General features: G+C 36.5%; 1 protein-coding gene across 4 annotated transcripts; it reads right to left on the bottom strand.

The window, feature by feature from the left end:
• Positions 1–29213: 29213 nt before the first annotated feature.
• On the bottom strand, positions 29214–65312 carry YTHDC1 (YTH N6-methyladenosine RNA binding protein C1). 4 transcript variants are annotated; one of them, XM_087434395.1, is made up of 18 exons: positions 64943–65312; positions 64629–64691; positions 53878–53979; positions 53163–53494; positions 52618–53041; positions 47895–47984; positions 47371–47424; positions 46711–46805; positions 45095–45203; positions 44895–45012; positions 39403–39487; positions 38223–38389; positions 35625–35707; positions 34334–34370; positions 34198–34261; positions 34025–34087; positions 32405–32539; positions 29214–30213 (listed from the first exon to the last, which is right to left on the bottom strand). In XM_087434395.1, the coding sequence occupies exons 1-18, from the start codon at positions 64968–64970 to the stop codon at positions 29989–29991; spliced, it is 2274 nt and encodes a 757-aa protein (XP_087290521.1). In that variant the 5' UTR covers positions 64971–65312; the 3' UTR covers positions 29214–29988. The 4 variants fall into 4 exon arrangements, with proteins under 4 accessions (XP_087290521.1, XP_087290522.1, XP_087290523.1 ...); XM_087434396.1 differs by having other exon boundaries at positions 34198–34237; positions 64943–65311; XM_087434397.1 differs by lacking the exon at positions 64629–64691 and adding an exon at positions 60295–60330 and having other exon boundaries at positions 64943–65311.
• Positions 65313–72089: the final 6777 nt, after the last annotated feature.

The raw sequence follows: 72089 nt of genomic DNA, 5'->3' as shown, positions 1-72089 counted from the left end.
ACCACATTAATAAAATGAAGAATAAAAATCACATGATCATCTCAATAGATGCAGAGAAAGCATTTGACAAGATACAGCATCCATTTATGATAAAAACTCTGAATAAAATGGGGATAGAAGGAAAGTACCTCAACATAATAAAGACAATATATGAGAAACCCACAGCTAATATCATCCTCAATGGTGAAAAACTGAAAGCCATCCCTCTAAGAACAGGAACCAGAAAAGGATGCCCACTGTCACCACTCCTATTTAACATAGTACTGGAAGTCCTAGCCAGAGCAATCAGGCAAGAGAAAGAAATAAAAGGGATCCAAATTGGAAAGGAAGAAGTGAAACTGTCACTATTTGCAGATGACATGATTTTATATATAGAAAACCATAAAGAATCCAGCAAAACACTTTTAGAAGTAATAAACGAATATGGTCAAGTTGCAGGATACAAAATCAACATACAAAAATCAGTTGCATTTCTGTACACTACCAATGAAGTAGCAGAAAGAGAAATTAAGAATACCATCCCATTTACAATTGCAACAAAAAGAATAAAATACCTAGGAATAAACTTAACCAAAGAGGTGAAAGATCAGTACACCGAAAACTATAAAACATTTCTGAAAGAAATTGAAGAAGACACAAAGAAATGGAAAGATATTCCGTGCTCTTAGATTGGAAGAATTAACATAGTTAAGATGTCCATACTTCCTAAAGCCATCTATAGATTCAATGCAATCTCTATCAAAGTTCCAACAACATTTTTCACAGAAATAGAACAAAGAATCCTAAAATTTATATGGAACAACAGAAGACCCTGAATAGCTAAAGGAATCCTGAGAAAAAAGAACAAAGCTGGAGGTATCACACTCCCTGATTTCAAAATATACTACAAAGCTATAGTAACCAAAACAGCATGGTACTGGCACAAAAACAGACACACAGATCAATGGAATAGAATCGAAAGCCCAGAAATAAACCCACACATCTATGGACAGCTAATCTTTGACAAAGGAGCCAAGAACATACAATGGGGAAAAGAAAGTCTCTTCAACAAATGGTGTTGGAAAAACTGGATAGCCATATGCAAAAAAATGAAAGTAGACCCTTACCTTACACCATACACAAAAATTAACTCTAAATGGATTAAAGACTTGAATGTAAGACCTGAAACTGTGAAACTTCTAGAAGAAAACATAGGCAGTACGCTCTTTGACATTGGTCTTAGCAACATCTTTTCAAATACCACGTCTGACCGGGCAAGAGAAACAATAGAAAAAATAAACAAATGGGACTACATCAAACTAAAAAGTTTCTGCACAGCAAAGGAAACCATCAACAAAACGAAAAGACAACCTAACAATTGGGAGAAGATATTTGCAAACCATACTTCTGATAAGAGCTTAATCTCCAAAATATATAAAGAACTCATGCATCTCAGCAACAAAAAAACTACCAACCCAATTAAAAAATGGGCAAAAGACCTGAACAGACATTTCTCCAAAGAAGATATACAGATGGCCAACAGACATGAAAAGATGTTCAAAATCACTAACTATCAGGGAAATGCAAATCAAAACTACAATGAGATATCACCTCATGTCCGTCAGAATGGCTATAATTAACAAGACAGGAAACAACATGTGTTGGAGAGGATGTGGAGAGAAGGGAACTCTCATACACTGCTGGTGGGAGTGCAAACTGGTGCAGCCACTATGGAAAACAGTATGGAGATTCCTCAAAAAATCAAGGATAGAACTACCACATGATCCAGCTATTCCACTGTTGGGTATTTATCCAAAGAACTTGAAAACACCAATTTGTAAAGGTACATGCACCCCTGTGTTCATTGCAGCGTTATTCACAATAGCCAAGACTTGGAAGCAACCTAAGTGCGCATCAAGGGATGAATGGATAAAGAAGCTGTGGTATATATACACAATGGAATACTACTCAGCCATAAGAAACGATGAAATCCAGCCATTTGTGACAACATGGATGGACATTGAGGGTATAATGCAAAGTGAAATAAGTCAGAGGGAGAAGGTCAAATACCGTATGATTTCCTTCATTAAGTAGTAGATAATAACAACAATAAACAAACACATAGGGACAGAGATTGGATTGGTGGTTACCAGAGGGGAAGGGGGGAGGGAGAAGGGTGAAAGGGATAATTCGGTACATGTGTGTGGTGATGGGTTGTAATTAGTATTTTGGTGGTGAACATGATGTAATCTATGCAGAAATAGAAGTACAATGATGTACACCTGAAATTTTTACAATGTCATAAACCAATGTTACTGCAATAAACAAAAAATTTAAAAAAAAATAAATTAAAAAATAAATAAATAAAATAGCAAAAGAAAAATAGGAAAATGAGCATTTCTGGGAAAAACAATGAGCCAGCCTAGGCAAAAAAATATATAAATAAATAAATAAATAAATAAAATATATATATGAGATTATTCATTATAGCACAGTTGTAATAGCAGCATTTAGGAGTTCTCTAACAGCCCAAGAATAGGTGAATGGACAGACATTTTGGTACATCGATACATTAAAAAAGATGAAACCATTAAAAAGAAAAAATGTAGTCAATATGCACTCAGGCATATGTTCATGATACACTAAGTGGGAAAAAGCTATTTGCCAAAATATGTATACATTATTTTTAAAATAATAATTTTAAAACTACAAATTGTTATGTAAACATAGAAAAAAGCCTGGAATAATAAACATCAAACTGATAATATGCCATCCATATAAATTAGATTGAAAAGTGATGATAAATAAATGACCGGCAATAGGATATATTGGAGTATATGAGGAAGCCAATTGGTGTAAAACTAATTCAGCCTGACCTTGTTTTTCCAAAAGGGCCTGACATGCCCATTGAGCATGCATTGTATATCTGCTTTAAATATTTACTATGTCCAAAAGACAAGAACAATGCCCTTAAAGATAAAGTAACTTTCCCCACATCAGCATTTCCTTAGGGATAAGCATCTCTCCCCAGGCTATGGATTGATTGCTGACCTGCTGGGACCACCTAGCTCAAGACCACAGACCTGCTACCTGCTGCGTTCATCAATTACTGTGTGAAATGCTGTGCCTGTGAGACAATCTCATGACTATTTTAAAAGAGACATTCCAATCATATGTGATGCATGCTCTTTGATGGTATATAACCACTCTGTACACCCCAGCTTCTTTGGAATGCTCCATTCCTTTGTGAAAGGATTCTCCTGGGCTATATGGTCCTCAGGTCTTGCTCATAATAAACTCACCCCAATTTTGATTTATAGATTGGTTACAGATTATTTTTGTTGACAGTGAGACTATTACGTTTTATGTACTTTTTGATTTAATTTCAATAGATAATTACGGTATTTTTAGAATTTTCCAAAGCATCACTTTATGTGAAGAGACTGAATCCAAACGAATAACTCTAGGCAATCTGACTCTAATACAGCTTTCAACTTCACTTGCAACTATACTCCTCTCCTATGTTCCATCACCTCTCTTATATATATAGCATCCCTAAATCTCATTCATTTCCCCAATAAATCCTAACTCTTCATCTGAATTCATACTCACATTCTCCTTGAATATGTATTTTATCTCCATTGAAGATTTAATCTCCTTGAAGGCAGACATTGTCTTTTATATCTGTGTATCTCCCAAAGTGTCCCACTGGAAATGTTTAATACATTTTTGTTGAATTTAATTAATGTAAGTTTACTGACATGCTGTATTGAACATACTTCCAAAATCTGTATTAGTTCATATTTCCTCTCCATTTTTAGGAAGCTCTAAGAAGACTGGATATAAATGTTTTTAGAGGAGGTGGTTCAAGATGGTGACACAGGAAGATCCTGAACTCACCTCCTCCTAGGAACACACAGAATCTACAGCTACATATGGAACAATTTCCTCTGAAAAAGGGGTGAAAATAAGCTGAGCAACTCCTTCACATCAGGCAAATGAGAAAGAGGCCACACTGAAGTGGGTAGGAGAGGCTGAGACCCAATCTCACCATAAACCCCACCCCTCAGTGCAGAGAACAAATGGGAGGGAACTCATAAACCCAGTGGTTTTCCCAGAGAGGCAAAGAGTTTGTTCCCCAAATCTGGCACCCCAACTTTTAGGACCTGCACCTAAGAGGCAAGCTTGAAAAACATTTGGCTTTAAAAATCAATAAGGCTCTCCCAAGAGCCCCAAAGGGCTGTAATGAAGTGAGAAACTTCTTAAAGGGGTCATGCACTGACTCATTCACCACAGGGCCCAGCGCAGAAACAGTCATTTGAAAAGCACCCAGACCTTGTGTGAAAGAGATTCATTTGTAAATCTTAAAGTGTTGGCCTGAGGGGCAGGTGTCTAGTCTGTCACACTTCTAAGGCCTGTGAAGTGCTCTCATGGAACTGTTAGAACTAATAAACAAATTTAGTAAAGTTGTAGGATACAAAACCAATATACAAAAATCTTGTGTTTCTATATACTAGTAACAAACTATGAGAAAGAGAAATTAAGAAAACAATCTCATTTATAATTGTATCAACAAGAATAAAATTCCTAGCAATAAAGTTAACCAAGGAGGTAAAAAACCTATACACTGAACACTATAAGACACCAATGAAAAAAACTGAAGACACAAATAAGTGGAAAGATATTCTGTGCTCATGAATTGGGAGAATTAATATTAAAATAGCCATACTACCCAAGCAATCTACAGATTCAATGCAATCCCTATCAAAATTCCAGGGACCAGCCCAGTGTCATAGTGGTTAAGTTTGCAAGCCCTGCTTCAGTGGCCTGGGGTTCGCTGGTTCAGATCCCAGGCACAGACCTATGCACCACTTATCAAGACATACTGTGACAGGCATCCCACATATAAAATAGAGGAAGATGGGCATGGATGTTAGCTCAGGGCCAATCTTCCTTAGGAAAAAAGAGGAAGATTGGCAATGGAGGGTAGCTCAGGGCTAATATTCTTCACACACACAAAAAAAATTCCCATGGCATTTTCACAGAACTAGAACAAACAATCCTAAAATTTGCATGGAACCACAAAAGACTCCAATTTGCCAAAGCCATCTTCAAAAAGAAGAACAAAGCTGGAGGCATCATGCTTCCTGATTTCAAACTGTATTTACAAAGCTATAGGAATCAAAACAGTATGATACTGTCATAAAAACACACACATAGATCAATGGAACAGAATAGTCTAGAAATAAACCCATGACTATATAGTCAATTAATTTACAAGAAAGGAGCCAACAATATGCAATGGAGAAAGGACAGTCTCTTCAATAAATAGTGTTGGGAAAACTAGACAGCCATATGCAAAAGAATGAAATTGGACCACTATTTTATACCATGCACAGAAGTTAACTCAAATTGGATTAAAGACTTGAACTTAAGACTTGAAACCATAAAACTACTAGAAAAAAACAGGCAGTAAGCTCCTTGACATCAGTCTCGGTGATGATTCGTTGGATGACAACAAAAGCAAAGGCAACAGAAGCAAAATAAACAAGTGGGACTTCATCAAACTAAAAAGCTTCTGCACAGCAAAGAAAATCATCAACAAAATGAAAAGGCAACCTACTAAATGGGAGAAAATATTTGCAAATCAGGTATCTGATAAGGGGTTAATATCCAAAATATATAAAGAACTCATACTACTCAATAGCAAAAAAAACAAACAATCTGATTGAAAATGGGCAGAAGATCTGAATAGATGTTTTTCCAAAGAAGATATACAGATGCCAACAGGCACATGACAAGATACTTAACATCATTAATTATCAGGGAAATGAAAATCAAAACCACGATGAGATATCACTTCACGTCTATTAAATAGAAGGGCTATTAATAAAACACAAAAAACAAGCATTGGAGAAAAGGGAACCTTTGTGCTCTGTTGGTTGGAATGTAAGTTGGTGCAGCCACTATGAAAAACAGCATTAAATTTCCTCAAAAAATTGAAAATAGAACTACCATATGATCCAGCAATTCCACTTCTGGGTATCTATCTGAAGAAAACACTAATTTGAAAAGATATATGCACCTCTACATTCACTGCAACTTTATTTACAACAGCCAAGATATGGAAACAACCTAAGTGTCCACTGATGTCTGAATAGATGAAGAAAATGTGGTATATATACACAATGGAATATTATTCAGCCATAAAAAGGAATGAAATCTTATTTCATTTTTTGAGTATCTTTTCATGTGCCATTCGTGACAACATGGATAGACTTTAAGGGCATTATGCTAAGTGAAATAAGTCAGACAGAGAAAGACAAATACTGTATGATCTCACTTATATGTGGATAAAAAAAGCTCATAAATACAGAGAACAGATTGTTGGTTACCAGAGATAGGGGGTAGGGTGTTGGCAAAACGGGTGAAGGGGGACAAAAGTTACAGACTTCCAGTCATAAAAATTTTGTAACTATGTGTAGTGACAGATGTTACCTAGACTTATTGTGGTAATCATTTCACAATATACACAAATATCAAATCATTATGTTATACACCTGAAACTAATGTTATATGTAAATTATGCCTAACTAAAAAAAATAGAATTAAAACAAATAAAAAAAAATTTTTTTTTTTTGGTCAGGAAGATTAGCCCTGAGCTAACATCTGTTGCCAATCCTCCTCTTTCTGTTGAGAAAGATTGGCCCTGGGCTAACATCTGTGCCCATCTTCCTTTACTTTATATTTGAGATGCACACGATGAGTTGATAAGCAGTGTGTAGGTCTGCACCCGGGATCTGAATCTGCAAACCCCATGGCCACCGAAGTAGAGCGCATGAACTTAACCACTACACCACTGGGCCAGCCCCAACAAATTAAAATTAAAAAAATAAATGTTTAAAAAAATATTTTGATTTTTTTCCTTCATTCCGAATCAATATCCCATCTGGACTGCTATTTTGCCAGATTGCACCAAGAAACACATCCCCAAACACAGAGGAGAAATAAGCTCTTCCTTCCTCCTCACAAGATTGTGGGCTATTGAGTTAAAACAATGTCGCTCACCAGAGAGAGATGATATGAAGATTAAATGTGACATCATAAAAGTTCTCCCCCTTTCCTCCTCTATCAAATTTTTACTACGCAACTCCACTGTGCTCTGAGCACATTTTCCCCACATTAACACTTGGGTTTGATGAGTTCAGTTGCAAAACATATCCCTATGTGACCTCTTAGTGAGCTGAAGTGTACTTTGTTTTATCAAGATCTGTTTGTCCACTGATCCTGCACCCACACCTTCCATTTTATTCAGATCTATGACCTCGTCCCAATAATTTTTTCCTGTTTCTGTAAATCCTTGACTGTAATTACAAGGTCTTTGTGTTAAGGCCCAGTTAAGTAGAAAAGTTTCTCAAAGATTACAAAAAATTCTACCCTATTCTATCATGCAAGATGCTTCTGGCTTTGTCTTATTTGTTGGATTTATCCTTAATTTAGTTCCCTGAACCTGGTAAAATAGTTATAACAGTTCCAGGCTTCACATTCACATAATTTATTCCCTGAAGTGAAATGAAAAAGTGTCTCTTCCATTGGCTCTCTTCTAAGAGTAAGTAAACCTCTTTCCCAGAAGTCCTCAGAAAAACTTCCATGGCATCCCATTGGCCTAAGTATGGTAAACTGTTGAGTTCTATGCCAAGTCCTGGCAAATGGAATGCCATGCCCTGATTGATTTAAGAGTTGCTAAGGGAATGGGATAACCCAGGCCAATCAAGATCACTCTCTAAGGATGGGGCCAGCTATTCTTAAATCACATGGGTTCAGGCAAGGTGGGACACTTGAGTGATAAGTGAAGAACTGTTAGGATGAATAAAAGAATGAATAGAGTTGATATGGGAAATCAGTAACATTCACCATAACCATTATTTAGAATTTATTAATAAAATGAGGAATCAGTGGAGTCTGTTCTCAAATTATTCCAAACTGTGTAACTAGATGGCAGTGATGAAAGACAGCTGCTATCAAACAGATAATGTATGTTTCTAAAGATGTCGGCTTACAAAGTATGAGAAGAGCTCCAGTTCTTGCATGAGTTTTTCTAGAAACAGAACATAGGTTTTTGATTTTGAAATAAGAAATGACACAAATGGGGATCTAAACTCATCTAAAATAATCTACATCTACAATAAGAGGTTAAGGGATACGAAAAATTTAAAAGGTTATATGATATAAAAAACGTAAAATATGGGGATGGGAGTAAAAGTGTAGGGCATTTAATATGAGGTCGAACTTAAGAGATCATCAACTTAACATAGATTGCTATCCACATACGTTATTATATATGACCTTATGGCAACCACAAACAAAAACCCATAATAAATAGACAAAAATGTAAAGAGAAAGGAACCTAAACATAACACTAAAGAAAGTAATTAAAATCACAGGGGAAGAGAGCAAGAAAAGAAGAAAGAAATAGAGAACTACCAAAAATAAAAAATAAAAAACAGAAAAAAGTAACCAAATGGCAATAAGTACATAGTTGTCAATAATTACTTTAAATGTAAATAGAGTAAGTGCTCCAATCAAAAGACATAGGGTGGCTGATTGGATAAAGAAACAAGACCCATCTATATTCTGCTTACAAGAGATAGACTTCAAATCTAAAGACGCTATACAAACTAAAAGTGAAAGGATTATAAAAGATATCCATACAAATGGAAATGAAAAGAAAGCTGAGGTAGCAGTACTTATATCAAACAAAAAAGACTTTAAAACTAAAACTGAAACAAGAGGCAAAGAAAGGCACATTACATAATGACAAAGGGAACAATCCAACAAGAGGATATAACACTATGTGCCCAACATAGGAGCACCTAAATACATAAAGCAAATATTAACAAACATAAAAGGAGAAACTGACAGTAACACAATAATAGGGGAATTTAACACCCCTCTTACATCAATGGACAGATCATCTAGACAGAAGATCAATTAGGAAACATTGGCCTTAAATGACACACTAGACCAGATGGACTTAGTAGATATATATAGAGCATTCCATCCAAAAACTGCAGAAGACACATTCTTTTAGAATGCATATGAAACATTCTCCAGGATAGATCACATATTAGGCCACAAAACAAGTCTCAATAAATTTAAGAAGACTGAAACAATATCAAGCATCTTTTCTGACCAAAACATTATGAAACCAGAAATCAACTAAAAAAACATTGGAAAGTCACAAATATGTGGAGATTAAACAAAATGCTACTGAACAGCTATTGGGTCACTGAAGAAAGCAAAGGTGAAATCAAAAAATACTTGGAGACAGGGGGTCGGCCCGGTGGCTCAAGCAGTTAAGTGCACATGCTCCACTGTGGCAGCCTGAGGTTCACCAGTTCGGATCCTGGGCATGCACCAACTCACTGATTGTCGAGCCATGCTGTGGTGGAGTCCCATATAAAGTAGAGGAAGATGGGCATGGATGTTAGCTCAGGGCCAATCTTCCTCAGCAAAAAAAAAAAAAAGAGGAGGAGGATTGGCATCAGATGTTAGCTCAGGGCTGATCTTGCTCACAAAAAAAAAATACTTGGAGACAAATGAAAATGAAAATATGACATACCAAAATCTATGAGATATAGCAATAGCAGCACTAAGGGAGCTTCATAGCAATATAGGCCTACCTTGAGGAACGAGAAAAATCCTCAAACAACCGAACATTACATCTAAAGGAACTAGAAAAAGAACAAATAAAGCCAAAGCAATCTTGAGGAAAAAAAGAACAAAGCTGGAGGCATCACATTCACTGATTTCAAAGTATACTACAATGCTGTAGTAATCAAAACACTATGGTATGGTACTGGCAGATAAACAGACACAGAGATCAATGGAACAGAATTAAGAGACCAGAAATAAACCTGCACATTCATCGACAGTGAATTTTTGACAAAAGAGCCAAGAACATACAATGAAGAAAGGAAAGTCTCTTCAATAAATGGTGCTGGGAAAATTGGACAGCCACATGTAAAAGAATGAAAGTAGACCATTATCTTACACTATACACAAAAATTAACTCAAAATGGATTAAACACTTGAATATAAGACCTGACATCATAAAACTCTTAGAGGAAAACATAGGCAGTATACTCTTTGACATTGGTCTTAGTAGTATCTTTTTAAATATGTCTCCTCAGGTGAAGGAAACAAAAGAAAAAATAAACAAATGGGACTACATCAAACTGAAAATCTTCTTAATGGCAAAAGAAGCCATCAACAAAATGAAAAGACAACATACCAAGTGGGAAAAGATACTTGCAAAGCATTTATCCTACAAGGGGTTAATATTCAAAACATATAAAGAACTCATACAACTTAACAACAAAAAATGAACAAACCGATTAAAAAATGAGCAGAGGATCTGAACAGATGCTTTCCCAAAGAAGATATAGAGATGGCCAACAGGCATATGAAAAGTTGTTCAACATCACTAATTATTAGGGAAATGCAAATCACAACCACAATGAGATATCACCTCACACCTCTCAGAATGGCTATTATTAAAAAGACAAGAAATAACAAACATTGGAAAGGATGTGGAGCAAAGGGAACCCTCGTACACTGCTGGTAGGAATGTAAACTGGTGCAGCCACTATGGAAAACAGCATGCAGATTCCTCAAAAAATTAAAAATAGAGATATCATATGATCTAGCTATTTCACTTTTGTGTATTTATCCAAAGACCACAAAAACACTAATTTGAAAAGATATACGCACCTCTATGTTCATTACAGCACTACTCACAATAGCCAAGACCTGGAAACAACCTAAGTGCTCATCAATGGACAAATGGATAAAGAAGATGTGGTATATATATAAAATGAACTACTACTCAGCCATAAAAACGATGAAATTTTGCCATTTGTGACAACATGGAAGGACCTTGAGAGTATTATGCTAAGCGAAATAAGTCAGAGGGAGAAAGCCAAATATCGTTAAGATGTCACTCATATGTGGAAAATAAGAAAACAACAACAAACACATAGATACAGAGAATAGATTTGTGGTTACCAGAGGGGAGGGGAAGAGGAGTGGGGGAGGCAAAAGAAGTAAAAGGGTACATTTGTACAATGACAGATGGCAACTAGACTTTTGGTGGTGAACACGATGTAGGCCATAGGGAGGTAAAAATATAAGGATGTACACTTGAAAGTCAACAAAATTAAAAAAAAAAAATCCAAAGGAAGTTTATATACACTACATATTTTATGTGCATTTAAAAATATATTGTGTGTATGTGTGAGGAAGATTAGCCCTGAGCTAACATCCATTGCCAATCTTCCTCTTTTTGCTGAGGAAGATTGTCCCTGAGCTAACATCTGTGCCCCTCTTCCTCCACGTTCTATATGGGACACCCACCACAGCATGGCTTGATGAGCAGTGTGTAGGTCTGCGCCCAGGATCTGAACCCATGTACCCAGGGCTGCAGAAGCAGAGTGCACGAACTTAACTACACCACCCGGTCAGCCCCTATTTAAATATTTTTAAAAAAACAAAAGTAAAAAATAACAAATTGAGTGTTCTGAGATTGAAATTAATCCCAATAATATTCTCTCTCCATAGATTTCAGTTAAAAACTCGCACAAGTTGCATAGAGAAAAAAACGCACGATTACTTCCATAGTAACAGAAATCTCTTTAATCTAAATAGGATGTTTCCATTAAAACCACTTGCCTTAATTTTGTACCAAAATTCTCATCTACTTCTGAAAACCACTATAAATGAAGGCTTTTTTGCATTCTAGAAGCCAGTTGTTCACCAATTCAGTTAATATTTCTAGCCAAAAAATTGAGCTCACATTTCATAATCATTGAGTCCCTTGGAAACTCTGTGAGGCTAACTGTAGCCTCCTGTCTTCTGGTCACATAATTTAAAAACAAAGTTCCATTGAGTGACTTCAGTAGAAGACAAAATCGAGAACAGTTTACTGACCTGTTATACCCTGAATATCATTAGTAGGGTTGAGTCTTTCAGATGCCGCAGACAAGCTTAGGACAGAGAGAAAAAAATACTGAAGGGGAAACACAAAGTGTAAGATTTAGAAACAAGGAAAGGAGAGGCAAAAAATTAGATGACCCATATTAGAGGATAGAATAGAATACTATCAATTGTTTAAGCTCTAAGACTCCTATTCCTACTACAAGGAACTTGAGGTCTAAAAGTATGGGCCAATAGTGTCACATGTCCCTCAATTTTTAATATGTATATCAAATTGCATTAGGAATGTTTTCTATCCAAAATTTTTAAAATCAAGATAAAATGATCCTCGTGTGTCAGTCACCCTTATCTCAGAGTCAGGGAACTCTAGCATAGTCAGTGAAATGCTGGCAACAATTCACATTTCCTTCTTCTTACTCCATACATCCAACATGCCTTAGGATCATAATTTGTCATGGTATGACAAAGCAGGATCCAGGTCCTTCAGAACAGTGACCAAGGCATTCTAAAGAATGGAAAGACATACCCAGGAGCAGAAGGAAGCTATGCCTATGATAAAATATTCTGAGTGAAAAGTCAGACATTCGGATGTTAGCTTTATGAGAGAGCATGCATTCAACAGTTATCAAACATCTGTTACTTTGTCCATGTCATTTGGGAACTGTGCCTCCTGATTTAATTCCAATGGAGCCAAACATAAGATTCCCTGCTTCACTTGCCCCCCATGCTGGCTAGTTGAAGTTTCCCTGGACACAAAGATTGGATCAGAGCTGGCTCCAGGCTAGCATGGTTATTCAGTTCTTTTGTGGAACTGATATGGGAACTTGGTGGAAAAATGGCTCTCTCCTTCTGACACAAACTGTATGAATAATGGAAGCCTGGAGACGCTGATGGCCATTTTTTTGAACACTTAGAATGTGCCTGAGAATAAAGCCATCACAGAGATAAGCAAAGCCAAAAGAGAAGTGACATACCTGAATTCAATTTGACTCCCTTGAACTTTTACTCTAGCCATTAAAATCCCTGACTGAATTTCTAAACTCTAAATTTTTTACTTGAACATATGTTGCTGACGTATAGATTTAGAATCAACATTGTAGAGCACATGGAAGAAACCATCCCTTTCACATTAAGGCAGACTGTCACAAAGGTCTTCAAATACCTAGTCAAAAATGTCAATTTTACATGTCTATTATTTTAACTCCTCTGCATAGAAAAAAAAGTTATCATGCAACCTTTTACACCATGTTCCCCTGTCAGTTTTTTCATCCAAAAAAATTAGGAGGGGAGAAACCAGTTATTGTGAGAATTAAATGAGCTAACGCAAGTATATAGAATAATGCCTTAGGAAGAACTCAATAAACGTTAGCTTTTTAGAATAGATTAACTGGATACTAATCTTTTTAACATCTAAAATACAAAGCATAGGTTAACATCTAAGTAATCAGACACTTTACAAAAACCTCTCCTTAATAAGGAAGCTTGAAGGAAATATGCTTAATATCCTTAGTAGAACCTAGCATCATCATTTTAAATGCTAATTTCTATTTTTTCCAAGAGATGACGTGGCTTCTTCTGAAACACCAAACTGGATAAAAATATGGGTGGAATCTTGGCTCCATCAGTTACTACTTTTGTAATCTTGGGCAAATTATTAGCCTTTCTGGGCCTGTCTCCCCATCTATAAAAATAGGGAGTGGGATATTATATGATGATGAAATAAGTCAGTACATAGAAGCACAAAGTGTCTTTACATACTAAGTGCTCAATATTAATTTCTTATTATTACTATCATTATTTCAGGAAAATGACTTTAGTGTTACCTACCAGTTTTGTGTAACTGGTTCTCTCTTAAAGTAACATTTTAGGTGATTCCTCTCCATCTTAGAAATTCTTCAGAGTTTAATAACTTGAAAAAAAACTTAGAAATTAACTTCTATCTTATGGATGAATACAAAGAAAATGTCAGTAAAGTAATTTACCTTATATTACCTACTGATTTAAATTAAAGGCAATGCTCAAACTATAATGCAGCTTTCCTAACATCCTATTAAATGTTCTTCCCTCTACCACAATGCACAGATGTAAAATAAATCTTTAGGCTTTATTTTTGAAATAGGTAAATAAAACCACTAATTGTGAAGGTGTGAAAAAATATTCTAAATGCCAGTGAGGATATGAAAGCAGTAAACTGATCATTTTAAATATCCTTTAAGAGTGAAGTTCCTGCATTCCCCTTTTCAGCCCAATAAATATAGATTAAATGTGAGATTGTGATCATGATTTGGTAGAGAGCAGAATTATAAATAAGACATTGTATGAAAATAGGAAAACAGTGGTCAAGTATTGAAATATCCCAGGTGTATAAATATTCAACTTAATAAAAGCCAAAATTTCAGGTACAGTACTCCCCCCTTATCCACATATGTTCCAAGAACCCCAATGGATGCCTGAAACTGTGGGTAGTACTGAACGCTATATATACTGTTTTTTGCTATACATACATAACTATGCTAAAATTTAATTTATAAATTAAGCACGGTAGGAGATTAACCACAATAACTAACAAAATAGAACAATTATTACAATTATGCTGTAATAAAAGTTACTGTAGACCTTAACCTCAGCATACGATTTTTTGTCTCCCCTTAAGAACTTCCAACTTTTCACTTAAAGGAAGCACTTTACGGCTTCTCCTTGGCATATCCAAATCGCCAGTATCACTACTCTTGCACTCCGGGGCCAGTAAGTAAAATAAGGGTTATCTGAACACTGGCACTGCGATACCAGGACAGTCGATCTGATAACCAAGACAGCTACTAAGTGACTAACGGGCAGGTAGCATATACAGCATAGATATGCTGGGATGATTCATGTCCCAGGCAGGACAACACCAGATATCATCACACTACTCAGAACAGTGTACAATTTAAAACCTATGAATTGTTTATTTATGGAACGTTCCATTTAATATTTTTGGACCATAGGTAACAAACCGTGGAAAGCAAAACCACGGATAAGGGAGGACTACTGTATAACTGAAGAAACTGAAATGCAAAAATCAAAAATCTTTCATAAACTGTTTTCATAATTATGTGGCTCTTTCTATTGTATATACCTTGTCACTACTGAGAGGGATTGAAGGTTAACCTAAAATATGTAACTAACTACAAGAGGGTTAAATTTTCAAGTGCATTTTAAAAGTAAAATAGAAACCATCTATGAAGTAGTTCTCTTATCAAAAATGAAAACAACAGAAGGGGCGGAGTCAAGATGGCGGCGTAGGCAGACTCTGAACTCACCTCCTCCCGTGGACACAGCCAATTTACAACTACTCGTGGAAAAATTACCCCTGAGACAGAACTGAAAACTGGATAAGAGGAACTCCTGCAACAACGGACAATCCTAACTGGGGTAGAAGAGGCAGAGACTCCCTTCTGGAGAGGAAAAACGCTGCCGTCACAAGCCGCCAGCTTCACGGCCGCCGGGAGCAGCTCACAGGTACGCAGCCTCCCTGGAGGCGCGGGGCCCTGAGCCGGGGAGCGCCCCCGCTGTGGGCATTTTGTGGACCCAGCACAATTGAGACCAGCAGCATAATATCTGACTTTGCCTGCTACTAAAGCATTGGGTAGCACCCCCAGAAAACCCGGTTCACAAAGAAACTAAAACTGGCTCTTAAAGGGCCCGCGCACAAACTCACCCGTTCCAGAAAGCATCCTAAAATCACCAGAAAGAAAGGTGCACAGTGCTTCGGTGACAAGAGACTCACCTAATAGGCCCTGACTGCATCTCGGTGAGGGGTGAGACCTCTCCAGGGACTGGGACATTGGCGGCGGCCATTGTTGTGGCCTGGTGTGAGCGTGCTGACACAGACGCCATTGGAGTTCTCCCTGAGACCTGCTAGCCCAGGGTCTGCTCCACCCGCTAGAGCACCGATTTAATCCAGCTCAGCCAGGGCAGGCAGCCCACCCTAGAGACTAGCCCCACCCAACAACAAGCCCTCAGGCAACTTGTGGGCCTGCATAGATTGGTGACTGGATTCTCTGCAGCCTGGCAACTGAGCTGACTTGAGCTGGGCAGGGTGTGCACAAGGAGCGGGTGGAGAGTGTGGGGCGGTGGCAGAGTATGTGGGGCTCCCGCCGTGGAGAGACTGGGTCCACTTGGGGAGGTCGGGGCGCTCACACGGGGCAGGACTGTGTTGACTGTGTGTGTGGACCTGTGGGCGGCAGGGCTTCTCAGCCACAGAAGACTTGTACTTCTCAAAGACCCACATAGGAGGTTTGCTCCACCTTCCAAAACCTGAAACAATTGGGTGCTCCTGTGCCTGAGGCCAGCCCCACCCAGCTGCAATCCTCAGAGAGCTGACAAGAGACCTAATAGGCTAGAGGCTTACAGCAATTGTAAGGCCCTGAGCCTAACAACCTGCCACACTGGGGGCCTACTCACTTAAAAGAAATACTGCAACACAAATGTGGTATTAGAACTTGCAGCCAACTGTGCTGGGGCTCCCCACAGCTGATAAAGAGACTGAAGGGCCCACAACAACTACAAGCAGCTGAGCATTACAACAGCTGGCCAGGAGCATAACTCAGCCTCCTGGGCGCCTACAGGGAGAGCAAACAGGCCACAGCAGAAGGATACACATAGCCCACATAGGGGTCACCCCTGGAACATTGAGAACTGAGGGAAGCACACTGGAAGCCTCCTAAGCCATCACTTACATAAGGTCACCTATCCAAGAGCAGGAGACGTAGCTGAGCTACCTAATACGTAGACACAAGCACAGGGAAAGAGGCAAAATGAAGAGGCAAAAGAATACATTCCAAGTAAGGGAACAGGACAAAACCCCAGAAAAGGAACTTAGTGAAACAGAAATGAGCAACCTACCCGACAGAGAGTTCAAACTAAGAGTGTTAAGGATGCTCACTGATCTGGGGAGACAAATAGATGGACTCAGTGAGAATGTCAACAAAGAAATGGAAGATATAAAAAAGAACCAATCAGAAATGAAGAATACAATACTGGAAATGAAAAACTCATTAGAGGGACTCAAAAGCAGAGTAGAGGATACAGAAGAACGGATCTGTGAGCTGGAAGAAAGACTAGAAGAAATTACCCAAGGTGAACAGGTAAAAGAGAAAAGAATTAAAAAGAGTGAGGACAGTCTAAGGGACCTCTGGGACAACATCAAGCTCACTAACATCCGTGTTATAGGTGTCCCGGAAGGAGAAGAGCGAGACAAGGGGGCAGAGAATCTATTTCAAGAAATAATAGATGAAAACTTCCCTAACCTAAGGAAGGAAACAGACATCCAGGTACAGGAGGCACAGAGAGCCCCAAACAAGATAAACCCAAAGAGGCCCACACCAAGACACATCATAATCAAAATGTCCAGAATTAAAGATAAAGAGAGAATCCTAAAAGCCGCAAGAGAATGTCAAGTTACATACAAAGGAAACCCCATAAGGCTATCAGCTGACTTCTCAGCAGAAACCTTACAGGCTAGAAGAGAATGGCATGATATATTTAAAGTGCTAAAAGGAAAAAACTTACAGCCAAGAATACTCTACCCAGCAAGGTTATCGTTCAAAATGGAAGGAGAGATCAAAATTTTCCCAGATAAGCAAAAATTAAAGGAGTTTGTCACCAAGAAACCAGTGTTACAAGAAATGTTAAAGGGACTGATTTAAGGGGAAAAGAGAAGACCACAAATAGGAAAAATTATCTATTTCCACGATTAGAACGTAATGGATACAAATGCACAAAAAGAGGTTGGATATGATATCAAAAACATAAAAGGAGGGAGGAGGGTAGTTAAAGAGTACAGCTTTCAGATAGAGGTCAAACTAAAGTGACCATCAATTCTGTATAGAAGAAGTAAGGAACAGAGAAGGACTACTAAAACACTGAGAAAAAAAAAAAAAAAAGTTAAAAAATGGCAGTAAGTACATACTTATAAATAGCTACTTTAAACGTCAATGGACTAAATGCTCCAATTAAAAGGCATAGGGTGGCTGACTGGATAAAAAAACAAGACCCATATATATGCTGCATACAAGAGACACACTTCAGACCTAAAGACACTCACAAACTGAAAGTGAAGGGATGGAAAAAGATACTCCACGCAAATGGCAATGAAAAGAAAGCTGGGGTAGCAGTACTCATATCAGACAAAATAGACTTTAAAACAAAAACTGTAAAAAGAGACAAAGAAGGGCATTACATAATGATCAAGGGAACAATCCAACAAGAGGATATAACACTTGTAAATATCTACACACCCAATCTAGGTGCACCTAAATATATAAAGCAATTATTAACAGACATAAAAACAGAAATAGACAGTAACACAATAATAGTAGGGGACTTTAACACTCCACTTACACCAACGGATAGATCATCCAAACAGAAGATCAATAAGGAAACATTGGCCTTAAACGACACACTAGAACAGATGGACCTAGTAGATATATACAGAGCATTCCATCCAAAAACCGAAGAATACACGTTCTTTTCAAAGGCACATGGAACGTTCTCCAGGATTGATCACATATTAGGCCACAAAACAAGTCTCCATAAATTTAAGAAGATTGAAATAATACCAGCGTCTTTTTCTGACTACAAAGGTATGAAACTAGAAATCAACTATAGGAAGAAAATCAGAAAAGCCACAAATACATGGAGATTAAACAAAATGCTACTGAACAACGACTGGGTTAATGAAGAAATCAAAGAAGAAATCAAAAAATACCTGGAGACAGATGAAAATGAAAATACGACATGCCAGAATTTATGGGATACAGCAAAAGCGGTTCTAAGAGGGAAGTTTATAGCAATACAGGCCTATCTCAACAAACAAGAAAAATCTCAAATAAACAATCTAACAATGCACCTAAAGGAACTGGAAAAAGAAGAACAAACAAAGCCCAAAATCAGTAGAAGAAGGGAAATAATAAAAATCAGAGCAGAAATAAATGAAATAGAGACTAAAAACAATAGAAAAATTAATAAAACCAAGAGCTGGTTCTTTGAAAAGATAAACAAAATTGACAAACCTTTAGCTAGACTCACCAAGAAAAAAGAGAGAAGGCACAAATAAGTAAAATCAGAAATGAAAGAGGAGTGGTTACAACAGACACCTCAGAAATACAAAAGATTATAAGAGAATACTATGAAAAACTATATGCCAACCAATTCGACAATCTGGAAGAAATGGATAAATTCTTAGAATCATACAACCTTCCAAAACTGGATCAAGAAGAAGTAGAGAATTTGAATAGACCAATCACCAGTAAGGAGATTGAAACAGTAATCACAAACCTCCCCAAAAATAAAAGTCCAGGACCAGATGGCTTCCCTGGTGAATTCTACCAAACATTCAAAGAAGACTTAATACCTATCCTTCTCAAACTCTTCCCAAAAATTGAGGAGGGGGGGAAGCTCCCTAACTCATTCTACGAAGCTGACATTACCCTGATACCAAAACCAGACAAGGACAACACAAAAAAAGAAAATTACAGGCCAATATCACTGATGAACATCGATGCGAAAATCCTCAACAAAATACTAGCAAATCGCATACAACAATACGTTAAAAAGATTATACACCATGATCAAGTGGGATTTATTCCAGGTATGCAGGGATGGTTTAACATTCGCAAATCAATCAACGTAATACACCACATTAATAAAATGAAGAATAAAAATCACATGATCATCTCAATAGATGCAGAGAAAGCATTTGACAAGATCCAGCATCCATTTATGATAAAAACTCTGAATAAAATGGGTATAGAAGGAAAGTACCTCAACATAATAAAGACAATATATGAGAAACCCACAGCTAATATCATCCTCAATGGTGAAAAACTGAAAGCTATCCCTCTAAGAACAGGAACCAGACAAGGATGCCCACTGTCACCACTCCTATTTAACATAGTATTGGAAGTCCTAGCCAGAGCAATCAGGCAAGAGAAAGAAATAAAAGGGATCCAAATTGGAAAGGAAGAAGTGAAACTGTCACTATTTGCAGATGACATGATTTTATATATAGAAAACCCTAAAGAATCCACCAGAAAAATTTTTAAAGAAATAAACGAATATGGGAAAGTTGCAGGATACAAAATCAACATACAAAAATCAGTTGCATTTCTGTACACTAACAACGAAGTAGCAGAAAGAGAAATTCAGAATACCATCCCATTTACAATTGCAACAAAAAGAATAAAATACCTAGGAATAAACTTAACCAAAGAGGTGAAAGATCTGTACACGAAAACTATAAAACATTTCTGAAAGAAATTGAAGAAGACACAAAGAAATGGAAAGATATTCCGTGCTCTTGGATTGGAAGAATTAACATAGTTAAGATGTCCATACTTCTTAAAGCCATCTATAGATTCAATGCAATCCCTATCAAAGTTCCAACAACATTTTTCACAGAAATAGAACAAAGAATCCTAAAATTTATATGGAACAACAAAAGACCCGAATAGCTAAAGGAATCCTGAGAAAAAGAACAAAGCTGGAGGTATCACACTCCCTGATTTCAAAATATACTACAAAGCTATAGTAACCAAAACAGCATGGTACTGGCACAAAAACAGACACACAGATCAATGGAATAGAATCGAAAGCCCAGAAATAAACCCACACATCTATGGACAGCTAATCTTTGACAAAGGAGCCAAGAACATACAATGGGGAAAAGAAAGTCTCTTCAACAAATGGTGTTGGGAAAACTGGATAGCCATATGCAAAAATGAAAGTAGACCCTTACCTTACACCATACACAAAAATTAACTCCAAATGGATTAAAGACTTGAATGTAAGACCTGAAACTGTGAAACTTCTAGAAGAAAACATAGGCAGTACGCTCTTCGACATCAGTCTTAGCAACATCTTTTCAAACACCACATCTGACCGGGCAAGAGAAACAATAGAAAAAATAAACAAATGGGACTACATCAAACTAAAAGCTTCTGCACAGCAAAGGAAACTATCAACAAAGCGAAAACACAACCTAACAATTGGGAGAAGATATTTGCAAACCATACATCTGATAAGGGCTTAATCTCCAAAATATATAAAGAACTCATGCATCTCAACAACAAAAAAACTACCAACCCAATTAAAAATGGGCAAAAGACCTGAACAGACATTTCTCCAAAGAAGATATACAGATGGCCAACAGACACATGAAAAGATGTTCAAAATCACTAACTATCAGGGAAATGCAAATCAAAACTACAATGAGATATCACCTCACGCCCGTCCAGAATGGCTATAATTAACAAGACAGGAAACAACATGTGTTGGAGAGGTTGTGGAGAGAAGGGAACTCTCATACACTGCTGGTGGGAGTGCAAACTGGTGCAGCCACTATGGAAAACAGTATGGAGATTCCTCAAAAATCAACGATAGAACTACCATATGATCCAGCTATTCCACTGTTGGGTATTTATCCAAAGAACTTGAAAACACCAATTTGCAAAGGTACATGCACCCCTGTGTTCATTGCAGCCTTATTCACGATAGCCAAGACTTGGAAGCAACCTAAGTGCCCATCAAGGGACGAATGGATAAAAAGCTGTGGTATATATATACCATGGAATACTACTCAGCCATAAGAAACGATGAAATCCAGCCATTTGTGACAACATGGATGGACATTGAGGGCATGATGCAAAGTGAAATAAGTCAGAGGGAGAAGGTCAAATACCGTATGATTTCCTTCATTAAGTAGTAGATAATAACAACAATAAACAAACACATAGGGACAGAGATTGGATTGGTGGTTACCAGAGGGGAAGGGGAGGGAGGAGGGTGAAAGGGATAATTGGGTACATGTGTGTGGTGATGGGTTGTAATTAGTATTTTGGTGGTGAACATGATGTAATCTATGCAGAAATAGAAGTACAATGATGTACACCTGAAATTTTTACAATGTTATAAACCAATGTTACTGCAATAAACAAAAAATTTAAAAAAAAAAAAAAAAAAAAAATGAAAACAACAGAAAACCTGAAATAAGAAACAACCCTGTGACCAGAGTAGATCCAAAACTGTTATCAGATGAATAAATACTTAACCAGAATATCAACATAATTCCATTGTGTGCCATTAGTTCTTATGTTATAGATATAACATAAGATAGAAGTAAGCTTTCAATATAATTGGCCTAGGTCAATTATTTCTACTAAAATATGCAAAAAAAAGATTCAGTTTCCTGAGAAAGCTAGTCAAGATGGCGGCGTAGGCAGACTCTGAACTCACCTCATCCCACGGACACAGCCAATTTACAACTACTCATGAAAAAATTACCCCTGAGAGAGAACTGAAAACTGGATAAGAGGAACTCTTGCAACAAACAACAATCCTAATTGAGGTGGAAGAGGCAGAAACTCCGTTCTGGAGAGGAAAAACGCCGCCTTCACGAACTGCAGCGCTTCACAGCCACCTGGGAGCAGCCCAAAGTTAAGCAGCCCTCCCTGGAGGTGCGGGGCCCTGAGCCGGGGAGTGCCCTCACTGTAGGCATTTTGTGGACCCAGCACAATCGAGACGAGTGGCATAATATCTGACTTTGCCTGCTACTAAAACATTGGGGAGTACCCCCAGAAAAGCTGGCTCACAGAGAAATTAAAACCGGCTCTTAAAGGGCCCATGCGCAAACTCACCCGTTTCAGAAAGCAACCTAAATTCACCAGAAAAAGGTGCACAGTGCTTTGGTGAAAAGAGAATCACCTCATATGGCTCTGAGTGCATCTCAGTGAGAGGTGAGACCTCCCCACGGATTGGGACATTGGCCACAGCCACTGTTGTGGCCTGGTGTGGGCGTGCTGGCACAGATGCTGACTGATACCATTGGAGTTCTTCCTGGGCCCTGCTAGACCAACGTCTGCCCCACCCACTAGAGCACCAATTTAATCCAGCTCAGCCAGGGCAGGCAGCCCACCCTAGAGACTAGCCTCACCCAACAAGTCCTCAGGCAACTTGTGGGGCTACATAGATTGGTGACTGGATTCTCTGCAGCCTGGCAATTGGGCCAACTCCAGTGTGGCAGGGCAAGCACAAGGAGCAGGTGGAGAGTGTGGGGCTCCTGCCATGGAGACACTGGGTCCATTTCAGGTGGTAGGGGTACACATACAGGGCAGGACTGTGTTGACTCCGTGTGTGGACCTGTGGGTGGCTGGGCTTGTCAGCTGCAGAAGACTTGTGCTTCTCAAAGACCAACATAGGGGGTTTGCCCCACCTTCCAAAGCCTGAAACAACTGGGCACTCCCCAGCTGCAATCCTGAGAGCTGACAGGAGACCTAAAGGCTGGAGGCTTACAGCAATTGTAAGCCCCTGAGCCTAACAACCTGCCACACTGGGGGCCTACTCTCTTAATAGAAATACTGCAACACAAATGTGCTATTAGAACTTGCAGCCAACTGTGCTGGGGCTCCCCACACCTGATAAAAAAGACTAAAGGGCCCACAACAACTACAAGCAGCTGAGCACTACAACAGCTGGCCAGGAGCATAGCTCAGCCTCCCTGGGCACCTACAGGGAGAGCAAACAGGCCACAACAGAACACACATAGCCCACATAGGGGTCACTCCTGGAACATGCAGAACTCAGGGAAGCATACTGCAGGCCTCCTAAGGCATCACTTATATAAGGTCACCTATCCAAGAGCAGGAGATGTAGCTGACCTACCTAATGCACAGACAAAAGCACAGGCAAAGAGACAAAATGAGGAGGCAAAGGAATACATTCCAAATAAGGGAACAGGACAAAACCCCAGAAAAGAAACTAAGTGAAACAGAAATCAGCAACCTACCCAACAGAGAGTTCAAAGAGTGTTAAGGATGCTCACTGATGCTGGGAGAAGAATGGATGAACTCAATGTCAACAAAGAAATGGAAGGTATAAAAAAGAACCAATCAGAAATGAATACAATACTAAAAGTGAAAAATTCACTAGAGGGACTCAAAAGGAGAGTAGAGGATACAGAACGGATCTGCGAGCTGGAAGAAAGACTAGAAGAAATCACTCAAGCTGAACAGGTAAAAGAAAAAAAATTAAAAAGAGTCAGGACAGTCTAAGGGACCTCTGGGACAACATCAAGCACATTAACATCCGTGTTATACTTATCCCAGAAGAAGAGTGAGACAAAGGGGCAGAGAATCAATTTGAAGAAATAATAGATGAAAAATTCCCTAACCTAAGGAAGGAAACAGACATCCAGGTACAGGAAGCACAGAGAGCACCAAACAAGATAAACCCAAAGAGGCCCACACCAAGACACATCATAATCAAAATGTGCAGAATTAAAGATAAAGAGAGAATCCTAAAAGCCGCAAGAGAATGTCAAATTACATACAAAGGAAACCCCATAAGGCTATCAGCTGACTTCTCAGCAGAAACCTTACAGGCTAGAAGAGAGTGGTACCATATATTTAAAGTGCTAAAAGGAAAAAACTGACAGCCAAGAATACTCAACCCGGCAAGGTGATCAATCAAAATGGAAGGAGAGATAAAAAGTTTCCCAGAGAAGCAAAAATTAAAGGAGTTTGTCACCAAGAAACCAGTACTACAAGAAATGCTAAAGGGACTTATTTAGGGGGAAAAGAGAAGACCACAAATAGGAAAAATTATCTATTTCCATGATAAGAGGGTAATGGATACAAATGCACAAAAAAGAGGTTAGATATGATATCAAAAACATAAAATGTGGGAGGAGGGGAGTTAAAAAGTAGAACTTTCAGAGGTCAAACTCAAGAGACCATCAGTTCTGTACACAGACCCCCTGGTAATCACAAACAAGAAACCTATAATAAATACACAAAAACTAAGAGAAAGGAACCCAAACATAACACTAAAGAAAGCCATCAAACCACAAGAGAAGAGAGCAAGACAAGAAGAAAGGAATAGAGAAGGACTACTAAAAAACACTGAGGAAAAAAAAAAAGTTAAAAAATGGCAGTAAGTACACACTTATCAATAGCTACTTTAAACATCAATGGACTAAATGCTCCAATTAAAAGGCATAGGGTGGCTGACTGGATTAAAAAACAAGACAGATATATGTGCTGCACACAAGAGACACACTTCAGACCTAAAGACACTCACAAACTGAAAGTGAAGGGATGGAAAAAGATACTTCACACAAATGGCAATGAAAAGAAAGCTGGGGTAGCAATACTCATATAAGACAAAATAGACTTTAAAACAAACACTGTAAAAAGAGACAAAGAAGGGCATTACATAATGATCAAGGGAACAATCCAACAAGAGGATATAACACTTGTAAATATCTATGCACCCAACGAAGAAGACCTAAATATATAAAGCAATTATTAACAGACATCAAAAGAGAAATAGACAGTAACACAATAATAGTAGGGGACTTGAACACTCCACTTACACCAATGGATAGATCATCCAAACAGAAGATGAATAAGGAAACACTGGCCTTAAATGACACACAAGAACAGATGGACCTAGTAGATATATACAGAGCATTCCATCCAAACACCGAAGAATACACGTTCCTTTCAAATGCACATGGAACATTCTCCAGGATTTATCACATATTAGGCCACAAAACAAGTCTACATAAATTTAAGATTGAAATAATACCAAGCATCTTTTCTGACCACAACGGTATGAAACTAGAAATCAACTGTAGGAAGAAATTCAGAAAAGCCACAAATACGTGGAGATTAAACAAAATGCCAATGAACAACAATTGGGTAAATCAAGAAATCAAAGGAGAAATAAAAAAATACCTGGAGACAAATGAAAATACGACATGCCAGAATTTAAGGGATACTGCAAAAGCGGGTCTCAGAGTGAAGTTTATAGCAGTACAGGTCTATCTCAACAAACAAGAAAAATCTCAGATAAACATTCTAACAATGCACCTAAAGGAACTGGAAAAGAAGAACAAAGACCCAAATCAGTAGAAGAAGGGAAATAATAAAAGGCAGAAATAAATGAAATAGAGACTAAAAACACAATAGGAAAAATTAATGAAAGCAAGAGCTAGTTCTCTGAAAAGATAAACAAAATTGACAAACCTTTAGCTAGACTCAGCAAGGAAAAAAGAGAGAAGGCTCAAATAAGTAAAATAGAAATGAAAGAGGGCAAATTACAATGGATACCTCAGAAATACAAAAGATTAGAATACTATGAAAAGCTATATGCCTACAAATTCAACAATCTGGAAGAAATGGATAAATTCTTAGAATCATACAACCTTCCAAAACTGGATCAAGAAGAAATAGAGAATTTAAATAGGCCAATTACAAGTAAGGAGATCAAAACAGTAATCAAAAACCTCCCCAAAAATAAAAGTCTACAACCAGATGGCTTCCCTGGTGAATTCTACCAAACATTCAAAAAGACTTACTACCTATCCTTCTCAAACTCTTCCAAAAAATTGAGGAGGGGGGGAAGCTCCCTAACTCATTCTACAAAGCCGACATTACCCTGATACAAAAACCCGACAAGGACAACACAAAAAAAGAAAATTACAGGCCAATATCACTGATGAACATCGATGCAAAAATCCTCAACAAAATATTAGCAAATCACATACAACAATACATTAAAAAGATTATACACCATGCTCAAGTGGGATTTATTCCAGGTATGCAGGGATGGTTCAACATTCGCAAATCATGATACACCACGTTAATAAAATTAAAAATAAAAATCACATGATCACTCAATAGATGCAGAGAAAGCATTTGACAAGATACAGCATCCATTTACGATAAAAACTCTGAATAAAATGGGTATAGTAGGAAAGTACCTCAACATAACAAAGGCCATACATGACAAACCAACAGCTAATATCATTCTCAATGGTGAAACACTGAAAGCTATCCCTCTAAGAACAGGAACCAAAGATGCCCACTCTCACCACTCCTATTTAACATAGGACTGGAAGTCCTAGCCAGAGCAATCGGACAAGAAAAAGAAATAAAAGGGATCCAAATTGGAAAGGAAGAAGTGAAACTGTCACTATTTGCTGATGACATGATTTTGTATATAGAAAACCCTAAAGAATCCAGCAAAACACTTTTAGAAGTAATAAACAAATACGGTAAAGTTGCAAGATACAAAATCAACATACAAAACTCAGTTGCATTTCTATACACTAACAATGAAATAGCAGAAAGAGAAATTAAGAATACAATCCCATTTACAATTGCAACAAAAAGAATAAAATACCTAGGAATAAACTTAACCAAAGAGGTAAAAGGTGTGTACATCGAAAACTATAAAACATTGCTGAAAGAAATTGAACAACACACAAAGAAATGGAAAGATATTCCATGCTCTTGGATTGGAAGAATTAACATAGTTAAGATGTCCATACTTCCTAAAGCAATCTATAGATTCAATGCAATCCCTATCAAAGTTACAACACTTTTCACAGCAATAGAACGAAGAATCCTAAAATTTACATGGCACAAGAAAAGACCAAGAATAGCTAAAGGAATCCTGAGAAAAAAGAACAAAGCTGGAGGTATCACACTCCCTGATTTCAAAATATACTACAAAGCTATAGTAACCAAAAAAGCATGGTACTGGCACAAAAACAGACACAGACCAATGGAATAGAATCAAAAGCCCAGAAATAAACCCACACATCTATGGACAGCTAATCTTCGACAAAGGAGCCAAGAACATACAATGGAGAAAAGTCTCTTCAACAAATGGCACTGGGAAAACTGGACAGCCACATGCAAAAAAATGAAAGTAGACCATTACCTTACCCCATACACAAAAATTAACTCAAAATGGATTAAAGACTTGAATGTATGACCTGAAACTATGAAACTTGAAGAAAACATAGGTAGTACGCTCTTCGACTTCGGTCTTAGCAACATATTTTCAAGCACCATGTCTGACAGGGCAAGAGAAACAATAGAAAAAATAAAGAAATGGGACTACATCAAAGTAAAAAGCTTCTTCACAGCAAAGGAAACCATCAACAAAACGAAAGGACAAGCTAACAATTGGGAGAAGATATTTGCAAACCATACATCTGATGTGAGGTTTATCTCCAAAATATATAAAGAACTCCGGCATCTCAACAACAAAAAAACTAACAACCCAAATAAAAGATGGGCCAATGACTTGACATTTTTGGAGACATTTCTCCAAAGAAGATATACAGATGGCCAACAGGCACATGAAAAGATGTTCATCATCATTAACTATCAGGGAAATGCAAATCAACACTACAGTGAGATATCACATCACGCCAGTCAGAACGGCTACAATTAACAAGGCAGGAAACAAGTGTTGGAGAGGATATGGAGAGAAGGGAACTCTGATACACTGCTGGTGGGAGTGCAAACTGGTGCAGCCACTACGGAAAACAGTATGGAGATTCCTCAAAAAATTAAGGATAGAACTACTATATGACCCAGCTATTCCACTCCTGGGTATTTATCCAAAGAACTTGAAAACACCAATGTGTAAAGATACATGCACCCCTGTGTTCATTGCAGTGTTATTCACAATAGCCAAGACTTGGAAGCAACCTAAGCGCCCATCAAAGGATGAATGGACAAAGACGTGGTATATATACACAATGGAATATTACTCAGCCATAAGAAACGATGAAATCCAGCCATTTGTGACAACATGGACGGACACTGAGGGTATTATGCAAAGTGAAATAAATCAGATGGAGAAGGTCAAATACCGTTATGATCTCACTCATTTAGTAGTAGTAGATAACAACAAATAAATGTAGAGAGACAGAGATTGTATTGGTGGTTACCAGAGGGGAAGGGGGAAGTGGGAAGGCAAAAGGGATAATTAGGGACATGTGTGTGGTGATGGATTGTAATTAGTATTTGGGTGGTGAACATGAGAACACGATGTAATCCATGCAGAAATAGAAGTATAATGATGTACAACTGAAATTTATACAATGTCATAAACCAATGTTACTGCAATAAACAGAAAATTTAAAAAAAAACAGAAAAAGAAATCTAGTTTCCTCATCTATAAAATGGCGCCAATAATACCTGACGACCCTAGACTGCATGAAAGAGGGATATGAAAGTATGTTGTGAGTGGTTATAAACTAGATTAACAACGCTAAAAAAAAAAAAATGCAAAGAAAGGCAAATGAGGTTCCTACAATTCCTAAAGACAAAACACTCTTTTATGGCCACTAATGCAGAAGAAAACAGACTTGCATCCAGACAAGAAAGCAATACAACACGTAAGTGTCAATCTTTACCAATTTATTTTATACAAAACAGTCGCAATGTAGAATACGGGAATTATCTTCCGCTGCCACACACACTAGTTTTGAACATTCCAAGCCAATGTGTACAGTTTGGAGGGGAAGGCTAAACAATAGCATCAACCGTGCTACTGAACATAGGAAATTTTTATTTAAAAAGATTAAAAATTATATAGCAATGTCTTCTTCATATTGCTCTCATCATTGAAGACTGAAGAAAAATAAAAAGTGACTTTAAGATTAAAGAAAAGAAGGAAGGGGAGAAACGAAGAGGCTGCTACAACACTGCTATACAGTCAAATCATCATACTTCAATATTTGCATACTTGATAGCAGCATTATTTTTACTGAACCGTGTGCAACTACACTTAGAAACACATTGAAGCAAAATATAATGGCAGTTATCAATCAAGATCCAAAAGAAAAAAAGAAAACAAAAAATAACTCTAGGATGAACATACTGTAAGTAGATAAACATTTACGGAGAAGGAATTAATATCTACATTCTTGGACTGTTCCATTCTGCCCCAATAAAAATAACTCAAACTGTCAACTGTGCATTTTTGGAGGATTTTGAGTTTTTCCAGTTCTTATTATACTGCATGCTTGGAACAAAAAGGGTCATAATAAATCCTTCTACACAACGAACTTTAAGTAGACAGCTGAAAATAAATTTACTACTTGTAAACACACACACAAAAAAAAAATACAAGATTTTTTATCTTTAAACAATCAGTGCTTCCAAAAGCGCATTATCTTCTATATCGACCTCTCTCCCCTCGGTCTCTGTCCCGATCACATAATCTCTCTCTTTCTCTTTCTCTATCACGTCCTCTATCTCGCTCTCTGTCTCTTCTGTTATCTCTAGGGCGGTCTCGCTCTCGCTCGCGATCTCTTTCACGGGGTCTACTTCTCCGACCACTGACAACGGCTTGTGTGCGACGAAGGAAATCATCCACCCTCATATCATAATCATGCTAGAAAAGGTAAGAAATAGGTTAGGTATGTCAACAATCAAATGGAATTTATCAGTGGCTACACTGTAATTATTGCCTGGTAGAGAGAAAGAATCTAGAGAAATGCCCTAATGCATTAATTTATAGAATGTAATTTTGACATTGTTTAGAAAAAGGATTCTGATGTCTTACTAGACACCTACAACAGAGAATTATTCAAATCTCATTAAAAATCATTTCATGTGGTTTCTATGTAACTTTAATAACTTCTCCATCCAATCCCTTTAATAAGATTTAAGCCAAAGTAATCACCCAGTGATGACCATCAACCATCATGCACACACGCTGCCAATTATGCTAAATGTCATCAACATTTTTCTGCAACAGGTGAACCTTACTTTTTTTTCATCCTTTGATTCTACAAACTAACTTGAACCAACTCTGCCCTCTTAGGGTGAAATTAGGAATTCTTACATTCCAGATTGTCTTTCAGACTAAACCATTTTTAATGACAATTTATGGAATTTCATAGAATTTTAAGAAAATATGTACTTCAGAAAGATTGTGAACTCTATTCCACACAGAGCTAATAATATACAAAAGGCTGAAAAGGATAAAAAAGAGTAAGATGAGCAACAAAGTGAGGTAGCAAGTTACTGTGGCCACTTCTTAGCTTGACCCCTGCTCTAGCTTTCTACTCTTAGTTCTCAACTCACCTTTACTTACTGAACCTGAACTTGGTCTCTTTTCAAAAGTCAGCTTAAATATACAGAATATAAGGTTCAAAACAATTCCACACTATCTTTCATATATAATGAATATGTGAATATTACATAACCATGAAATATACATATACTAACCAAAAAATTACTATGTGAAGGTGCATGAAATAACAGAACTTGTTAAAAAGGACAAGTATACTTTGGTAAAAGAATCTTAGACTTATTTTGAAAATTATGTGATCATTTATAAAAGGCATTTTTAAAAACAGCATAACCCATCTAGTCAACTAAGATTTCTTCATACATAACCTGTATATTTCTTCTTGTGCGACTGAAAAAAAAACTACTCAAAGTCTATTTGTCAGTTAGGATTCAGAAACTGTTTTACTAAATATTATAGCTCCTAACATGATTTGATTTTGAAAGATTAACATCTTTATGAGGATAAGGAAATAAATGACATCAGATAAAAATATCTCCAAGACAGGCTAAGAAACTACTGCTCTAACTGGCCCTCTCAAATAAGCATGCTCTTCATCTAAGTAGGAAGATAAAAGGATGTTAACTTGGCCCAGCACAAACTCATCATCTCAAGTGTGTATAAGTTTGTGGGGTGCGCAGGAATCTCCAAGTGTATATCCTACTTTAACCACCAAACTACCTTTCTAAAGCTATCAAATTTATATACAAAGAAATTCAGTTAGCAAGTGCCAGAAAGCAATTTCACTTTTAAAAATAAAAGTACCATTAAGGAAGAAAATGAATCCCATTTAATAAACAATCTCAGCCTGACTGGTATAATGAAAATCTAAAAACCTCAAACTATACTTTCATTCAACCTGTTTTGAAGTGATCAAAAAAAGCTTTCATATCAACCTTATCAAATTATTAGAACCAATAATTACTAAAGGACAATTACTCTTCTGCTTCATTTCTTAACATGTTTGTCATTTGCTAGCATCATCCTAAGAATCACAGATAGAGAGGAAGTGAAACAATTCACTTGGTTACTAATTTTAACAAAATCTGGTAGAAATAGAAATGACTAAATGAGATTGGAGATTATCTGTTAACAAACTTAATATACACCACCTATCCTATGAAAATTAACTGAGCCAACCAGAATATACAGAAAGCTTAGAAATACCTATTTGCAATATTAATTACATAGTTATAACTGAAGACCTCAGGACAGAGAGAAAATATCCTAGTTTACTATATCCCTAGGACATTACCTAAGAGTTATACGTAGAAGTTGCCTCAACTTAAGCAGTTTGTGTTTGATCATTAAAAGAAATATAGTCTATTTAAATAATCCAAAGGGATCAGCCATTTTTTTAAATAAAAAACAGGTTGTAAATTACTCCAAAATAGTCTACAGAAAGAATATGTAACAGTCCACCATTCAACATAATCTGGTAACCCTCCATTTAAATTATCTACAGAATTGTAAGTAGTTCCCTCATACTTTCGCATTCTCATGCACTTACTACTCGTTTATCTCTGTATCTAGCTTCATGTGGTACTGGATGATGTCCTGAGTAAGGCGGATGAGCTTGAGGAGGTGGAGCATGATGCTGATAGTAAGGATGGTGTGGAGGTTGTTCCATTCCAGGATAAGGGGCCTAAAAGAAGAAAACCACTTCCATAAGCATCCACCATATACCTTGCAAACAAACCATTCTTAGAATTCCCCTACCCAAACCACCCAACCCACACAATCACTTAATCTGTACTAGCCATTTACTTCGATGGCATTAAGGTTCTTCAAAATACCCTCTTTATTCGATTGCTGAAAATACGTGCATAATAAACTCTCTAATACATCTTTTAAGATAAGATGTGTATACTTTTCATTTAAATACTAATAGAAATAGCAAACCCTCACGTAGCGCTTAATATGATACAGCCACTGTCCTAAGCATGTTACACGTCTCATTTAATTCTCACAGCAACCCTATGAGATAGGTATTATCACTCCTAGTTTAAAAAAGAAAATGAGGCACCAACTGGTTAAGTAACTTAAGATTACATTGCTAAAGGCGTGGAGTTGGGACACAACATCAGGAATCCTGGCTGTAGAATCAGTCATCTTAACCACTATGCAAATACCTATTCTTTAAAAGAAAACTTCCAGGAGCTAATAAACTTTTAAATTCCATTATAAAATGAATAAGGGCAAATAAAAGGTTACTTTCCTAGTTAGTCCCAAAATAATATTATTAAATATTTTGATTTTTTAAAATATCATAGAATCTAAATGAAAGAAATCTTATAAATTCATCTATCTGTATACAGTACCTTAAGTAAAACAAAAGTCAGATGAAGGGGCCACATTATAGGCAGCATTTAAAATTTAAAAAAAAGGTAAGAAACAATAAGAACTAATCAAACTTCCAAGTTTTTTATTTCCTGGGAATATAATGCATCAGCTATCCTCAATATCTTACAATATACTCTAAGAATATCCAGTTTTCTTAAAGGAAAAAATTAAAAATTAGGAACAAAGCTTAATTAACCTTATTTTTTTATAGAGAATTTACTGAGTATTAGGATCAGGCAGTATACTAAACTTTATATGTATTTTGTAAATTTAGCTTCTTGACAATCCTATGACGTAGACAGTATTCCATTAAATTTTAAGCCATACAAGGACAGTCATAACATCCATTTTGTTCACCAATGTACACTGTGTTCACCAAGCACAGTGCCTTGCACAGAGTAGGTACTAAATATTGGTCTGAAGAACCAAAGAATGAACGAATGCGCACTGAGTTTTACAGATAAGGAAAACTAAAAAAGAAATGTCTTATGAAACTTGCCCACAGTCATCAAGTTGACAAGCGAAGGCATGAAAACGCAGGCAGAGTTTGTACTACTAGCCACTACAATGCTAAACCATAACACTTACCAAGTAAGCCTGCCCCACTAACACAAATCAAATTATTCATTAGTTTTTCGTTTTAAAAATAGCACACAATTATTTATCACCAAAGAACTGTATTTTAAGTCTCTTAATGGGTAACTGTAACAATCATATTCCAAGCAAGCATTCAAAATATATGGAACTACAAATGAAGTTAAATAACTTGCAAAAATAGAATACAAACCATTCCTTGCCAAGGTGGTGGTGGTCCCATGTTATGAAATTCTCTCACATAATCATTGTAGGACTAAAATGAAAGATGATAATGTCAATAACGAATAAAAATCAAACTCGGAACTACAAAATAAATCAGATCCTGATTTTATGTACATTAAAAATATAAAATAAAATGCTTACCCCATTTAAAAATACATCTCGGCGAACTCCTGAAAATCGTCTGTTGGGAATAAGATTTGTGAAACTAAATTCAGGTAATTCATAAACTAGTTCCAAGAATGTAATTCAAAACTAAGCAAGAGTGAACCCAACTTACCTGTCTACTTCCTGGTATCGTGGATCCTTTAAATACCCTGTTCAAACATCAAGCATTTTAGTAAATCAAATTTACATTTTTCATTATGGCATTAAAATTAAACCTTCCTTACCACTCATTTCAATTCTTCCCATGAATACAGTGACGCTATTACGTGATGCTATTATGATATTATTCCATTTTCAGATATTCTTCTCAGATTACATGATAATCCAGGAAGTAACTAACTTACTGTTATCACAGAATTATAAAGTGCTAGAGAGGTTTTCATATGGATCTTCTAAATTCACATCCCAATTCTCACTAGATAGAAAATTTCTTCATTCTAGACCATAAGGAAGGTAAGGGCAGAGGAATTATCTTGAGGACACTGTAATAGGACTTCCTTAAAACAAATGTTTACCTTCCAGTCTGATAGTACACACAAGCCTTGCTAAGTCAACCATAGTTTTAAAATATGCAAACTTAAGGGGGAGAAAAACAAAATAGCAAAAATGAAGATGTATACATGTTAAATGAAAGAACAATATGGTAAGAGAAATAGTCTTTTTAGTAAGTACTCAGCAGATTAAATGTAAAAATATTTGAGTGGTCATGTTACTGGGGAAAAACTAATTTCACTCTCTGGAATATCCATTTTGGAGAAGAATGAGGCTGATTATCAAGCCACTTGTTATGTAATAGTGCTGTAATGCTAACATCAATTTCCAAATTGTCTAATATTTGTAAGTGTTATCACTGACTGTTTTAAATAAATATTTTCTCTTAAATGCACTTTGCCTTTTTTAATTCCAGTAAGGGAAACACTAACTGAAAACCTGCTTTTAAATTACAAACCAAATATTTCCCATTCCTCTCTAAAAACATGAAGTCAAAGATTTTTTTATTTAGAAAAATATAGCATAATTTCAGTTTCTACTTAAGGCTATATACCACATGAAACACTAAGCATCATAGGCAATAAAAAGCATAATGAGTACAAGATCATTGCTTTCCCTATCTACATTTAATCTTATAATACATGCGAGGTTTCCATTTGTGCAATAATTTATAAATTAGCAATTTCAGGTAATTAACAAATTATGATAATGAGTCACACTAGACTAGATAAGACAACCTTAACAAAGTAGAGGAAGAACTAAGTGAGAACTATTAATTTCCTAAGGTTTAAGTAGTCACATCCTAAAGTTTTCTCATTTTTAAAACCATAGGATTATGATAGAAGTTTCCGTGTTTGGCTTTTTTTTAAATAATTTTAAGTCAAATATCTGCAGGATTATAAAATATTAACCTGGTCTCTGGTGAAACTCAGGGGCATAGTCAATCCTTGGTTTCTTTCTGCTGTTATGAATATCATAATCTTCTGGTCGACGCCTACACAAATTAGACACATTAGAAATTAAACCAAAAACTTCTGGGAGAACAAACAGCAAAGCAAGAGTTTTTGAGAGAAGTAAGTACAAAGAATAGCCCATTATTTCCTTTAAAATAACATTCTAATTTTTGGTGAGGAAATAATCTTAAAATTTCTAAATTTTAATTCCTCAAATTAGTTACTATAACCAATCCTTAAATGTATTGCTGAAAGCAGATATTCTCTGCAATTCTCATGCTATGAAGAGGCACATGGAAAAAGGAATCTGCTCAAAATATGTAAATCACATAGTATTCTAAACAAAAGTAATTGAGCTGCCCTCAAAGTAATGTATATATCCAGTTTAACAATTAAAACACTTTCTCAAAGTCTCCATTCAGATGAAAAATAGAGGAAAAAAACTCTATCATCATTACACAATAGGTAACTCTAAAATCTACATATTTAAAGTTGCTAATGTCATTTTAGGGTAACTCTAAACAAAAATTAAGAATTTCTTATTTTTCTTCTGCTTCACATAAAATTATACTTTTCACATAATCATACAGAAAATTTGATACTTATTAAAAGTGACTTTACAGGAAAGTTTTGAAAATCTTAATACTTTGAAAAACTAATTTCTATAGTTAATAACATTTAGGAATTAAGGGAATTTTTTCCAGAAACAATGCCTTAAAATAAAAATACCAAGTAAAATAAAAATACCAAGTAACGGGGCAGTTTTAACAGAGTTCATAAAACGAGTTCAAAGTATATTCTTCAGAAGATGAAATTTTACTGTATGCAGAGGGCTGCTCTTTACTATCTTGCATAAATCTCAGTAGTTAATATAATACATCATTAAATACACTTCATTTTACTTAGCATTTAATAGATCTACAGAAAATAATAACAAAAAACTCAAGTTTTTTGGGTAATATATCTTTTACCCTTAATGTCAAATAAAAACTGTAATAACCTGCCATCACTAGTTTTTCAGCTATTTCTCTGAATATCAACTGCTTTCATTAACTTTTGTAACACAAGCTCACTCAAACTGCCAAGTGCAATAATTCCAAGCCCCCCAACAGAATAAAACAGTTGTATCTACAATAAAGACTAAGAAAATTAAAAGCTGGTTTAAAAAATAAACATACCGCTTTCTTGTAGTTTGGGGAGTGCATTTACGACCGGTATAAAACATGATAGTAACAGTTCATATAGTAGTCCAACTACCGACTTTAAGCTGTAAGCCACATACATATATGGAGGCCCTGGCAGGCTTGAGAGAAGGTGTAGTGGTGTAATAAGTATAGTTTGCAGTCCATTGCAAAACTGAGGTAAAAACTTCACTCGTATGTACTGTATTGCACTGGAAACCTCTTAGCTTAAAACTTCAAAAGACATCTTGGTGCTCAGTCCTTTTAGGCCAAAAATAAGGGGGCTCTGCCAGGTTTCCTCCTACCTACTCGACAGTGTCCTTTTTAAGCTCAAAGAAATGGGGACTCTTGTTGGATTATCTGTACCTACCACAGGATGTTTCCACCAAAAGGAAACTTAACCAAAGGTTTCATCCCATCAACCATACATCCAACAGTCTTTAGCAGAATATCTTAGATTTAGCTGTATGCAAATCTATACAGGGGAAGGTGTTGGGTAGAAGGGCATAAATCAGTCCTTTGCAAAGACTTCTCCAATTCTGTAACAAGTTAAACCCCCTTTTCCTGGAAAATGACGTTTAAGTTCATAAAGTAGTGATCAATAACCATGGCGATCCTCTAAAAAACACTTTAAGTCCACAGGTACTGCCAGCATCTGGAAAAGTTGTAAACAGACACAGCAACAGCCCTTCTTTTTGGTTTGTTGCCGGGTCTCCCAGGGCCACTTGATCCCCTTTGGAAAGAACCTATTGTTTTCAGAAGCTCAGCAAGATGTGTGAATTCACTGGGTACATGTTAGAGAATATTTGGCAATGGGGTTAACACATCACGGTGATAAAATCTGAAACAGTCCCAATAATGCTCCTCTTGAATATCAAAATAACTTAAAATATTTTATCCTCTAAATGAGGCGTCATCTTCTGAAAAAATATTAGTGATCCTTTATAAAAGTCCCATATCTGACAAGGCTTATCCAGAGACACACCTGAAAGAAAAGGCTTTTTACAAAATATTAACAATTTTTGCAAATAAAGACTTCCTCCTCTTCCTCCTTTCTAGCCTGTTCTTAGCAACAAAGGCCTACCTCATTTCAATTGTATACATTGTATTATCAGAATATTATCTAATCTAAACTGGTTATCACTCTTTAGCACTTTTTCTGCATTAGGAAAGATCCCCATTTTCCTCTTGAAAAATGACTGAGACCAAGGTGACCATGTGAAATCCTCAATGAAGCCACAAACTAGTCCATGCAGCTTGATTTGAGGATTTTCTCTTTCTTCTTTACCGCAGGACAAACTTTTGACGAATCACATTCCTCCATCATGTTATTCTGATACATGTGCCTATTATCAGTCCAAAGAACGTTTCTAACCTTCCCACATCCCGGACTGGTTCTCGACGGGATGGACGTCCTCTTGATCGGGGCTGAGAATGCATTCTTCTCTTGTGACGCATTTTATGAATGACCTGATACAAGTCAATACTTTCATCAGGGGGAAATAGAAGACAAAGCTGGGTTCCACATTCAAGTTCAATTTCCTAGAATAACAAAGTAGTAATTTACAAGATGAAACAGGAGAAACTTTCAATAGACTTTTATTTAGCTGGTGTACAAGAACAAAACAGACTGACTTGGAGGCTTCCTTCCCAAGGGTAATGATCATAAGGGATTCCAATGAACTTCCTTGAAAGGTTTTGAAAAACACCTTTCAAAAGTGTTTCACGTATTTATATAAAGGTAAAAACTAAAAGTGTAGAATCTCCAAAGTTAAATACATAAATGCAGTTGCTTAAAACTCTGTGACAATCTCCCTCTGCAAACAAAGGAATATTTCTTAGTGCAAAATACAGAAATATCAGAACAAAGTCATCCACCTTAATACAGTGGAGGAATAACATACACGTTAGCATGTGCCAACAACTTTCATAATTATGAACTGCTAAACATACTGAAATACATTAGAATAACTACAAAGGTAGACTAACCTATGGGCTTTTTAAAACTAAATTTTATTTTTAATTAGCAACTTTTCACTTATAAGCAATGAAAACATATTACTTCTGGTTTAAAATTACATATAGAAACTATGGGGGCCAAAGGTTTGAGTTTATTTTAAATCACTGCACTCTTAATTTCATTTGCAGACTTGAAAACCTGAGTAAACAAACTTATCTTCTTTTCATAAAGCTTCTTTCTAGTCAAAAAACTTCAGCAAAGATGTTAAATAGCATTTCTAAAATACACCAAGTGCAGAATCTGTTAAAACAGTAATATCACGAAAAACCATTTAAAATCAGGTCAATTCTCTTCAAAAACTTTTCCTTCAATTGTATTAATGAAAGTACCACATAAAGCCACCTATCTTTTAACATTAATGGAAATCTTATTAATCGGCCATAAACACAATAATCACGAACTCAAAATAAGAATATTTTCCCTTAAACTTTCATACAAATTCTTTCAGAAACGGTTTAAAAATGTCCTTCAATAAAGATCTCTAAAACGGCTGATTAAATGTGTGTTTTTTAAAGAATCAATTAAAACAACAAACCTGTCCATCACGCCCGATCTTTACTGGCTTATGTTCATTCCAAGGATTGGTGAGATGAGCCGATTTAGTGAAGGGTAATTCACGCCTAAATACAAAGTAATCTCAATTATACTCTTTTGCAGAATCCTTTAAGGACCTTATATTACTTCAGTAATGAATTCCTATGTTAATCATGATTTAAATGTGACTAAAATTTAAAGAAGCACTTAGACTGGTAGGGCTTATTCCCCAGAGAAGGAGCCCCTTCAGAGACAAACTCCTTCCACATTCTCCACAGTGTTAAGCTACATAATATACTACTTAAAAACATGAGCTTTCTTGGAAACCAAGGCAGTTGAGGTTTAAATCCCAGCTCTCTCTCTCTAACTTCTCCGAGCTTGAGTTTCTTTATCTTATAAACAAGGTTATCACCACCTACTTCATACTTGTTTTAAGTAGTTTGCAAATGAAATAACACATAAAATGTTTAGCATATCTCTTGCTTCTGTGTACTCAAAGAATTGTATTTTTTATTAAGTGATCAACAAAGAGCTGACCCTTAACTAGGCAGTTAACACCAAACGAAAACAATGAAACAAGTGTCCCCTTGGTTAAGGGCTGCTTTCTCAGATTTAAGTGTCCTCCCCCTTTCAGTAAGGCAATATTCCCCACCACCTATGGAATGGCTCTTGACAACGCAAATATTTATTTATAAATTCATGTATTTGTGTGCATTAATTATACCCTCTACTTACACTACAGTGCAGTATCTACATAACGTAAACAAACCCTGGCTCTAAGCTCTCTGAGCCATAGGGCAAAATAACCTCATCAACTTAAAGAAGTATTTTTTTATAGTTCTTTACCAGTCTAGCACAATGCTGAAAGCAAACATGACACATAATAAATACTTGTTAGTTGTCAAATAATAATCAAAAATTAACAGCATTTGATAAGGTTTTACCTATTTGTGCATAAAATGAGTAATGTCAATTAAACGCTTTAAAGAACTATTTATATCTATGATACAAATAAAAGTGATCAAAGGATATACACAAATGAGTAAGATAAAGAGCTGCTTATATTCCTAACCTTTCTTTCAGAGCTATCAAAGAAGAATAAACAAGCCCATACTATTATTTTGTAAAAGAACGGGTACCATAAAAAGAATCTAGAAGTTTTGTTTCATTTTTAATGTGAATGGTCATATTTATTTTGGAGAGAAATAAAAATAGAAAGTTTCCTAGAAGAAGTGGCATACGGGATAAGTCTGAAAGAAAAGTGACTCGGCAAAAGCCATTAAGTAGAGAGGTAAAGCAGGGTTACATCCGAAGCAATGAAAAGGGCTTGAGCAAAAGCATAACAAAGAAAGAAAAACACAAGGAAGTAATGTGGTCCAGTGGACAAACTATAAAACCATTTATTCTAATCTTAAATAAATTTTCTTAAAGATGAATACTGAATGTTTAAATTTTATATAACTTTTCTAACCTCAGAAAAAATTTTGACATTTACAGGGAAAGAGAAGTATATCTAAAGTTAAAGTAACAAGGTGGCACGCTCTGCGGTGGTAGTGATGTGAATGTATGGGGGAAGTGGATAGTGAGCGATGGAAATGCCCACTAGGTATTACTAAAAGGCCTGGATTCTTACTCTAATACACATTTTACTTCACACAGAAAGAGTGGTTCAAGGATGTATACACATTTTTTTTTTCCTTCTCAGGCTATCAGAGGTAAGGAAAAAAAAAAAAAAAGAATAAAAAGACTACTATTAAGCTAGAACAAGTCCATACCAAAAGCCTAGAATATCCAGAGGCAGATCTCTAGTTAAAGAGATAACAATTGTTTGTATTTTAATACTTTCTTAGATTTTTCCTCAAAATTGCCAGTTAAAAAACAGTAACAGGAGTAAATAACCTACAGCCACCAAAATATAGGAAGGTTACAAATTATTATTGCAGAGTTATCACTGATACTTAAATATTAGCAACGGAATACCCAAGGTCCAAAATAAAGGCATATGTCCAGCTGGTAGTCACCTGGGGTTGAGATTCTTTGGTGGCATTGGTTCTAACTAGATACTAGAAAATATATGCCCACTGTTTTGACAAATTAGTTAATCCCAGCCTGGATATCACAGAGAACTCTGAGGCCTTAAGCAAAACAGGGCTCAGAATAAGTTAAGAGAAACTGCAGGTCCGTGGTCATCACAATTACAGAAGTGGCATCCTAACAGTTACCTCTTGAGCAGACATGTGTAATGAAGAAGCCTACAGATGACTATCTTTACTGTGAGTACTCTAGAGAACATGGGAACGACTCTCTGACTTAAGGCGCTTGATAAATGGGGCAAATTTAACAAAGGAACATAAAACTGTACACAGGCTCTTATGTACTGGATAGTGGTTTGGTTACAAAAATTAAAAGGAATAACAGAGAAACTTTGAAAGAAAAGAAAAATGGGTTATTTGGAATGGACTTGAAAGAGGTGAGTATAAAATTTAGAGTCAGTAGATTTAATTCTGGATGAATGACATTTCATAGATTATAGCCTTATTTTGAGCTAACTCCCGGTAGCAACTTAAAAAAATCCTTTTATGCCTCCTCTCCTATCTGCTAATATGCATCATCTGGTCTTAAACTGTGCCTACAAAATAACTGAGCTGGCAGGAATTCAACGGGTTTGAGGTGGGTCTTATTCTGCATTTTAACAATCAGATACTACTGATGCAAGTGATCCAGGGAACACACCTAAAGAAACTTTTAGTCTAGTTTTATTAAATCCAAAGGGCGCTTAATTAAAAGTCTAATAACTACCGTATCTGAAAAGAAAAAATATTAACAGCAGTTATTATTACTGACAGCAAAGCCCTTAGCATTTATACCTATTAAAGTTTGTCTTTTAACTCTGAGAATCAAAAGTAATTTTCATTTTATACAGAAAACTTAAAGAGTTCAAGTGACTTACCCAAAGAAATAGCAATGTAGTAAATATCACATGGCCCTCAGAACTCAAGTATTATAAAATTACTCTTAAATGTTATATAACTTACAAGTATTAAAAATTAAAATTAGGTTTTTTATTTAAGAATATTCTTTCTGGATAAACCTAAAATTTACTTAAATAAAGACTTCACTACCCAAAATTTTGCACAAAATGTTAGTAGGATGGACTATTTCGATTTTTACCTCTTCTGTTGCTATATACATTTCAAACGAGTTAGTAGAATAGCCAGTAAGTCAATGAAGAGGAATATGAAGACAATAATCTATGAATAAATTAAGCCCATCTTCTAAATTAAGAAACAAATTTTCTTTATCAATAATTTGAAAATAAAGGTTAACAGAACAAGTAACATTCAAAACAAAATACGCTGCAACCAGTCTACAACTGGGTAATTATTTTTTCTCCTTTTCCTAAGAAAGCATCATCTCCAAATATTTTCCAGTGACACCAATAATATTTCTAGTCATAAAACTACAGACTAAAAAACCTCTCCTTTGGCCTTTACATTTATCCACCCAAAAACTAATAAAAATGCCTATCTCTGCCAAGAAATAATCAGCACCTTGTTTTCCCTATAAACTGTCACCAGATTTTTAAATTTTACAATTTTAACTTATTATAATTTAATTATATCAATTATAACTTTAATTTCTAAAGAACTACAAATTTACATTTAAAAACCCCGGGTGCAATGGAGTAGGGGGATATTACCTAGTCTCACCACTGTAATATGGCATTCCAACAATATAATTATGCTTTTTTCATTTGTTTTTATCTTTCCATGTTGTTACATGGACTATTATTTCTGTGTACTACATTCAAGTGACAAATCATAATTTAACCAATTTCCTATATGAGAGAATTTAGACTCCTAATTTTTCCCTATAGAAAATAATGATAGGATGAGTAAAGATGATATATTTTTACATATACTGCTTTTTGCTACTCTATTAACAGTTAACCTAATATACAACTTCCACTATATCATGGCCCGTTTTTCTTCATAGTTCCTCACTGTCCCACAGTAAAGGTTTAACTCCTTAAGTTGGCCTTAAGGCCAACTTAATACGAACAGCATTTTTCCTCCTTATTCTAATACAATTCCTTCATCCCCATCCAACACCTAAGCCAACTTAGAAAAAATCCTTATGGTCCCTTTTAGGTAATTTTTATTTAACTAAAATTGATTTTATAGGTAGTAGATTTGTGCATGCCATATAAAGTTCACTTAAATAATTAGCTTTTTATGTTGTTGAAATAACTTTCTAGGCCCAACATGGAGCCACTCCTGCTCAGTGTGCAGTGTCAGCAAACCAAAACTTAGATATCTTCCATGTCCCTGTAGACCCTTTGCTTGACCAGAAAAGCAATTTATCCAGTCAGCCAACTCCCAAACGCCAAGCCACCTCTGGGCTTTCTCACCCCAAACAAGATTGCCTACGTGGCCCAAACCAATCAAATATTTCCTATTTGTCTCTTTCTTGTTCTTTCTTCTTTATCCTATAAAAGTTTTCTGCCTTCTGCTCCATTTTGCAGTTCTTCAAAGGACACTGTCCATTTCACAAAGTGTAAGTCTGTTTGTATCAACCTACACTGACTTCTTTATTCATTTTCTTTAACAATGTACAATCATTCAGTAAGGATATAGAAATAGTGGTAATAACTCAGTATTCAAAACAACTCTATTTTTCTAATAAACATATTTAAATCTTAATTACTCCAGTTTCAAAAGATCACAATGCCAACTAAACATGGTTTGCTAACTTCCTCAAAAAACACTACTTGTTCACAACTAAATTAGTCACCTCCAAAATGTTAGCCAAATCAGACTATTTTCCCACTCTACAGCGACTAACAAGTTAAAATTACATAGATATATGCCAGATAACATTCCAAGCAACTGTCTAATTTATGACAAATTTACTGCTATATTACTAATACAGAGCACAAATGAAATAAATAAAACTCTTCACTAAATAAAGCTTTGCCCTTTGCATCCTATATTATGTTATAAAGGCAGTGAACAAGACAAGCTAAACATACTGATGTTATTTTTACTTTAATATCGTTAAATTTCATAGATCCAAATCACCCTAGGAATGAGATCAAAAAAAGAAATAAGGTGGCTGGCCAGGTGGCGCAAGTGGTTAAGTGTGCGCGCTCTGCTGCAGCGGCCCGGGGTTCGCCGGTTTGGATCCTGGGCGTGCACCGACGCACCGCTTGACAAGCCACACTGTGGCGGCGTCCCGTATAAAGTGGAGGAAGACGGAAGATGGGCATGGATGTTAGCCCAGGGCCAGTCTTCCTCAGCAAAAAAAAAAAAAAAAAAAAAAAGGAGGAGGACTGGCAGATGTTAGCACAGGGCTGATCTTCCACACAAAAAAAAAAAAAGAAAAAGAAAATAAATAAGAATACTAAACAACTGTGGAATTTTAACATTATTCCCAACTGGTAGCCCACTCAAAACAAGGGCAACTTTATCTATGCTAAAGTGTATAATTTACCTGCAAATCCAGTCAATTTTAAAGACACCTCCCAGCATTTTAGCATTCATTCCTGCTGGAAGTACCCAATGTATAGGAGATCCACCATGATGTGATTCTGAGGAAAGTCTTGCAAATCCTAAGGGAATCAAATCACAACATAATATATAGATGGTAATACAATCAATGTTTTTGTATATCCAAATTATTTTTATTCTTACCTTGAAATTTTCCACTCTCTCTAACAGAAAATATTAAGATAACACTTCTTGCAGATCTGAACGCAGCATTTAATTTCTTCTCATTTACAGGCAGTGTGGACCATACACCCTATACAAATGATGTCAAGATGTCAAGATCACAGATTGACATTAATGCAAATCTTTCATGTGTCCAATTATATTTGCAAAAGACCAAGGGTACTAACAGTGTTATATTTTAAATTCAAGTAAGCTATAATGAGGGTCTCATTTATCAGCTGTCAAATAATGTGATAATGTATTAAAAACTCAGGAAAAATATAAAGAAACTCATCAACCTTAACAAAATTATTAAAACTAGTGAACACACAGGGGGTTCAAATCTTATGGACTACAATTCTATATAATAAAAACAGTCACCTATGCTTATTTTAATATCACGACCATTTACCGCAGTAAAAACATGTTTGAAGGTGAATCACAACATGTAGAACATTTTTCTTCTTGAAAAACTGTGCCTAACTAATTAAAAATTACTGTATTGGTAAAGCCATAGTTAAGATTTTCTGTCAAGTTTCTAGCATTTCTCATTTTTTCTATTTAAGTTCAAATTTTTATGTATCAATAGTTTGACTGAAGAGGCAGAGAGGTGGAACATAGTTATTAATTTCTGAAGCATTTTAATCAATTCTTTGTTCATGCAAGATTAAAAGAGACAGAAAGATAAGGTAAGGCAGAAGGCTCTAATTCAGTTCAATCTGCTCATACAAACTAGACCTCCTTCACACTAAGTGCTTAATTACTTCTGCATACATCCACTCCAGCTGAAGAAAAGAAAAAACTTCCGCTAGATAGCTATTTGGTGTATTATTTCTTCCTTCTGTACAATTTGATGGGCAATCCTCAACTTAAACTTTAAAAATATAAGATATTAATATTGACAAAAATATGGTTAGAAAAATGTTAACTTTAGTTTTAACTTTCTAAAAGTCAGCAGAAATTGTAAATTATTCATTTTAAACCAACAATAGAAATATATAAAAGTCAGTGTAATAAACGTTATTTTTGTAGCAAAAACATAAAAAGAAAATTAATATCTTACAACATCCTACAGCAACAGGGCATATTTTTGTAAAGCCTGGGGTGGACCTTTAAGCTAACACCTCTTTTCTTCTCAATCCAAGTGATCTTACTTCTAAAAGTAAAAGAAACTCTCCATAAAGGAATGATTTCTTTTCAAGATCTCAAGACGTAAAACAAGCACCAATCTAAAACAAAAACTGGTTAACTAAAAGTTTAAAAAAAAAAGTATTAGTACAATAAATTAGCAATTGAACGCAGAAACAAAAAAATCAACAGAAACACATCTTTTACAGTACAAAGTATAAAATATATATACTCTTCAATATAGAAGACTTTGGCTTCTAAAATAGTCTTTTAAAAATTTAAAAGAAAACTCAAAGTACTATTAGGTTGTCTAACTAGCCACAAAGCAGACCCTAAGTGGCAACTGGGCTGTGAATCTTCACAGCTTTAATGAAAATCATGGTATCTTAAGCTACTCGAGGTATTCAAGTCCACCTTCCCATTTAAAATTTTCAAGATCAGGACAGTTTCAACAGAACTCATGCTAATACCTTAGCTTTGGCAAGAGACACATTCTCATGGTTGTTACTCTTTATGAGAAAAAATCTTGCATCCTGTAGGACATATTTGAGTTTACTGGTTTGATCTGAAAAAAAGAAATCCAAGATGATTAACCAGAGGCCATTATCACACAAAGGAGTGTAAGTTACACTAACTGAAATTAGCCCTCCACAACCCAGCTAAGCTTTTAAAATTCATTATGACCCATTCAACCTGGAAAGCTAAGCCACAACACATAATAAAGCAAAGCTAAGAAAAGACACCAGCATTTTGCAAGAAGGTAAACCTAATCTAGTGATGTTCCGATATATCAGATCCACATTTAAGTATGAAAATGGCTACAAATTTTATGGATTTCTTTTATCACATTATTCATTTAAGGACTGATAATAGGCCATTGTACTATTAAAAAATATATACCATCCATTGTATTCAAAAACTATAAAACATCCTGAGATGTTTGCTATTGTTCTACAAGATATGCAGTAAAAAGTGAACATGGAGCTCTATGTGAGACTACATTATTAATTTTTTGCCTTAATATATCAGAACATTACTACATTAACATCAACTATTAATGGAGAACCAATAAGGCAAAATAATGACTTTATGCAGCATGCAATGAAAACAATTTCAAATTTAAATGATACCTTTTCGGACAGCACGAACGGAAGATGATAATTTCTCATGCTTCTTTTCTGAACCTGTATTTAGCCAAAGTACATTTGTTCAGATTGAGCTTTAATAGAGATAAGACAAAATTTCTACAGTCTTGTCACATAAAGTTCTCAGTCAAGACAAATTATTCTTCCTGGCGCACCCACACACACAAAAAAAATACTTCTCAATGTGTACGAGTGTTTTGCTTTTTGGGTTGTTTGGATTTTTTTTTTTTTTTTTAAATATTTATATTTGAACAGTTTCCCACTCAGAAAACTAGTCACTGAATCATCATCTTCCAAGAAAAAAAAGTGAAATTCCACTTAAGCAGTAACAGAACAAGATTAAAATAATAAGAAAAAGCTTAGTTTCCTCTAGAATTATTACACTGAACATGCCAAAAATCAATACTAATGGACATCAACAAGTTCACACTAAACTACAGCCTCCATATACTTTCCATAGATTATAATCAGTCAGATAATGATCACAAATAAAGGTGAAATGAGAATACCTGCATATGACTCCGATGCAGAGCTTCCACTTCTATCAAAAACAATTGGCGATATGCCTCTAGCTCTCTTCCTTTCCTTCTTTTTCTCATCTAAAACGAATTCAAGTCAGATTTTTAAAACCATTACAATATAGGTATAGGTAATCAAACAAGAATGTATCATTGTGTTTGCTTTTTGCATAATCCCTAAGTATTAGTCATTGCTAACCTCCTCTCCTGATCCCTCAACTTCCTCAGAAGAAAGTGTTCCATTTCAAAGACACTGTTCAAAAACTAAGGATATTTTGTTGTTTCTACCACCGATTTCAATCAAATAAAAACACATGGCCATAACTGAGAACTACCTATTCTATATATAAAGGTGGTCTTGAATAGTTTTCCAGGAGGGAGAAAAAATCTGCAAAGCAAACAGTTTTTCTTTCAATAAAAATTACCGTGTTCTCTTCTATGCATCAGGCACCACTGTTCTAAGTCCTCTTTTTAAAAAGTATACTATCATTCTCCCTTGAAATTCCAACTCTGATTCTTAGATGTCTGATGAACCCTAGAACCCAAAGCTTTTCAACTGAAAAGAACATAAAGAATACACTGTAGTGAACTAGTGATTTCCTTCTGGTTGCCACTGCTTGCTTCTGTGTCTTCAATTTCATTCTTCTTGACCATTTCCTTCCTGGATTACTGCTCTTATTTTCAAACTCAATTTAAAATTTATTTCTAAAATCTAAATGAGCGCCATGTATTTCTATAAAAAAGCTGGGAATCTTCAGTAGACAGAAATGGTTTGCATTACCTATCAAGTAAGAACTACTTCAAGCTTAATTTGGAACTTCATACGCATATAAATGAGGACCTAAAAGGAATTAGGCTTTCCTGGCTCTGTTTATTGGTTTTAATCATACCATTCTAAGCTCCTTTACTTTTCAGCTAGGATGTAAGAAGGAATATGAAGGGAGAAAATGCATGTACTTACTTTTATAAAAATAACAGAAAGCTAAAAAAGAATAATCAATGATCTTCCATACAATCTCCTAACTATTTTAAAAGCGTTAAATAAATTATGTCCCTCAATTCTCATAACAAGCTCATGAGATACACAATGCCATTATTCTTCTTTACAGAAAGGAAACCTCAACTTAGAGCAGTGGTTAGGCAACTTGGCCAGGATTCCACAATTCCTGGCAGAACCTAGATTCAAATGAAAGTCCTCTAACTTGAAAGTAACAAACTCTGAGCTCTATCCCTATTGAGCGAATAGAAAAGATATTTTACTACTATTCTTGAAAATGGATTCTAGGTCTAACTAGTTTAAAGATGGAAAACTCTAAGAACATCCTAAGTTCCTTTTCTTTTAGTTTAAGCATCTGTCCCTTTGTAATTTACTACTAACTGCTTCTCCAAATATATTTAACAAGAAGTTTGTAAATGATGCTGATTTTCCTAACTTAGAGCTGAAAGGGAAGAGCAAAGCAGCACATATTGGCACAACTACAGAGCTAAACCCATTTAAACCTAGCAACCATGGGGGCACAATGATATTTCAAATAATCAACTATAGAGAAAAGCATTTATTTCTAGGCTTGCTGGATCTGAAAAATGACACCTGACTTTCGAAAATTTTTAAATCCTTTCCCTCAGGGCAAACTATAAGACATAAAGTGAATATACTAAAGCCTCCTAGTACAAAATGACTGAGAACCTCACCCAAACAGATGAGAAACAGGAGATTTTGTCAAATTCCAAATCTCTTTCTCATACATGTGTTTTGTTCACTGACTGACTACATTCCTATATAGTGCCTGGCACATAGTAGGAACTGGAGTCACTGAATCAATGAATATGACATCTATATATATGAAAGAGATTAGAAAAATAAAACCTTGTTAAAAAAAATTTTTTTAATTATTTCTTGCAACAATTCTAGCATGTTTCTTTTAATTTTTCCTCTTTGAATATTTAGGAGTCTAAGCATTATGAACTGATCACTAAAGATAATATATCTCTTGTTGCTGTTTAAAAACAATACTTTATGGTTTCAAAGTATTAAAAGGATCTCTCACTAAGATGAGGCAGGAAAAATAATAGGAGCAGAAACAATATCCTGCCCAACTGTTTTTATCTAACGTTAAATCTGGCATTACCATGAGAAATCTCCAAGGATTTTGCATCCTTTTTGTACAGATATAACTCCCACTGCTCTTAAGTTTATGATCCCCTCTTCCAACTATTATTCTCAGGTCAAAAGAACAAAAGTTATCTAAACAAACCTTTAACATACACCAAAATGTGTCACTTTTGTAAGAAAGTTATTGAAAATTCTGAGAAAAAAAGGTAAAATAAACTGGGATCTAGATTCATGACAGAAATTAAACTGTGATCTCTTTTATTTAAAAACTGACATCTCCTACTCAAGGAATTCCAAATCACCTCATTCAGCACCTGCACAGCCGCAGCCCAGATTTGTTTCCCGGTCAGGGAACCACAGCACTCATCTGCTGGTTGTCATACTGTGGTGGCTATGTGCTGCTGTGATGCTGAAAAACTATGTCGCCAGTTATTTCAAATGCCAGCAAGGTCCCTCACAGTGGACAGGTTTCAGCAGAGCTTCCAGACTAAGACAGACTAGAAAAAAAAGACCACCCACTTCCAAAAAACAAGTGGCCATAAAAACCCTATGAACAGCAGTGGAGCATTGTCTGACAGTGCCAGAAGATGAGAGGATGGCACAAAAAGACTGGGCAAGGTTCTGCTCTGCTGTACACAGGGTCACTAGGAGTCAAAATCAAATCCAGGGTACTAACAAAAATAAAGAGAAACGACTCTAATAAAAATAATTTCCTGCATACCAGTCTCTAAAGCATGTTCCATATAAGGGATCTTTCAAGGGAAAAAACCACAAATTTTCCTTTAGTAAGGAATGTGCGAGTTCCAGGTATCTCTTTTAAAACAATAAATCTCTTCTATTAACAGTTTTCTGTTTTTGTTTTTGTGAGGAAGATCAGCCCTGAGCTAACATCTGTCACCAATCCTCCTCTTTTTGCTGAAGAAGACTGGCCCTGGATGAATATCTGTGCCCATCTTCCTCCACTTTATACGGGATGCCGCCACAGCATGGCTTGACGAGCAGTGCCTCACTGTGCGCCTGGGATCCAAACCCCGGGCCGCCGCAGCAGAGTGCACGCACTTAACCACTATGCCACCAGGCTGGCCCCCTTATTAACGGTTTTGATATCAAGGTTTTATAAAACTATTGGCTACCACCCAATACGACGTATCTTATCCACAAAAATATAAAGTACTATCAAGTACCTTGCTACAGAATCAGCATCACCTAGGAGGTTGTAAAAAATGCAAATTATATTAGGCCCTATCCATTTAAATAAGTCTCCCTTGTTTGACTTAAGACAAACATTCAAGTCTAAGAAATATCGTTCCTAACGTGGATGCCAAAAAGACTTACAATAAAATGTTCCCTACCCCTACGCAAGTTTCACATTCTCAACAATGAATGAATATTCATTCATATTGCCAATGCAATTTCTGTTCTCTATCCATTATTATAAATTCTAAAAGATATTCCATCAGTTTTCAAAAAGTATGATGGGAGAGTAGAATTAAAGATTCTACAAGTTTCTACATTAAACCCAACTAACTCATCTATCTTAACTCTTTAACCCCCTTCAAAAACCTATCTAACCTCCCAAACCTACAACTCCAGTAAGCAAAAGGTTGAAAGTATTTCAGTTGTCAATCACTAGAAAATAACTAGCCATTTGCTCTACCAGCTACACTATACCAAGAACATGATTTACTAACAACATATTATTGAATGAGAAAATTCTCTAATAATGAAATTTTAACTATCCTATATATCAAAAGAATAGGATTTCTTATATTCCAATGTTTAGTATACTTTGCTTATGCAGCACATCTGGCTCCACGAGAGTATAATCACCACATAGTGGCCAGGGGTCTTGAAGAATCCTGACCTCTCGTTATTGTATCCTCTGAATTTCCCCCTAAAAGAGGGCACTCTTAGCCTAGTGACTGCAACTACCTACCACTCCTATATTTACATTTCATGATCTGATAGGGATAAAGTGGTAGGACGTGTAGTATTGAAGGAATGACCCAAGACGGCTCTTACCCAATCTTTCCACAAGAATTTTTATACTCTTATTTTCCATCCTTTACACCCAATCCTTTGGGGATCCAGCCCCAGTTAATCAACCCACAGATACAGAATTGTAAAATTAAGCTTGTGTTCCCAAAAGAAAAAAAAAAAAAATTAAGTTGTTTTGATTTCTGTTACCACATGATGGAGATCTAGAGGCATTTAACATGGAAATATTGTAATACCTAGCAGACAGGTTCCATATGAATACTGTATTTTTCAAGTATATCAGTGTTTTAATAAGCTGTTGTTGACTAGTATGAAAATCTAAGAATTTATAACATAAAGCCTGAAACACATTTCCTTATAAAGAAATAATCCAACTGGGTTCATTAACAATACAATCAATTTGTAGCTAGAAAACACCTTTACTAACATACGTAAATCTTATTCAAATGTATCTATAATATTCAAAAGCATATAATTATAAAAAAGTCACAATTATTACTATCCCCATCTCCTCAAAAATGTCATAACGTGTTCAAGAATAAAAATAATCAGGTAAATTCTTTTTTTTTTTTACGACAAACTTCTACACATAAAAAATAGTACCTGATCCATCTGTGCCTGAACCAGATCTGACAGACCCATCCGTGAAGGACACAGATTCAGAATCAGAGTCGCTAGCCTCACTTCGAGTGTCATAATCATTTCCCTCTTCCTTCTGGTCTCTCTCATCCTGTTCATATTCTTCTTCTTCTTCCTCCTCCTCCTCCTCCTCCTCCTCCTCTTCCTCCTCCTCCTCCTCTTCTCCATCTTCATCTACCTCTTCATCTTCCTCTGCATCTTCCTCTACCTCTTCATCTTCCTCCACATCTTCCACCCCTTCCTCCTCATTCTCAGTGTTGTTGCCTTGCTCATCAGAAGAACCACTGCTGCCAGTCTCATGGTCAGAGCCATATTCTTCAGAGTTCACTTCTTCCTTAGAAGATTGGCTGGATCTGCTTGCACGTCTATCCACTTCAAGCCCAATTCTCTGATGTTTAAAGAAAAAGGGAATCAGCAGTCATATAACAGACAAGGTCAGAGTGAATAAACAGTTCTAAAGCCTCAAAAACAATTGCTTTCTCTTTTATATCTGCAATAATATTTACTACCTCAGAACCATCTGGTGTAGGAGATTTGGCTCTCCTTTCAGGATCCCTTTTCCGGAGACAAGTTTTGTCAGGTTGACTCTTATAAAGAGGTTCTCTGGAGGCACTGCTTGACAAACGGAGCTTCCGATCAGCTTCTAGACGCTTGTTTCTTTCAGATCTTTGATATTCCTCATTTTTATATTCTGTGACTGACTTTCCTTTTGTACTAACTATTCTTTTGTTATTGCTAACTGATGAGCTCAATGGCTTAGAAATCAATTGTCTTGAATGAACAGAAGGCTTTTGTCGCTTGGTGTCAGTAGATTCCATTCGGTCACTTTTTCTTTTTGATCCTTAAAAATGCAATTTAAAAAAACATATAAAAGTGTTTGCATGTTCCATTTATTCACCCAAGATTAACAGATAATATACATTAAAGAGAAAAAAAGCCTCATTTCTTTAAAATGTCTTCTGAAATATTTTTACTCCAAAGTTAATCATAAGAAAACATAGCTTTCAAATACTGGAATAAATTCATGCATTTGAGATGTTTCAACACATCTGAAAAAAACATATTACTCTTACTCATATGGAATTGAGTACCAAAGTTTGTTACGATTGTGCTTGCGGTGTTAAGTGCCTCAAGGAACAAGTATAAAAGCAAAGTCACTTTCTTAAGAAATAAAATATCTATTTACACTGTTATTTTAACAAAAATAATAGAAATCTTACATACCCTTTTTCTCGTTTTTATCTTGTTCACTCTCTGGATTATACAGTTCATCATCCTGTTCTGGTACTTCAGTCAAAATATCATCTAGAACATTGAGTTCTCCATCTGAAAGCAAGAAAATTAAAAGTAACAGGAAAAGATCATTATCATTACGCATTTATTTTTCAGTACTTTATGTTGAAGCTACAGAAGTATAAGCACATAACCCTCAAGGAGCTTTTATCTCAGGATCAAGACACAAGAATAATTCCTATAAAACCATACAAGGTAAAGGACATGATACAGAGCTCTAGTCTACAAAGCCAGGAGTATACATCCCATAGGGTAGTAAAGGATATGCTGGGGTACAAAAAGAAAATGTCAGAACGTCTGTATGTCGATCTCATCCTTTAATTTCTAGTTTTTGTAACAGATCTAAAATGTGCACAATAAATTAGTATAGAAATACATGTGTATAATTTATAAATAAATATACCTTTATCAAGAATTGCATACTCCCCACAAGATACTTATTGATTACCAATGGAAAAATAACTTTACAGTGGAGAAACCAGGCAGACTCCAGCTCAACCAAGTAATCAAAGTTTACATCACCAGTAGTGGGTCAAATCAACATCATGGACCTCCTGGTATGATGCACTGAGAAGAGAACAACAATTCTGTGATATTCCTATGCAAAATGCAACATAAGAACCAACACATGAGGAAACATCAAACAAACCCAAATTAAGGGGCACCCAAAAAGGTCAATGTCATTAAATTACAAACACTAAGGAACGACTCCAGATTAAAAGAGACTAAAGAGAAATAACTGAATATAGCATGTGATCTGAGACATAACTGGGAAAACTAGTGAAATGTAAGGGTCTGTAGATTATAGTAAATATCGATGTTAATTTCCTGATTTTGACAGTACTATAGTTAGGTAGAAGAAAATCCTAATTTTTAGGAAATACATACTTGAGTATTTAGGGGCAAAGAAGCATCATGTCTGCAACTGACAAACAGTTCAGGAAAAAAGTGTGTCTGCGTGCATATATCCACATATATATACACTGAGAGAGAATGAATTAGAGACAAATATGGTAAAATGTTAACACTTGTGGAATATGTTTGAAAAATAAAAGAAAATTCCTTGTACTATTTTTATAGCTACTGTTTGTCTGAAATAATGTCAAAATAAAGTTAAAAGAAAAAAATTACTGATGTGCTACACAATCAAAAATGTTTGAGCTGCTGGTATCAACTATAAAAGTGCAACTGTTCAGAGAAGGGAACTACTGACTATAATTAACATATTCAATAATCATGAAAATTTAGAACTCAGTTTTGTCACCCCATCCCCGCCCTAACAGGACAAAATAAATCTTAGAAATACATGCAAATATTTACTACTTTAAACTGATTTTTTTTATAATGCACTAAAGCTAATAGTAAATGTTTTGAACACTAAGTATTCTGGTATCAAAAATATCTTTCCAATTTTAAAGAGTGGCAAAGAGAAGTACAAAGCCATTAAAACTGATGAGACAGGACAATTATATTTATGGCTCCAGCCAAAAAGCAAAGCCCACTCAAAGTATAGCAAAGACTATCAACCTGAGATCTATAAACAGGTTAGATGGGATTCAAATTTCCCCAAAAGGGGGGAGAAATCAGTGACTAAAGAGAACTAAAATAGTTTAACATAGGTACGATAAGAAGGAAAACAAGGTTATCTTCCTCTGTATTTGGAGTCAGATACAGTTGCTATTTAAGAACATCTCAAAATTAAGTATGACTGGGATGGCATAGCAATTGATTTCTTTGGGTGGTAATAATGTTTATCTGTACTTTACCATTCTTCTAAAATGAACATATACTATATGGACTGTTTTTACTTTGGTTTACCAATTTTTTAAATGTTATTTAAAATCAAGACAAGCCAACCAGAAAGGGTTCTCACATCTTCTGGATTCATGTTATCACTAAAGAGGAAATTTGCTCAAGATCTGAATGGTGGCAAACAATTTTTAGACTCTATACTATAAATAAAAAATAAAATCATATAATTCGACAGAAAAAAATCCAGACACAATGATTCTTGGATCAAAGCTCTCTAGTCAGTAAAAAAGTGGGTCCAACAGATCTTGACGAAATCAAATACATTTGTAGAACCAAAAAGAAAAAACTTAAAATTACCACAACAAAATAGGTAATTAAGTAAATACAGTGCTACACAAATCTTTTCAAGAAATTACTAGTTCTTAATTAGTGTTCAACCCAAAAGCTTGAACAGTCACAAGAAATTATACACTATGTGATTATACACTTCATGGGATATATTCTAACACAGAATGAAAGAAATGTGCAGGTTAATTTAAATCAATTTAAATTTCAGACATGCCTAAATCACGGTCTGCCTATAAAAAAGGGTATTATTATTTTAAAAAGCTTTAAGAAATAATTATATTGGTCAAATTCAGAGATTGGCTGCAGTTTTAGAAAACATCTACAAATTTTTAAAACAACAAATATTAACCAATGCTTACTTTTTAAACATTTTATCACTTTCACGTATATCATATATATGTATCATATGAAACACATAAGATATGTTTTATCATCCATTACCTTGCAGATAAAGAAAAAGCAGCTCAGAAGTTCAAGTTAACCAAATTCACTTGTCTAGAAACAGATGGATCTAAGTCTAGAATTTAGGCTTTTTAAATTTAGGGTTAAATTAGATGGGGAACATTAAAAGGACCTTTAAACAAAGTATAAGGAAACAACAAAAATGTAAAATATTAAAAAGGTCATGTGCATTAGTATATTAATTTCAAATTAGCGCACCAGAAAGCTTTGTATTACCAACATTATAGCATCTTAAATTTAAGATAACCACAACATCCTCACTTGATGGTCTACACATTCTTATCCATATTACAGTCCACGACATCAGTAACTTTAACTGTGGTTTTATCCCAGTATCGGCAAACTAAGACCTACAGGACAAATTCAGCCCATGGCCTGTTTTTGAAGTCCCACAAGATAAGAATGGTTTCTGCATTTTTAAGGTTGTATTTAAAAAAAAAAAAAAAAAAAAAGCAAAGAAAAATATATGACAAAGGACTTATGTGGCCCACAAAGCCTAAAATATTATTCAGTAACTGGCCCTCTACAAAAAGTTTGCTGACCCAATATAAATGACCACATTTTAGGTTTCTTTTCTCCATCACTGAAACCACTTACATATTTACTGTAATATAATACACAGGAGAAAGAAATTTAGATTTGGAAGTAAGAAAATCCAGGTCATCTATTAAGAACTAAGTATCCTTGGACAAGTCCCAGTCTGAGCTCTGGTTTCTTCCCTTCTGATAAGAGGTATTTGGAATAAAAAAAAAAATCAGTGTTTTGGGAAGGAAACAGAAGGGCAGTTATTTGAATCTCCTGATGAGTTTTTCAACCCATAAGCCTTTCCCTATCGCTATCAGATTCTAATAAATCCTGCCTGTCACAAACTTTTTGTTAATGACTAGGGTACGTGATTATACAAAATCTGGTCAAGAACACAAAACAAAATCCTCTTTTTTCAGTAAGACAAGTATTTACATATTCTGATTATCTATTGCTGCATAACACGCCACCTCCAAACCTGGTGGCTTCAAACACAATCATTTAGGGGCCGGCGCTGTGGCTTAGCGGTTAAGTGCGCGCGCTCCGCTACTGGCAGCCTGGGTTCGGATGCGGGCGTGCACCGATGCACCACTTCTCCAGCCATGCTGAGGCTGTGTCCCACATACAGCAACTAGAAGGATGTGCAGCTATGACATACAACTATCTACTGGGGCTTTGGGGAAAAAAAGGAGGAGGACTGGCAATGGATGTTAGCTCAGAGCCGGTCTTCCTCAGCAAAAAGAGGAGGATTAGCATGGATGTTAGCTCAGGACTGATCTTCCTCACAAAAAAAAAAAACAATCATTTATTATTATTGCTAATGGTGCTGGAGCTCAACTAGAGTCTCTTACGTGGCTGCAAGTCAGATGGCGGCTAGGGCCAGAATCATGTGGAGGCTTGCTCATTCACATGTCTGGCTGGCACCTAGGCTGGGAAAACACAAAACAGCAGGGGTTCTAGGGCATTTCTTTCGGTGGTCACTCTACCATGGCAGGTTCAGGATAGACGGACCTCTTATAAGGCGGTTCAGGGCTCTAAAGATGTTTATCTGTACTTTACCGTTCTGTACATCCCAAGAGAGAAAGGGCCAGAGAGAAGCTCAGCAACACTACCACAGTACTTTATTCAGAGGCAATCACAAAAATCTACCCAGGTTCAAACAAAGGAAACATAGACTCCAGCGACTGTTGAGAGAAGTGTCAAATTCTTGGTAGATGTTTTCAAAACTACCACCATCTACTTATTTTTGTCTAAACTTAAAGATTTTAATTGTAAATGTAAGGTGTGTTTTTAAAAACCAAAATCTGGTTTAAAAAGGTGTGAGTTTATAGCATTGGGTTATAAAACTAACTTAAGCTGCTTCCTCTGACTACTTCTTTCATGAGCTAGTAAAAGTACACTTTGTATATATTTTAATTCATTTTTCTCAATTTAGAATGAATTAGGGCTGGCCCGGTAGCATAGCAGTTAAGTTCACACGTTCCAGTGGCCCAGGGTTCGCCGGTTCGGATCCTGGGCGCAGAGCTACTCACTGCTCCTCAAGCCATGATGAGGCGGCATCCCATACAGAAGAGCTACAACTCTACAACTATGATACACAACTATGTACTGGGGCTTTGGGGAGAAAAAAGAAAAGAAAGGAAGACTGCCAACAGATATTAGTGCAGGGTCAATCTTCCAAAAAAAAAAAAAAAGAAAGAAATATGCTTAAAAAAATGAAATATTTAAAAAAAAAGAATGAATTAGTTACAAAGAAAGGAAATTATTTAAATATTTTCAGAAGCTACTGCTGTTAAAGACTAATCATCAAAGGTATACCCTTTTTGGAAAGAAATAATTATCTTTTTTTTTTTTTCCTGAGGAAGATTGGCCCTGAGCTAACATCTGCCAATCCTCCTCTTTTTTGCTGAGGAAGACTGGCCCTGGGCTAACATCCATGCCCATCTTCCTCCACTTTATATGGGACGCCACCACAGCATGGCTTGACAAGCAGTGCATCGGTGCACGCCCAGGATCCGAACTGGCAAACCCCGGGCCGCCGCAGCGGAGAGCGCGCACTTAACCGGAGAGCGCGCACTGAACCGCTTGTGTCACCAGGCCGGCCCTAATAATTATCTCTTAAAGAGATAAAGTAATAAGCACTAGTTCTGTAGGGTAACTTTCTTTAAACTACCTTAATAAATGTTTTAAATCACTCTCTTGGTCCTGAAATTTAATGTTGTTATTGTGTATAGAGATATGTATATATTCAATTACTTTATAGTAGTTTGACATCAGCACCCCAACCTAAGCATATTAACGGGAAAATGAACAAAGGTTAGCAAACGTCAAGTTAAGATTTCTATGAACATATAATTCATGTACTATAAAAATAACTCTAATGCGGTATTTCTATGAGATAAAGCACTTCACATTAAGTTTTTTGATAAGTCTATATAAAGAACTAGACTAACTAGTCTTTAAAAATCATTTTAAGGGGCAGGCCCACTGGCATAGTGGTTAGGTTTGCATGCTCCACTTCAGCAGCCCGGGGTTCATGGGTTCAGATCCCAGGCACAGACCTACACACTGCTCATCAAACCATACTGTGGCAGCATCCCACATACAAAATAGAGGAAGACTGACACAGATGTTAGCTCAGCAACAATCTTCCTCAAGCAAAAAGAGGAAGACTGGCAACAGATGTTAGCTCAGGGCCAATCTTCCTCACCAAAAAAAAAAATCATTTTAAAATCTTGAAAATTGTGTCTAAGATGCAACAAAATGAATTTTTTCACAATGCATCAGTGCAATGAATTAGCCCAAATGAAACACAAAATGTTTCATTTAACAGTATCCCCATTTACAGCTAAAATTCAAATCCATTCAAAAGTTATACACTAACAGCCTGCAGGATGAATCTAGCTCTTGGACCCTTTGTTTTCAAAAACTCCAAGAATTTAATACAAAAATCCAGACCCTACTTTTTTGTGTGTGTTAGGAAGATTAGCCCTGAGCTAACATCTGTTGCCAATCCTCTTTCCACTGAGGAAGACTGGCCCTGGGCTAACATCTGTGCCCATCTTCCTCTGCTTTATATGTGGGATGCCTGCCATAGCATGGCTAGATAAACAGTGTGTAGGTCCGCACCCAGGATCTGAACCTGCGAACCCTGGGCCACCAAAGCAGAGTGTACAAACCCAACCACTGCACCACCCGGCCAGCCCCGGGTCCCTACATTTTTTTAAAGAACTCTTTGATTATAAGGGGGCCAGATCTCACCTGAAAACAAACAGCTGGAGCAGTCCTCATAGACCTCTGTTAAGACACAGAGAAGGTAACATAACGTCAAGGTTTTGCATGAGGCAATCTAGGTTTACGCCTGGTAAATCAGTGTATTTACCAATTCTGCCTGAACATAGGACATGCTTACTCGCCTATTTTTTTTTAACCTAATTACCTTTGTATTAAACAAGTACTTTTTCTGCCTGACCCTCATATGCATATAAGCCTGTCACTCTTGAGTAACAGTGATGTTAAATAACTGCAATAAACTGAAGATTCAGTCCAATAGACACTGAGGCATAGGGACACCAAACTCCAGTTTTAGTATATACGATACTTTGTCAGAGTAGGAATGTTCAACAGGACAATCCTACTCAACTGCCGTGGATTAAGTGCCTTGACAGCATACAAGTACCACACTGTCAGATCTTCCAAATTTTCAAGAGGATTCCCAAATTCAGATTTTTATTTCAAATTGTCTGACTTTTAAACTGTGCCTCAATTAAAAACAAAGGAGGCTGCTGCTAGCTTGATTCCTCTGTTAAAGTGCAATCATCTGTGAACATGTTGCATTCACAACCAATGATATATATGGACTTCATTATCATCACCGGTGCAAGCTAGCATAATCTCAGTTAATGCAAACTACTAGCAAATTGAGCTTTGAGATAAAGGGTACAGATCCAGAAGTATGGGAGGCAAAACAAGGAAATCAAAAGAATCATTGTTTTTAGAGTCTGTTCAATAACTGCCAAGATGTTAGAAGTAACAAGGCTTGTTTTTTGTTGCTTGCTCCGGGGATTTTTGTTTGTTTTAGGTAAACATAGGAACTTAAATATCTAACTGGCTTTCAAAGTAGTTTAACCTTTAGAAGGTTATGTACCTAACAAGAATTCCAAAATAAAGCCCACAGAATTAAAGTGACTTGACTAAAATCTCAGAACTCTAAGGGCCAGCCCAGTGGCATAGTGGTTAAGTTCACGTGCTCCGCCTTGGTCACCCAGGGTTTGCAGGTTTGGATCCTGGGCACGGACCTACACACTGCTCATCAAGCCACGCTATGGCGGTGTCCCATATACAAAATAGAGGAAGACTGGCAACAGATGTTAGCTCGGGGCCAATCTTCCTCACCAAAAAAGAAAAAAAAAAAAAAAACCCTCACAACGCTGAATCCAAATTTAGTGCTGTTTCCACTGTACCAAAATCACACCTTGATCTTGAAATTCCTGGCTGAAGAAGGCCACAAACCTTAACCCCAGGGATATCACGGTAGAAAATTAGCCTTTATCTAAGACAGTCCATTTTTTTGACCTGGTAAGCATCTGGGTCAGGAAATACAAAGTACTAATTATTTCAGGGTCCAGCATCAGACTAAGACCTAGAGTATTTAAAGAAAGAAAACTGGGCAGTTAAATAGTGCAAAAAAAATGTGTTTTCCAACACAGGGCACAGAAGTACCTTATATTTTTTAATTCATTTAATATAGTTTTAGTGGAGTTTGGCCATGGAGCAAGAATTCCTGGAACCCCCCTTTCTATTACATTTTACATTAGACCAGTCTCTCAAGTTACTCCTCTGTCATTCAAAACTGTCATTCCTCTAAATGAAGTGTAGAGACTTGGATTCCCCATCACATCCAAATTTCTTGTCTTCCAAAAAGCATATGATTGAAGTTTAAGGAGAGCATTTTTAATTTTTTAATTCTACTTCTATTATGCATAAAACAAAACCATTGGAATATCAATACATATTCTATGCTTATAGAGTCCTAAGTAAGGCGGACCAAAAAAGTCAATCTTATCCTAAGGACTTACTATAGTCAGGGGCACAATATGTATATACATATGTGTGTGCAGATATATGTATTTGCCTGCGTGTGTGTGTGTGTGTACATATATAATTTAAACTGAAAAACTCTTAGCTTTGGATATCAATAGTAAATGTCACATAATTAGTTACTAATGAAGTCCAACCTTGGGCTAATGATTTACAACCTTGTAATCATTTATTCAAGGAATTGAGACACAATAACTGTACACAAGAAACCTGATGAACAAGACAGACATACTCCTGGCCCTCATGAAGCTTCCAGTCTAATAATGTAGAAAACATGTTACTTTTGAAAGTGGTAACTTATTATCCACATTTTGGATATATTAAACTTTTATAACTTTTTTGAAGAGAACTTTATAAGAGCTTAAGAAATAAAATTTATACAAAGTGTTTATAATAAAAAGGATGTGTATTTCTGCATATAGAAAAATGGCATTTAACATTAGTTAACACCATCAACATTCTAATGTCTTTCAAATCCACTTTTTGGACAAATAATCAACACAGGAATCAAAGGAAGCTGGCAATCTGTCCAGTTATAATAGGCTTCAGCTTCCAGGTACTAGTATTACAGAAGCATTATAGAAGTTAATGCCTGTTTATTACACAGCTAACGCACAAAACCCAATAATCCAAGGACTCAATGACCAAGTCTTTTAACTGTTCTGTGATTAATAGCAAATTCTTGCCATTTAAATTCATTTCTGATCAAGATCTTACATCATTTATGTAATCATTTAAAAACGGACCTCAAGTTTGTGACATGTCTAAGATTCTTACAAGGTTTATCTTTGTCATTTCCTAATGTTTCATATAAGATAACTGATGACACTAAGTACTTAGTTTCCCACTTTTCCTTGTTCAAGTATGAGAAGGAAGAGTCAAGTACTGATTTTAATTCTGGCTATCATTCTAGCTGTGTGACTCAGTTTCCTTATTTGCAAAGTGGATCATTCTAGAAATCCTGCTACTCAAAAATTAAATAAGCAATTCCAGTAAGTTTGTATTTGCTAGCTTTCGCAGTAAACTAAGAGACAATCTTTGATCTAAACTATAAAGATAAGCACTTATATCAGAAGTTCTAAAATAGAGAAGTTCAATTATGGAAATTAAGTTTTTCAAAAACTACACAAATCAAGGCCTTTCAAAAGCCGGACAATTTATTCTAAGTACTGCTAATAGGTAGCATTACTACTTCCCAATAATAAAGTTTAAGTATTTGGATTACATTTTCATCACTATATCCACTTCTTTGACAAAATTTCTACACCACCACCTACTTTTCTTCCTCAATGTACATTATTGAGTCTAGTCTATTACTGACTTAAAGTTACTATGTTCATCTTAACAGACAACGAATTCTTGAGGAGTGCTGAGTTTTACTCATTTTATATTTGGTTCATCTCACCCACCATAACTGCCACCCATTCCCATACACACAGCTCATAAATTACACTGACAGAATCAAACATTGACTGAATTCTTATTGATTAAAATCATCTATTTTAATAACTAACTTTACTACTAATTAAAAGCAGTTTCTTTTATTCACTAACACCATGCAATCCTATGTTCACATTCCTTTCAGACTTCTCAAAAAAAGGGCAGAAGGGGTTTCTAGGATTCGACTAAGGAAGTAAAATTAAGCTACCATAACCTAATCATTGAACTGCTTTAAGATAGGAGCAATATCTTAAACATATTCCCACCCACTCCACTTCCCAAGCTTGTCCCTATCCTACAGCAGTTTACTGAAGCATGAAGACTTCTTTCTTTTAAGGAGAAAAATTGAAGAGACGATCACAGGCCTAATGCAACTTGATTCTAGAGCTCATTTAATAAATTCCCACCCCAAATTTACTAGCCACACAGAAGAGTAGATCTGTGAAATAAAGAGCAGCAGCTGTGCCATATTTTTATTAACTATAATCTTTCCAAAACTATCATGGTAATCTTAGGGTTGGAAAAGACCTTAAGGCACCATCTAATACAGAACAACCTCTAGACAGGTACTGATCCAGGATCTCCATCTCCAGGGCCTGGGAGGTCGGTATTTCACAAAACATGACACTCCTTTCTGGCAACATCAGTTCTTTCTATATTCCACTGTAATTCTATCCCTCCAACTCTCTATAAATTACATCCATTTGCTCCTGGTTGTACTCTCCGGGAGTTAAGCACAATGTGTTTCTATCAGAATAGCGGCCAGGATTTTTTTTGCCAGGCCTAAATCATATAATTATCCTTCCAAACATCTTGTTTTCTAAAATAAGTGTTTGAGGAGCCAAACGGGCAATTCCTGCCACTTTACCTATTTTACAGAAACAGCCACAAGTTACTAATAGATATTTCTCGAGATTAATAATCCACCTATACCACTTCTTAAATATGCTCACTTACTAGACTACCAGCTTTGATCGTGACATTCAGGGTTTTCGAAATTTCGCCTACCAGAAAAGGTTGTTCTGAAGATATGCATTACATCCGCATAATCTTACCAGCAAATAAACCTAAGGGCCTGCAACTCAGAACAGGCCTTGTCCCAGCCGCGCCCAGAACAGCTAAACGGAAAAAGAAGAGGGGAATTAGGATCAAACAAAAACCATAGGCCAGATAAGTGTTAGGTCATAGGGAGATCGAGGACGTAAGGGCAGGCCTGATCTTTTCCAATGAGTGCAAGCGTCTCGGTCGGGGGGACCCGCTCCCCGCGGAGCAGGCTAACCCCCCCAACCCCCACGCAGCAACTACGACCACGGCTCCGTCGACCCACTCCCGAGCCCCGCCTCCGCCCGTCACCTTTCTCCGCACTAACCTTTCTCCTCCCGGCTGTCGGCCGCCATTGCTCCCCTCCTGTTTCCGCTGCTGCCGCTGCCGCTTCGACGCGAATCGCGCCGGCGCCGCAGCCGCGGCAGCAGTAGCTCGGGGGCGTCCGTCAGTCCGTCCGCCGGGCTGCGCGCTTCGCTCCTGGGCCTCTACCACTCACCCTTCTCGACTCACCCTTTTTCTCCCCGCTTCTTTCCCTTCTCCCTTTTCCCCTTCCCTCCTTTCGCTCCAATCTCCCGCGGCCTAGACCAAGCCTTCCCGTTGGGGCTCGGGGACCGGAGCGGGTAGGCGGAGGGAAGGGAAACAGATGGCGACGGCGGGCGGCGCTAAAATGGAGCCTCCTTCCTGCGTGAAACAATCCCGCTCCCGAAATGCCCTGCGCTGTTTACGCTTCGTTCCTCCCTGGGAACGTCACAGTGCGGAGAGAGGCGGGGAAGCAGGGCGAGCAAGGGAACGTGACGTAACGTCAGCACGTCGCCCCGCCCCCCGCAGCCCGGATGTCCGTGGAAAGAGTCTCATTGCCAGTGATTAAGCGGCCGGAGTTATTTAAAGCGAGCCGCTGCTGTGCTGTGTACGCCTAGGTGGCGCAGTTTTCTCGACTGAACCGGGTATTCGCGTACTTTTCAGCCTAAGAGCGAAGATGCTTCGTGTCGCTCCGCGCTACTCCTGATTCCCTTCTGGAAATCGGAGATTTATTTAGGACAAGTATGGGCCTTTGCCTTTGCAGTCGGCAGGGATGGCAGTTGTACTTTCACAGTTGGTGTCCCGGGCTTCAAAGGCAGCACAGGAGGCAACTAGCTCACTTGTCACAAAAGCATACTAGTTTTGTTTTTAATTGGGGAAAGGAATTATATTGTATTTTAATATAACTTTGTAATTCACATAATAGCAAATTTGATTTAAACATTTATTGAGGCCCTGGGGTACTCAGTTGATTAAAGAGACTATTGAGAAATTGAAAGTACAGAAGTGACCAAAAACTACTTAACTAATAATATGGTGAAAGGTGCATAAAGTTTATTATCCAAAAGAATAAAGATGTAATTTTGCTTCACTACTCCATGACTGAGTTTACAAGGGAAAGAAAATTTGAAAAAAAAAGTAACATTGTTATGTAAAAACAAACTAATGGCATGTTCAGAGAAAGACAAATAATCTAGAGTTTCTTGGTCCTTGATGGCCTTTGTAACAAATTGAGCCCAAACTAAAGGCAGTGGGAAGATTTTAAGCAGTGGGAAAACACTAAAAGAGATTTGTTTGGAGCTGTTGGAGGCTTGCAGGGAAAAAAGAGAAGGAGAAACAAGTAAACATAACACCCAGCTACGTTTTAGATGCTTAGGAATCAAGGGTGAATAGAATAGTATGTCTGTCTTTAAAGAATGTTCAATATAATATAGGGAAGAGACAATAGGAAATTAATGTTGAGAAATAAATGAAAAGCAATAAGAAAAGTATATATAGAGACAGACAGACAGACAGAGTGTATAAGGAAGCCACTTGGTTTAAAACTAGTTTGGCCTGACCTTGTTTTTCCAGGAAGGCGTGTCATAGCCTGTGAAGCATGCATTGTACATCTGCTTTAAACATTTACAAAGCAAAGAATGATGCATTTAAAGATAAGGATGTATGCCTCCCCCCATATCAGTGTTTTTTTTAGAGATAAGCATTGTCCCAGAAACTAAGGGTCAAACTGACCTACTGTGTACATCTTGTGACCTGCTGTGTTTATCTTGTTACCACTGACCTGCTGTGCTAGCAAAACAGCTTGTGACTGTAGTAAAAGAGATTCCTGTCATATTTGATATATGTTCTTTGTTTCAAGATGGTATATAACCATGCTGTACACTTCACTTCTTTGGAGTACTTCCTTCCTTCGTGAAGGCGCCTTCCAGGGCTATGTGGTTCTCACACAGGCTCATATGATAAACTCACCCCAAGTTGTTTTATAGATTTATTATGGATTGTTTGTATTGATGTCGTGTAAGAATAATGGTTAAAATTGTGTGTTCTTACTGTGTGTGTCAGGTACTGTTCTGAGCACTTGAAGTATACGATCTGATTTCCTCTTCCAAAAATGCAATTAGATTACTAGCTCTATTTTACATAAATGGAAAGTGAAGTAATGTGAAATTAAAGTGCCCAAAGTCACAAGTAGTAGTAAGAAACATGGCTCAAATCCAGGCGGTTTGGCTCTAGCCCCCACCCACTTGATATTACTGCATCATGTAGCGTACTCTCAGGATATTGGAATCCTTAGAGGCATGTCACTCAGAGTGATGGGGGGTAAAAAGGGGGGGTTCCCTTTCTGAAGAAGGGAAAATAAAGCCTAGTTGAGAACTAAACAAATATTAGCCTAGGTGAGAGGGAGAAAGGGCAAGGGTAATGTTAGAAGGATAGTTTTCACATAAGCAAAGGTCCTAGGTGGCAAAGCTGCCCATAGTTCAATTCAAGTCGATATTCAGTGGTTAGGTAAGAAGAGACTGAATCAAGAAAAGCATTATGATGTAATGTTCTACTCATTTATTAATTCAGTCAACTAGTATTTATTAAATTCCTATTCAGTCCTATATTGTTATAGATTCCAGAGTTAACATACATATATAGTATAGGATCTGGTTTCTCTCTTCAAGGAGTTCAGGTTTATGTTCTAGTTAGGGAGACAGGGCATAAGTAAACAATTACATGTGATGAATTCTAGGAAAGAAACAAATAAAAGGCTAATATGGTGAGGCAGAAGGACTTTTTATGTAGAAAAACTGGTAAAGCCCTCTCTGAAGATGTGAAGTTGAGACTGATACCTATAAAAGGTGGAGGTAAGAGTCTTCCAGGCAGAGAACAGCAAGTAACAAAGGTTCTGAGGGAGAAAGAGGCTTTAGTGTGGTCAAGGATCTAAGGAGAATGCCAATGAGCTGGACCCCAGACAATGAGAGGGCAAGTAGCCGAGATAATGTTTGAGGGACAGGACACACCTTAGGAGTAAGGGCCTAATCAGGACCCAGCCTGAAACAAAAGCAGTACAAGCTTTGCAGAGAGAATCTCCAGGTTAAGCCCACTGGAGAGTGGGAATGGAAAATGTCTTGGGCTTTCCACAGATCGACACCCATAAAGTGTAAAACCAAGCTCACACAAGTTCAAGATGATCAGCACCTCTCAGAGGAAGAGAACAAAATAGAGTCTGTGAAACATATTTTTCACAATATTCAGTTTTAAATCAGGCCAGGACCAGGTCATATAGCATAGGTTGCAGACTGGTGCCTGCTGACCTAAGACTTTCCATGAACCAGTACAGTGTGTGTGTGCTTTTATTGAAGTTTAATGCTTTTAATCAGGGCACACACCTTCCAGTGAGACTTGGCCTCCACCATGCCTCTAAATTGCCTTACTCCTGGCCAATATTACTGATTGGAGTGTATATCTCTCAAGTGTGTGGATTCAGGAAAAAAAATTGGCAGGGCCGGCCCAATGGTCTAGTGGTTAAGTTTGCGTGCTCCACTTCAGCGGCCCAGGGTTCCTGCATTTGGATCCCCGGTGCAGACCTACATACTGCTCATCAAGCCATTCTGTGGTGGTGTTCCATATACAAAATAGAGGAAGATTGGCACAGGTGTTAACTCAGGGACAATCTTCCTCAAGCAAAAAGAGGAAAATTGGCAACAGATGTTAGGTCAGGGCCTATCTTCCTCACCAAAGAAAAAAAAAATTGGTAGTTGAGTTCTGTTGCCCTAGGAAGATTATGTAGAGTGAAGAGTAAAGGAGACTCAGTCCAGAGTCTTAGAGAATATCAATATAGGGAAAACAAATGTATAATATGAACCTAGAACATCTTGTCATACCAGACAGCAGTGATCAATGAATGCTAAGGTCCTGTCAAAATGACTCAGAAGAGTTCCTAACTAAAGTGGCTCCCACTGGCCAAATATGGACATTTTAAGCACCGTAAAGATAAAACTGCGTTGGCTTGAAACATATCAAGTATGTTTAAATCCATGAATTCATAATAGTTCAAAAAAATTCATCAGTCCTCTTTGGATGATGCTAGGGAACCAGTTCATTATTTTGAAAACTAGCAAACAAAGAGAAATCATCATTCATCCTGTGTTTGCAATTAGAACTGTATCTCAGGGTTACCAAGCAAGTAGTTGATGAAGGGAAGTTTCTCTTCATAGAATTATTCCAGGTAATATATGGCTTGGGTGAAGCAATGACAGAACTAGGACATCACCGTTTTACAACCATTGATGAAATAAACAGATCAAGGCAATGGTTTTAATGGCTCCTAATTAATATAACAAAAAGACAATCAGCTGTCATGTGCCTCCTGATGGAAGTACATAACACTATCTATGAAGTAGTCTTGCCGAAACATTAAACCTGGATCTCATAGACTTTTGTCAGTGGTTCTCAACCAGGGGTGATTCTGCCCCCAGGGGACATCTGGCAATGTTTGGAGAAATTTGTGGTTACCACAACAGAGGGAGAGCTACTTGTATGTAGTGGGTGGAGGCCAGGGATGCTGTTAAACACCCTATAAGGCAGAGGAAAGGCTCACTCTCCCTGATAACAAAGAACCATCCGACCCATATGTCAACAGTGCTCATGTTGAGAGATCATGCTCTAAGGCACAGGTAAAGCACAGATGAATATGTTAAGCAATCCCGCACAAATACCATTAGCAAAATCCAGACAATAGAAGACTCTACAGGACAAACAAGTAGCCATCTTCAAAAATAAAATGCAAGGAAGGAAGAAAAAAAGACTTTGATGTAAGTAATCTATACATTAAAATAAACTTATGAGAAATATACAAAATATAAACCAATTGCAGTACACGGATGTTATAGGTTGAATTGTGTCCCCAAAATAATATAATGAAGACCTAACCTGCAGTACCTCAGAATGTAACCTTATTTGGATATAGGGTTGTTTCATATGCAACTAATTAAGGTAAGATCATAGTCAAGTAGGGTGGGCCCTTAATCCAATATGACTGGTATCCTTATAAGAGTGGAGAAGAGACACAGAGATAGAGGAAATTTACACAAGGAAAATACTGCCGTGTGAAAATGGAGGCAGAGATTGGAGTGATGCAGCCAAGGAACACCAAGGATTACCAGCTAAAACTAAAAGCTAGGAGAGACAAAGATGGATTCTCCCCTACAGGTTTCAGAAGGAGCATGGCCCTGTCCACACATTAATTTCAGACATCCAGCCTCTAGAACTGTGAGACAATAAATTTCTGTTGTTTTAAGCCACCTAGATTCTGGTACTTTGTTACAACAGCCCTATGAAACTAATACCATGGCCCTTATTTGGATACTGCCTTGAATAAATGAATACACACACACACACACACACACACACACACATACACATTCATACACATATACATATCAGCAAACTTTGAATACTTAGTGAATATCTGATTTTTTTTTTTTTGAGGAAAATTGGCCTTGAGCTAACATCTGTTGCCAATCTTCCTTTTTTCTTTTTTTTTCTCCCCAAAGCCCCCATACATAGATGTATATCCTAGTTGTTCTGCAAGTTCTTCTATGTGGGACACTGTCTCAGCACAGCATGATGAGCAGTGAGTAGGTCCTCACCCAGGATCCTAACCAGCGAAACCTGGGCCACCAAAGCGGAACACACTAATTTAACTGCTACACCACTTGGCCGGCCCGGTATCTGATGATTTTGAAGGAATTGCTGTTAATTTTTTTAGTTGTAATAAGTTGTGTTTCAAAAAGGATTCTTATAATTTCATGATACATACTAAAATGTTTGCAGATGAAATGATATGGTCTCTGGGATTGGCTTCAAAATAAACTGGTATAGGGCAAGGGGATATGGGTGGGGGTTATATATGAAACAAGTGTGCTCATGAGTTGAAGATAGATGATGCATATGTGGATAGACATACTCTTCTCTCTACTTTTTAAATTTTATAGTTGAAATTTTCTTTAATAATTTTAAAGAAAGGCAGAGAAGAGAAACTAGCCAAGAAAATTGAGAAGATATCAAAATTCCATTTCCTCTAATCCATATTTATCCTATCAGAACTAAGAAGTAATTGAAAATAATCTTTAATGTAAATGGAATCTTATATTTAAATGTTTGTTATTAAAGTAAGATTATTTGAAAATAAGAGCACAACTTTAAAAAATGTGTTTTTCATTTCAATTATGTTAATAAAAAGGATAAGTTGTAGGGGTTATAAAGGCTTGAACTCTAGATCTTTTGAACATTGGTCTATTCAAGTAAACTATTGTTTTATAATTAATAAATATAATAAACTATTGTTTATAATAAACTGTAGTTATTAAGAACACAGGCTTTGCAGTCGTAATGGGCCAGTATAAATTCTGGCTCTGCCACTCACTAGCGTAAAGTCTTAGAGAAATTAGCCTCTAATCTTTAGTGTCTTTACAAATGTAAACTTAGAAATTATTTTCAAAGAGTTGTTATAATGTTTAAAAGGGTTAGAAAAAGGCGGTTAAATGTTCAATAAACTGGAGCTACTGTTATTATTATTATTTCTGTAGTTCAGGAAAGATGGATTGTTCTATCAATTGTTGTTGGTGAACTTAACCAGAAAATGTAGTAATAAATGACTGTAGATAGATTTTTGGCTTGGCTATGGATGCAGATGATTTCCTGAGTAAAGTAAGTAAACTAAAAACATACAGCCAAAAGTTCTCTCCAGACCTCAGGGATCATCACAATATAATTCTAAAAATACAATACAGCTTTTGAAGGGAGAAGTTCCTTTTAAACTGATGGTAATGAATTGTGAATTGAGGTTAACAGAATTAGGTAGCAATAAAAAGTACCCCAAGCTGTATACATGCAGAGAAGAACCAGCAAAGGATTGATTACCAGATTTCAGTTACTACTGGGTTGATGTCAGGACAGAGATACTAGAGGACAAGCAAAGCCAGGGAAAGAGCAGTGGCAGGGAACTTTGGAAATCAAGCCCTTCTAGGGGAGACCTCAGTAATACCTCATAACACCAGATATCCAGCTCAGACATCAGAAATGCCTAAAGTCCAGCCTAATCATGACCTACTCAAACAAAGACTAAAACCAAGGCCATAGCAAGATCCACAAGAGAAACAAAATTTGGAAGCTGAGTCTTGCCT

This window comes from Ceratotherium simum, chromosome 8, assembly GCF_057802395.1.
Source record: "Ceratotherium simum simum isolate JZ-2026a chromosome 8, ASM5780239v1, whole genome shotgun sequence".
Lineage (NCBI taxonomy): Eukaryota > Metazoa > Chordata > Mammalia > Perissodactyla > Rhinocerotidae > Ceratotherium > Ceratotherium simum.
This window is presented reverse-complemented; position numbering and strand designations above follow the sequence as displayed.

Bases quoted from the DNA above. Each gene is read 5' to 3' on its own strand.
- YTHDC1 (XM_087434395.1), bottom strand. From the start codon at position 64,970: ATGGCGGCCGACAGCCGGGAGGAGAAAG. The intron at 53,042-53,162 runs GTAGTAAATATT...TTTAAACATCAG, and splicing joins CTACACCAGATGGTTCTGAG to AGAATTGGGCTTGAAGTGGA. The intron at 39,488-44,894 runs GTAAATTATACA...CTTTGTATTTAG, and splicing joins AAAATTGACTGGATTTGCAG to GCGTGAATTACCCTTCACTA.